Raw genomic sequence first — 72089 nt, 5'->3', positions numbered from 1 at the left:
CCCGGTCCAGTCGGGATCGAGCAGCGCGTTTTCTGACGCTGATACGGGTCTGACGGGATTCACAAAGGTCTGTGCGCCCAATGTCCACCAGGTGTCGCTGCTGCACCGCGGTCCACCGGAGTTCACCTTCTTCTCCTCTGTGCATGTAAGTTCTGATCTTGACGGACACGCCCTCCGATTTCTGTCAATCAGATCGCGTGCGCCAAAATCCCGGGGCAATTCAGACGAAGTAGCCGCATCTGAGGTTACACAAGGCGGCTACTCCACGCCCCGGTAGCCACTTTACCCCTCCTACTCACCATCTTCGGCGCGCAGCTGCTCGTAGCTGCGCGCCCTCGTCCGACGATCCTGCAGTCTGCGCATGCGCAGAACAGCAGGCTGCGCGCCGAAGATGGTGAGTAGGAGGGGTAAAGTGGCTACCGGGGCGTGGAGTAGCCGCCTTGTGTAACCTCAGATGCGGCTACTTCACGCCCCAGTAGCCGCATAAGAAAATTAGCATAAAAGTCAAATAAAAGTTACTAAAAAAGTGCGGGGATGTGAGGATTAGCCCTTAAAAGGGCTATCCTCACGTCCCATTGATCCACCTACCACCCAATCTACCTTTATAGGTACATTTGTGGTGGTAGGTTCCCTTTAATGGGAAATGTGTGCAGTTCTGGTTTCTTACTTTGATGCCCCAAGTTACATGGATGACCTTCATATCTAATATAGTAATTTGGAACTCCACTATCGACCTGTGACATCCTTTTGGACAAAAAGTAATATTCAAGTTTTTCTGCTATTCATATATGCATGTGGGACTTACCAAAAAAACTCCAGCCATTTCATTTGCAAAAATTATTTTTATTTGATAACCTTTTAAGGCCTCTTTCACACTTGCATTGCAGATCATGTCAGAGTCTAATCAGAGAGCAATCAGGGTTTGATCAGTGAAAAACTGTCATTTTTCATCAGAGTGCAGTGCCTTTTTTTGGGTTTTCAATGCATTTTAAATGCGTTTTTCATGTGCAGATAAAGCACGTGAATAGGACTCAGGATGTGTTTTTGATGCATCTCCATAGACTTGTATGGCGCATTTTTTTAATGTACGTAACTTGAAAAAATACAGGATGCTGAGATTTAAACGTGTGTTTAAAAAATGTGTGTGTGAAAAATAAAGCAAGTCTGAAAAAACCCATTGAATAGAACATGCATGTGAAAAACAAAGTGTGAAAGGGGCCTAGGGCTACTCCAATACAAAACAACAGGATGAAAAGAGGGAAATGTGCATATAACTGCACTCTACACAAAACTTTCTATCCCCTTATAAAATGAGAGAGATACAAATTTATTATAAGGCACACGCCTCATCAAATATTAGGAACAAGTCTTTGTGCCTAAAATAAAATCTGTGACAGGTCCTAGATGGAGTTGATTTTAAGAATCATTTACACAAAAATAAATGACATAAAGGATCATGTATCTGGTGGTCCCATTCACACTGTCATGGCTCGTGTGGGGCGAACCGTCTGAGAGTCTCTTTGGGAAGAGTCTGTGGACCATCTGGATCACCAAAGGGGATGGTATGAGACCCGCGGTGGCAGCCAAGGTAACAAATGCAGGAAACAGTCACAAACTGAGATGACAGCAGGAATGCAGAGGAGCACTGGTAACGCTGGTACCGAGTGAAGACATCGCTGGTCTGGAACCCTTGAAGGCACGGCAGAAGCCCAGGAAGGCCAAGAGGTCACCCCTGGGCTGGAACCCTGGATGGCACAGCAGGAGCACAATCGTACAGGAACGGACCACAGGATACAGACCACAGGATACAGACCACAGGATACGGACCACAGGATACGGACCATCGGACACGGGTCATCGGACACGGACCACCAGACACTGACCACAGGATACAGACCACCGGACACGGACCACCGGACACGGACCACCGGACACGGACCACTGGACATGGACCACAGGATAAGGACCACCGGACACAGACCACAGGATATGGACCACCGGACAAGGACCACAGGATACGGACAGGAACGGGACCTCGGGATACACATAGAAACGGGACTTCAGGATACACACAGGAACGAGACTTCAGGATACACACAGGAACAGGACCTCGGGAACACACGGGAGGTTTTCACTTCAGTGTGAAGACTTGAAGTTCCGGCGGGGAGTAAAGGGAGCTGCTGGGTTATATAGGAAACCCTGAAGTGACCAACGCCAATGGGATGGATGCTGGCCATTTAAGTTCAGAGAAGTCAGCGCGTGAGCGCCCTAGAAGCGTGAGCACGCGGCCTGCATGCCGGGACCCAGAAAACAGCCAGGAGCCAGGAGAGGTAAGTGCGGGCAGGGGGCGGGACAGGCAGCCAGCGGAGCACGGGTGTTCCCGCGATCTGCGACATGGATTGCGGGGACACCCGTGATACACACCACCCTTATTACCCAAAAAATCCAAGGGGGGGGGGCTCAAAAGTTTTTGCAAAAAAGTATCTCAAAAAGACAAAAAAACAAGTTTATAGAATTTGATCAGTAAAATACATCAGTATACAGGGTAAGAGAAATACATGTGGGATCTTTCCCTAGAGAAAAAAAAATCATTATGTGAGAAATAGACAGCGGAACATCTACAGTAAATCTCAAGATTCTTATCTCTTGTGAATGCATCCTGCTCTATGATATGTATTTTACATGCTATCAAACTATGCAGGGATATCAGTGACAGTAAATAGTCATTTACATTAGGTTTCCTTTGCATAGTGATATTTAAAGAGCACTTTACTCACTCTTGTATGGCGCCTTTGACAAATAAATCATTATTTCACAGTAAGTACTCCAGGGAACTGTTACTTTAGAGTAGTAAAACAGCCGTGAGTTAAAATCACTTACTTCTAACCACGTCAAAACTTTGATTGATATGATGACTGATTCCTGTGTTGTATAAAGAGTTTTCTCAACTGCTACAGAGCAAAGCAGAACCAAACTATAAAACAAATCATCTTTCTTTATCTTGGCTTGATATTTTCAGACAAATACCTCTTTGTTCCTTCAGCTGTGTTGGTTTTTAGCCTTTCCTTATAGCTTTATTAGTTATAAAATATGACAGTAGGAGAACAAGGAGAAAAGGATAGAAAACCAGATTCAAATCTTTTTTGTTAAACTAAAGCACATTGAAAGTCATTGCTGCATCTATTAGTAGGGGATGCTGGTTAAAAGCTACTACAGGCAGTCCCCGGGTTACATACAAGATAGGGTCCGGAGGTTTGTTCTTAAGTTGAATTTGTATGTAAGTCGAAACTGTATATTTTATAATTGAAGTACTAGACAAATTTTTTTCTTTTGCCCCAGTGACAATTGGAGTTTCAAAATTTTTGGTGTAATTGGACCAAGAATTATCAACAAAGCTTCATTAAAGACACTTTATAGCTGATTATTGCAGTCTGGGACTATAGTAAAGCATCCAGAGAGCTTCACCTGAGGTCACAGTGGGCAGAGGGGTCCGTCTGTATCTATGGGTTGTCTGTAAGTCGGGTGTCCTTAAGTAGGGGACCGCCTGTATACAGGTTAAAGGTGTTGGCCACTAATACAAAACTTTACCAGGGTGATAATAGGGTCACCCATATTATACTTTGGTAAAGTTCCTGTGTAGCTACACAGAAGAGCAGGTCACCGATGACCAACAGATGGAGGGGCTATTCAGTTAGTAATTTATGCACGCCACTCAGTGAACACTACACCTATATATGTGGATCGAGGCACATGCCAAGGACATCTGCACTTACATATTTAATAAAATAAACATTTTAGGCAAAATGAAACTGTATAAAACTTATGGGTGAATTCAGGGGAATGTATGCCCAACCTGTATGCATTCGGTGCACTAGAGAGGATGTAAGGGGACCCCCTCCCCTCTCCATAGATATGCTCATTTGTAAAGATAGGTCATGTTCTATCTTTTCCCCATGTACTGTACAGAGCGGTAAGGTGCTACTTGTGTGCTCCGTGCTCCTCTTCCCATCTATGGAGGACATATATATGGCCGCAAGCTTATATATGCCCCCCATATGTTTATGTGAATGTAGCCTAACTATAAGACATGAAAGTTGGGCATGGTAGAGGCATTCTTGTTGTTATTTGATATACAATATTGTAAGAAATGCTCTCAGACCTTGCAATGGGTAAAACATTGGGGTTCTGCAGGAAATTGGACGCACAACCTTAGTGAATCACGGCAGACCCTAATCCTCGTCAGACAACCCACTGCGGGATCGCGACAGCCCCATTGTGTTACGATTTCAATTAATTGATTTTTGTTGTAAGTTTGTCTGCCACAGAAATAAACTCCTTTAAATAAAACTTTACAATGACACTCTGAAAATATTAATCCTAACCCTTCATGTTCAAATATTATTCTACAGCAGACACCTCGTCCGTGAATGGCTGCACAACATCGACAGAAACCTGTCAATTATTCAATTGGACTGGACTCCTCCGCTTTTCTTTTGAAACATCTTCCGTTATAAAACTGCTACATATTTAAACGAAAACCATCCATCAATGTTATTTTAATCAATCCATCAATATAACGTTTTTATGATTTTAAAATGCAGATTAGTTGTTATGGTTGGTGAATTGTGGTTTTGGTTCCAAATCTGATCATGTATCTGATATTCTTCCTGGTAAATCCACTGTATTGTAAAATCATATTCAGGTGGCATATACCTTCTAGCTATAACATGCCAGAGATATCGATGTGAGAAAATGGACTAGTGCAGATGTCAATGCACTTTAGTAGCATAAAATGAATCTTCTGGGCTATAGTGCATATCTACATTAGACCCCTCCCCCCAACTATAATTTATTATTTACAAAACTATTCATCTTTTTTGGGGAAAAAAGCGCTAAGGTTCAATGACCCAAGTGCAAGCATATCCTCTGCACGCCTCATGTTATGCAGCTGATGCACTGCCTATACGGTAAGTAGCAGGAAGCAAAACATTGTTAAAATGTGTTTTTTCTTAATTTTTCTAAATAAATGACTCTAATTCTCTGTTTTTCCTGGTATATTTTATCTTGATGTGCTTTCTGATTATATGTTTGTATTATTGGAGCCTCTAACAAAGGATTGCTAGCAGTAAACCTAAAGGATTTTCATGTGCTTCTTCTTTTTTGTATTTCATTTATTATATGCTTTGTAACTGTATAAGTAAAGCGGTGAGAATCTCCTAGTATAGAGACATATTCATACTGCGCTACCATCTACTGGCTACATCTTATATTGCATTAAATGTTTAATCGTGTATGCGACTGCATTTGTTCAGTTGGGTTCCACATGAAGTAAATGCAGGTTTGCACATTGCACTAGGAGAAGCTTCTGTGAAATGGACTTACATTTCCTTTATTTTGCTTAAGTAGATTGTTAAGTGAGATAACATAATGCAATACATTTATATGCCTCTTGGATTTTCCAGGATGATAGGACTACAGACAGTCCCCCTAGGTTCCATAGGCTTGTTCATAAGTTGAATTAAAGGGGTATTCCCATCTGGGCATTTAAATCTAATTAAATTCATTTGCCATCTGTAAACATTTCTTCATTTGGATGTTATTAAAAAAAATGTTCCTGTGTGAAGATAATTTCTCCTAAATGTAGCCATGTTGTCCCTTAGAAAGGAGATAGCTTCCCCGGATACGACCACCTCACATTTTGGCAGCAGTGGCCATACATCATAGTATCATCGTATAAAAGGCTGGAAAAAGACACAAGTCCATCAAGTCCAACCTTTAAGAATTAATGTTTTATCCCCATAACCCGTGATATTTTTTCTCTCCAGAAAGGCATCCAGGCCTCTCTTGAACATGTACATAGAGTCGGCCATTGCAACCTCCTGCAGCAGACAGTTCCATGGTCTCACTGCTCTTACAGTAAAGAACCTTTGTCTATGTTGATGGTAAAATCGCCTCTCCTCTAGGCGTAGAGCAGGGGTAGGGAACCTATGGCTCGGGAGCCAGATGTGGCTCTTTTGTTGGCTGCATCTGGCTCCCTGCTGTGTGCCTCTTAGACTGATCACTAGACACAGGCAGCAATGTTACCGCTGTCTACGTCCTTTGTACGACCCAAGTGCCATCGCCACCATCGTCCAAGCCTGGGTCAAAGAGAAGAGTGTGGGAGCGATGAGGAGCTGGCTGCAGGGAGCGCTAAGTGAATATTTTATTTTATTTTTTTTTTTTTTGCTGTGACTACCTATCTATTGTGGGACATGTTCTGTGGCTACCTATATAAAGGGAGTATGTGCTGTGGCTACCTTGCTACAGGTACTATGTGCTGTGGCTACCTATCTACTGGTACTATGTGCTGTGGCTACCTATCTACTGGTACTACGTGCTGTGGCTACCTATCTACTGGGAGTATGTGCTGGGGCTACCTATCTACTGGGGGTATGTGCTGCGGCTACCTATATACTGGGAGGCATGTGCTGCGGCTACCTATATACTGGGAGGCATGTGCTGTGACTACCAATCTCCTGGGAAGCATGTTCTGTGGCTACCTATATAACTGGGGAGAATGTGCTGTGGCTACCTATATAACTGGGCAGAATGTGCTGTGGCTACCTATCTACTGGGCAGAATGTGCTGTGGCTACCTATCTACTGGGCAGAATGTGCTGTGGCTACCTATCTACTGGGCAGAATGTGCTGTGGCTACCTATCTACTGGGGAGAATGTGCTGTGGCTACCTATCTACTGGGGAGAATGTGCTGTGGCTACTTATCTACTGGGGAGAATGTGCTGTGGCTACCTATCTACTGGGGAGAATGTGCTGTGGCTACCTATCTACTGGGGAGAATGTGCTGTGGCTACGTATCTACTGGGGAGAATGTGCTGTGGCTACCTATCTACTGGGGAGAATGTGCTGTGGCTACCTATCTACTGGGGAGAATGTGCTGTGGCTACCTATCTACTGGGGAGAATGTGCTGTGGCTACCTATCTACTGGGAGGCATGTTGTGGGTGAAAGGATTTGGAGTAGTGAACCCCCTGGACCACCGTGGACGATGATGTAAGCAGACACCTGGGACCGGTGGCACCCGGTCTTCACCAGAGCCCGCTGCAAAGCAGGATGGTCTTGCTGCAGCATGGTACCACCAGGTCGTTCCAGGTGTGACTTGTCCAAGATAGCAGCCACGGTCGAGTTACAGTATCACTATCTCGTGGTCAGGAACAGGCAGACGGTCAAGGCAGGCGGCAATGATGTGAGGTTGGGGACGGAGCAAGAGGTCAGGGCTGGCAGAGAAGGAGCAGAATCAGGAACAGGTCCGGGGTCACAACGGGAGGTCAACACTTGGGAAGGAAACACTGTGGAAAGCTTCCTCATAGGCATGAAGTACTAACATGCGGCAGGGAATGCTGGGAGCCGCCAGTCTTTCTAGGAACCCGGGAAGTGGGTAGTGCCAATCAGCGGCGGCGCTGGCCCTTTAAATCTGCAAGTGCCGACGCGTGCACGCTGGCTGGCCGGGACAATGGCAGGAACGTGGTGAGGTGAGTGAGCTCGGAGAGGGGCACGGGTGTGCCTACGATTAGAGACGTAGATCGCAGGGGCTCCCGTGACACTGGGACAACCTATCTACTGGGAGGCATGTGCATATTGTACGGCTCTTACGGAATAACATTTTAAAATATGTGCTGTTCATGGCTCTCTCAGCCAAAAAGGTTCCTGACCCCTGGCGTAGAGGATGCCCCCTTGTCCTGGTCACAGGCCTAGGTATAAAAAGATCTTTGGAGAGATCCTTGTATTGTCCGTTCAGGAATTTGTACATTGTAAAGAGGTCTTCCCGTCTTTTTTCTAAACTGAATAATCCCAAATTTTGTAATCTGTCATTGTATTCTAGTCCCCCCATTCCCCTAATAATCCTGGTTGCTCTCCTCTGCACCCGTTCCAGCTCTACTATATCCTTTTTATACACTGGTGCCCAAAACTGTACACAATATTCCATGTGTGGTCTGACCAGGGACTTATATAAGGGCAAAACTATGTCTTTATCATGAGAATCTATTCCTCTCTTGATACATCCCATAATTTCACTTGCTTTAGCAGCAGCCGCCTGGCTCTGGTCACTAAAATTAAGTTTACCATCCACCAATACCCCCAAGTTCTTTTCAGCTCCAGTTTTACCAAGTAATTGACTGTTTAGAACATAATTGTACTTTTTATTTCCATGGCCCAAGTGTATAACTTTACATTTATCTACATTAAACCTCATCAACCATTTCTCTGCCCACTCCTCAAGCTTCCACAAATCCCTCTGTAATGCTAAACTATCGACCTCAGTATTTATTACTTTACACAGCTTAGTATTATCTGCAAATATTGAAACTTGACTGTGTAAACCCACTACAAGGTCATTAATAAAAATATTAAAAAGAAGTGGCCCCAATACTGACCCCTGTGGCACTCCACTGGTAAGTCAGCCCAATCTGAGAATGTGCCATTAATGACTACCCTCTGTTTTCTATCACTAAGCCATTTACTTACCCAAATACACAGATTTTCCCCTATTCCCAGCAGTCTCATTTTATATACCAACCTTTTATGTGGCACAGTGTCAAATGCCTTTGAAAAGTCCTGACATGTGGTATTGAGTCCTGCCTGACCACCTGGATTTAGCAATCATTACCACAGGACGACTGTGGGACATGCAGTAACTCCCGGACATTTCATATACAAAAACATTTTGTTTCTTTGTGCAATCTCTCCAGCAGAGGTGGCCATATCTAGGGACACAGTCTTGTTTCTAAGGGACCATGTGACTACATTTATAAGAAATTATCTTCTCACAGGAACATTTTTTTAATGACATCTAATTGAACAAATGTTCATATATGGCAGATTAATTAATCTGAATGTGAATGCCCAGATGAGAATACCCCTTTAAGTTAAAATTTTCTTTGTCCTATTGACTATTGGAATTTCAAAATTTTGTGCTGTCTTGGGAACAAAAAAAAAAAAAAAAGTTTAAGGAACCCTAAAGCTGATTATGGCAGCCTTGGACTAAAGTAAAGCATCAGGAGAGCTTCACCAAAGGTCACTGTGGGCAGAGAGGACTGTCTGTAACTAGGGGTTGTCTTTTAATCGGGTGTTCATAAGTTGAGGGTTGCCTGTATATCGTCAGAGAATTTTTCTATTGATACTCAACTGAAAATGTATCGGTTTGTGTTTCTTAAAATGGACAACCCTTCCTAGAAATGCACTTGTGTAATGTCAAGGAATGTTATTGTTATTTTTACTATGTATAAGTCAGAATGGGCCTTGCATTAAAAATGAGTACATGACTGTGTTTGTTATGCAGGCTATCATGGTAGGTATAGTTGGGTGAGTTATGGAAATATCCAATTTATTCCTATTACTAATAAAAGAAGTGGAAGTGTATGGCCTGTAGTCATACATGCCAGCATTGACCAAACAAAATTTTACTTGACTTTTTCAATACATAGTGTTATCAAATTCATGATAAAGGGGTTTTCCAGTAAAATGATATTGGTGTTCTATCCATTTAGTTTCCGGCAGCCTCCTAGCATTAGACTTCCAATTCTGTTCTGTTCAGATATTGATGACCTGTTTTATGGATACTGGAAAACCTCGAAAATTTTAAATGTTAATGTATTTGAAAATTACAGTAGATTATTTGCTTTATTATATTTTCCTTGCTGAATAGTAAAAGCAGAGAAGACATGAGCAGGGATCGCTTTCATATTAGATAATGTACTAGACATAAGAAATATCAGGACACGTTAATCAGAGTAATTAAAACTCTCAACAACCTTTACTCTACAGTATAAATGAACAGGTAAAACAACCTACTAAAAAGGCAACATTATTAAAACCATATCTGTGAGCACATAATGGCATAGGGGGTGTCCTCCAAAATCCTTGACCTCGGAGACTTGAATTTTAGGTTAATTATTAAGGATAGAATTCCAAGATTTTACTCTCTGGCATATATCCAATGTCAGCAGTCAAGCTGGGAAGACAGATGAAGCTTGATGAACTAAATGCTTGACTAATTTCTTAAAATAAGAATGTATATTTGAAGTCTCCAGAGCAGTGACCTCTGACAAGAGGAAGTTGCCTGTTTTCCTAGAAGAAAAAAAATGACTAAATGGTTTGAATGAGTTTTTAAGTGACATCAGAGGGAATAAGACATCATAGAAAAGAAACTAGGAGTGCTTACAGAAAAGTATCATTAGAGGTCAATAAATTTGTCAAATATTCTACTTGGAATTGAGATTTTAATTGCTCCAAAATGTAACTGATAGGGAGGAGCACATTGCATTGCTGCAAATATGGAAACATGTTATTGAGTCAACTGCCTAGTTTGGTGACTGACTTTGACCAATTGTACTTTAAAGGTAACCTGTCCATCATATCATGCTAATGTATCATATGGCTATGAGGAGCACATTGAAAACAGTACAGGCACATTTTTGATTCGATAATGGTCTCTTGCAATGAAGAAAAATCATCTATTATTTCTTAGGCCTCATGCAAACAAACTGTGGCCAGCTCACATCTATTGCACCCACTCACAGTGCAGTGAACACAGCGTGGCAAGTCAAGTGATATTTTTGAATATCATACAATAATCCAAGGGAGGCATGGGAAAGTAAAAAAAAAAAAAAGAAAAATATAGTGTTCATATTTATATTATATTAGAAGTAAGGTGTCCTGGCTGTTTGATGTATCATATGGATCTTAATGATCTAGATCTGACATTAATTGAAAAGCCATCTGTATGCAAGTTGGTGACCACCATTTATAATAATGTTGGTGTATGAGGGACATAAAATATGGTCAAAAATCTATGTTGGGACTGAATTATTCTTATTCAGCCCTTACATCTAGCTCTCGCTGGCAATCTAGCCATGGAGTCACAGCTTTAACTGGTTACCACCCCAACTGAAACCTGGCCCTGGATAAAAATGCCCTGTGAAAGACCTACCTAAATCGTCAGACATAAAATACTAAAAACTTGTCATGAAATAAAAAAAAGGTTTTTCCCACAATCAGACAATATGGTCATCTTTTTAGATCCTACAAGAGATATGATTAGTGATTGTTGCTTGTCTGATTGAGTCCCATGGGCGACTCTCAGGTGTTAAAATAAACTGGGGAAATTTTTCCAGTTTGAAAGTTGATTTGGCTCACCTAGAATTGGGAGACTCAACTCAGTTTATAGTACTGGTAAAATTTAAATATTTAGGTGCTACGGTTAGTAAAAATGTGGAAGATTTTTTGTACTGTTTACCTTTACATAAAGAAGGTTGGTTGTAATAACTGCGATTTATAAATAAACATTGACTTGATTACTTGATAACTTGATTGTTATTTACTTTTTGAAAAGTTGTAAGAAAGATTTAAAAAGTGATATATTGTTGAAGTTGATCTGAAAAACCGAACATACCATGTTCTCAAAATTGCACTGTTAGGTATTGACTCTTGAAATGTGTATAACTCTACAATTTTGTGTGTTCTTATTAGCAACAGGTCTGTAAAAATTGCATTTATGTCCCAAGATTGCAACTGGACTTAGTGCACCGTGGTGTACTCATGTGTGAGATTTTACAGTTTTGCTTCTTTAAGTATGTTTTGTTACCTGAAAAACCTTTTCATTCCACAAAGTGCTGAAGAGTTACCACCGATACAATGTATCCAAAGTATGCATTACTTGGTGTAAATATACAATCTGCAACTCATGATAAAACTCCCAATTGTCATTAATATAATAGATTTCCACAAGTAATATTAGGGAACCATAACAACATCAATAATAAGAATTAATGATACAGATCTGCATTCTATTGGGAAATACTAAAACAGACAGCAGCATGAACTGAAAGGGAAAATAAATTGGACTGCTAAGCTGCTGTAAGGGCATGTTTAGGATGAACTAGAAGGACAGTAAGCCTTAAGGCTAAATCATCTCTCAAGCTTTTCCTACCTAACTTCCCATCATACCTTAAGCGGTAGGTGACAACTGGTCGATAGTCCTTTTCTGTGGCAACGTGCAAACACAGAGAAAAAGTCTGGACAAAACAAACATACAAACAAACAAGAGTAGTCAACATATAATATTCAAAAACAAGTGAACAATGCAGTATAGAATCAATGGGCAAAACTGATGTCTATAAATTGACAAGCTCCAAAAAATATATAGCAAGCAAGGTGGAAATGGCAGACAAATCTTTGATCACATATCAGATTTTTGGTCCAGGATGTAATTGGATCAGTTTTCTGACATCCAGACAAGGCAGACCAGCAGGGGAGAAGTTCAGAGGAAGAAGATTCTGTCCATCTCAACTAACTTAACTGTTTGCAACCAGGTTCAATAGCAGACAGACAGGGTGTGAAATTGTATTGAGACAGACTGGAACAAAATCACACATAGCACATCCTCCCTCAGAGGTTACATAAACATTATTGCTAAAATCTGATTTATTTATGACTTGGTAGCTGAGTACCATATCTTCTCTGTGCTCGTTTAACCAAATAATGTTCTTCTACTGCACTGTATATGTATCTGTTACATTACAAAAATGATATTTTTTGAAATTACCTCGTAATTATCACTTTTAAGTTGTTTCGCTCATTAAGCTACATTGTTTAACATCATTTAAATGTTCCTTAAAATTGTGAAGGTTTGTGCAGCAGTTACATTTTACAACACACAGTGAAACATAATTTCAAGTAATTATTGAGATTCTGTGTCAGTATTAGCTGAACCCCTGACATTCGTATCGTTTTTGCAGCTCTTTAGAAATGAAAAGGGAAAGATTCAGACATATTGTCTGCTCAGTGCAGCAATAATTAATGACTCATGGCCAACTTTTTATACTTGAAGTGAGATACTGTGTTCACTGAAGAACTTAGAAGTTTATATACTCTTTGTACAACTTGAGGACTGGGAAAGGAAACTTTGTGAAATATGAGTGGCTTTGCATGGCATATTCATCAGAATAGTATGGTCATGGAGATTATTTTTCCTATCAATTTGTCACTGTTCTACATTTCACATATATAGGGCAGACCTTTTTTTCCTAAGATTTGCTATTTCTTTGCCAAGCTAGACATCTAATTAATCAAGTGACAAAACCTGGTGTTCTATCATTATTTTATTACAAATTCATGAATATTAGGGAAAAGTTTAATATTTGCTCTAGGGAATGGTAATAATGATGCATCTCTTTAGAATATGATTATTTTCTAAGTATTTGCTTAATATTCAACAGTTGGATAGTTTTTCGGTTCTATTCATCAAAGGTGTCTATTTTCCTCATGTGAGATACATAAGACACATTCCTGTGTCATTCCATGAGGTTTATTCATCAAACAGTGAATTTTAGACATATTGATGAATATGTCGCACGGACTAACATATGAATGTGTCTTATTTATCTCAAGGGACAGAAAAAAAGATCCTTTGATGAATACCCTAGTGTTATAGACTAAATGAGAGAAAAAGAATATATTTTCTTTTATATAGTCGTTTTCTGACAAATTGTTTCTTTTTGACAGTGTTTGGTGGTGAAATAAATTGTCTATTGTGACTCTCAAACTAAATGTTAACAGTGACTTGTCTATAACAGGATAATGTATAAAACGGATTTATCAAGGTTTCAAAAGTATTTTCTGTCAAAGCCAGATCGAGCAGCAATTACATTAAAAGTTCATATTTCAAATAAATCAAAATCTTAAAAAAAGAAAAATATCAAGAAAGGAGACTAAATCCTTGTTATATTTCACAGCTATTTGTGTTCGTGGTTGGTACATATGTAACTGTCTCTATGGAATAACAAGACAGTGGGGGTTATTTATCATTAGGCGGCCTCCTTGCAACAGAAAGACTGTCTTAGGAGCTCTGTATCATAGTGGCTTAGACTGCTTGATACATCTGGCTTTTGAGTAGTGATGAAGTAAACCACAATGGGGTTCTCTGGCGCAATTCAGTCTGCCAGAGAAGGCCCAAAAATACAACTAAAAAACCTGCATCCAACCAAAATATATCCCCCCAATATTTTATCAAAAACTAATTGGTCCAAAGTACAACAATGAAGATCTTAGAAAAGAGCACTCAACATGGATTCTCTGTAGCTACATTTTCTTAGAGTCTGTCATTTTGAAGATCTATACTCATTAATGTTCATTAATTAATGCATACATTGAATAAAATTTTATCTGTATGCATTGGATTCTATAATAAAATCATTAATACAAAGAAAGAAAAATAGATTGGTTGTGCGGTTTCTTCTCTTGTCAACTTCCCGGGTCTCATATATCAAAATGATCGAGGCATTTTTCACATTGACATTGAAGGTTCCATTGTGACGGATACTATTGAATGTGCCAGACAACAAACTGTGAAATATTGTTTGGTAAAATGCAAGGTCAAACCTGATGGACCACACAGTAGGCAAATAGATCTGTGTTGCAACCAAAACTCTTTAAAGGAAACCAACCACTTTAAAAGGACATTTATAAGCCAAAACTACCTTGCAACAGTTCCGGGTGATCTGATGCTGGAGCATATCTTCACTTTTTGCAAAAAGCGCTGTAGTCAGTGTAAAACATTTTTATTCGTTATATTCAAACACCCCTTCGGCGCACCACTATATAGCCATACGCACCATGCGCTAGACCGCGCATGCGCCTTATTATGAGGTGCCGGAGAGCGGGTGACGTCACTGAGCTCTCGGGCACACTCGCGCCTGCGCAACTTCAAATTTTTATTGTTGCCGGCTTCACCTGAGTCTGCCTGTGATGTTTTTCATGCTGTAACATTTTATTTTTTTAACAGTACTTTGCTTTTGTTCTATAAGAGGGATATTTCTGTGTGCTTGTTACCGGCCATGGTAGTCATTAGTTTTTGCTTTTCCATTTTCCTTATCCCCATGTATTTATTGATACATGGAAACTCCCAACACTGCAAAACTGGGATAAACCATGGGAGATAGACAGTATGGGAGATTAGCCGCATGTCAGATATTCTACAATCCTTATTACTGAATTATCCTAATTTCTAAATATATTTATAATTTTTCCTAACATTGAATCTAAACATAGAACTCAAAGGTCTTCAGTAATACATTAAAGGAGTTGCTACCTCATGTTTTGTTCCAAAATACATCTAGAAGGTGGTGACTGCCACATGAAACCTGGCAGTCACCGCCGGCCTATGGAGTGGGAGGGGCGGTCCAGGGAAGAAGCCACGCCTTGGACCACCCCATCATAAATACGCTGGACCCACTTTGAGCACGGTCAAGCGTTCCTAGTGTACTGCGTGGCAGTGTTTGCAAGCTTTATCGGAGAGTTCCGATAAAGCTAGCAGTTTATCACTGCTAAAAATGGGGTAGCGCTAGCTTACTTTAGTAAGCAGCTTCTAGTGCCTTTTGTATGGTTGACAGGTCAATAAAAACGGGAGTATCACATGGTCATAAGTATTCAGACCCTTTGCTGTGACACTCATATTTAATGCTGTCCATTTCCTTCTGATACCTTTCCTTCGGAAATACATTTCAGGCCCACTGTACATAAGGTACCATAATATCAACCTAGATCACCACATTGGATTGGACTTGTATAACCACCCAGCTTTCCACAGAGCACACATCCAGCTCCTCCAAGTGAACTAAACTCTGCAAGGTAAGCTGCTACTCACAGCCTAAAGCATGTCACTGTCACAATCGCAATAGTAGTCGTGACAACTATCCCATACCTCAAGGGGCAGTATGAGGCAAGCAGTAGTCTATAACTTTGTCTTAGAGTAATACAAGTGAATGCAAGAAACACTGTGATGTATTTTATGATGGTTTCCATGTCCATTTAGTTTGGCTTTTATCATTTACCCCAACCCCTACAATTTTTTTTAGTAGGCGCTTGCCAATCAATTTATATATATGTGAAAAAATAAAGTAATACACTTAAATATATTTGATCCATAACTACAAAAATTATATTTATCTGAATAATTTATTTCATGCATTGTGATAAGATCATTCATACATATATCATATATCTATACAAATAAAATTCTGTGCTTTTTATTATAGTAAATTGTTGTCCATTATAAATATTTCATTACATATAGAGTGGGCAAAATACACTACACTACTTCAGCAAAGTGCACGGCTGCTCTCAGCATTTCAAGGTTGTACAAATTAGTGATAATAGGCACAATTATTATTTTAAAAGCTAAATCAGATAAAACGTCCATCTAACCTTGACACAGAATTGTTTGTGCACTTCATTAAAGCCATTTTAAGTACACATAGTAAAGAATGAACATTGCTTTCCTTGCATCTCTCTGATTTCCATGCATAACTGACACAAAGCATAACATAAGATTAATGTCTATGTTTAAAAAGTCACTTTGCAAACTACAGACCTTGGCATTGGTTGAATGTGCCTAATTTCCATTGCAGTAGATTAAGTGTCCTTGATTATGTCACTCTATGGTGCATTCAGGCAATTACATTGTGAAGGAAAAGGTAAGCTTGTAAAAGTACAAATGTGGGTAAATAGAAATAAAACACCTTTAGAATTAAACTTGTAAAATTAGGATTCTGAAATATATTAAAATCCTTTTTTTGCATTTCCTCCTGCCCCCCTGGAGGGGGCTCGGCTGGGACAAGTGGGGCAGCTCTATCCCTTACAACTGTGACGCGCCCTGGTGCTATGGCCAGGCCATCCACTTTGTGAGGGAGCACCAACTGGAGGGACTCAAGCCCGACCTGTGGAAACCAAAGACCGTGCACATGCTCATCTAAAGATTTGTTGGAATTTGTCTCAGGAATCACCCAGGACACGGCCAGGACTGTTTGGGCCAAGGTGTCTTGGGGCAGACTGCTCAACAGGCACAAGGACATATTGTGGATGGCCATCCAAGGGAGCCTGCCCCTGTGGGCCTTCATGTATGTCCGGAGACTGAGCAACACTCCCCACTGCCCCAGGTGCCCCTGGAAGGAGGAGAACCCTCTGCACCTGTTCTGGGAGTGCCCTTTTGCTCAGAGTCTGTTGGACGCCCTGGAACCCCATTTCCAAGTCTCTGTGCCAAGGAGCTCCATGACATACCACGCAGTACATTATGGGCTGTTCCAGGGCACTCATGCCATAGAGGATATCCAAGATGCCTAGCTCCATATAAATTGCTATAAGGACGCCATCTGGTACGCCGGGAGAGCTTTGACAACACCAGACTGCTACAGACTTGTCCTCGACAATCCCAGCTGCAGCAGCTTTTTCTGGACCTTACAGGACATCTACACTTTGCACAAGTTCAGGACTTTTTTTCAAGACGCTGGACTTTGCTTAGATTAGGTGTGTTAGGAAACACAGCCTGTGTTTCCTATCTGGCAAACACCAGAAAACACTCACTCTTCACTTGATTTGGACTTTTGCAGGGGATTGTGGATCATGCCTACATTATGCAAAAGGCCCAAACCAGGAAGTGGACTTTGGCAGGTTCCCTTTCTTATTTTTCCCCCTTCTGTGTCTGTCTTTCAATAAAGCTTCGGGCGAGTGTTACCCCTACCCTCTCCCCTCTCCCCTTTCCCCCCTCCCCTCGAGAGCATGTCGAGATTTAAACACGCGTTAAAAAAATGCGCATGTGTGCATGAAAAATAATGCAAATGTGAAAAAGCCCATTGATTACAATGGGTCAGAGTGCAATGCAAGTTCTACACGTCAAAAGAACACGCGCGTGAAAAAACACAAGTGTGGAAGGGGCCTAAGGCCCCTTTCACACTTGCGTTGCAGATCACGTCAGAGTTTGATCAGGGCGCGATCAGGGTTTTTGCATCAGAGTTCAATCAGTTTTCAGTCCGAGTTTGTTCAGTGTCTCAGTTTTTCACATGCTTTTTCAATGCATTTTCAATGCAATTTCAATGCGTTTTTCATGCGCAGGTGATGCACGTGAAATGGATTTAGGACTAAGCTCTATCTTTTCTATGGCAATTGATGCGTGAAAAACGCATTTTGGTTTTCATTTTTTTTCACGCGTTTTTGATGCCTTTCCATAGATTTGTATGGTGCGTTTTCATGCGTGTGACTTGCAAAAGTAGACCATGTCGAGATTTAAACACGCGTTAAAAAAAAATGCAAGTCTGAAAAAGCCCATTGATTACAATGGGTCAGAGTGCAATGCAAGTTCTGCGCGTCAAAATACGCAATTCTGAAAGGGGCCTTAATTTCTTCTCATCGAGTGGACATATTTCCTATCTAATCCCACAAAAGAAATCCCTAATTTATTGCAAGAGAACAGTTTTGATAGATTCACTCCACTTTTAACCCAGAAATGACATGACCTGTAGGGGCAGAATATTTCTCCTCTTTCTGTAATTTTTTTTCTTTTAACATATGAATGTAAGAGCTTGTTTAAGGATAAATATACCATAATAAAATGGATTTAGTGACAACCATTCTATTCCCAAAATACCAAAACATAAATTAGGTAAAATGGTGCTTTTTTTTCTCTTTAGTTTTCTATTTTTTTTTTAATTCTAAAGGAGGAATAATAGGATTTTTTAAAAACTATTTAAAGAATTTATTCAATCTTTTTGTCTCATTTGTTGACTTCACTGCTAGAACACATACAATATATTGTATTGCATAACTTTTGTGGAACTGCAGTGAATTTTATTGTACTGTACTGGTATTTTAATACTGACAATACACATTTTAAATTGAGGAATGTTGTCTGGTCTCGGGGTCTGGCTCTAACTTTCTATATGCCATGGTCATCATTGACCCTGTCCGCTGTATGGAATGCATGGCTATATTTGGAGAGCCTATGTGATTTCCATGCCTGCTCTCCTATTCTATCAATAGGCTAGGAGTTCCAGATTTAGGAACTTATTTCGATGGATGTTTTACATGTCTATATGTCATATGTTTTTCACTGATACCATACTCACTCATTACTTTTTTATGGACCATGTTCCAGTGAGAAAAAAACATAGACTTTTGCAGACCACATGCAGACCATTGACTTTCGTTAATTTCAATAAGTTACAAAAAACTGAGAGTACAATGATGTCATCTACTTGTCCTCCACATGCTTTTTTCTCCAGATACTAGGAAACTAGATTTTTTTAAGGATATAACTTGCACAAACAAGTTATATAACAGGTAGATAGATGATGGTGCAGCTTCTAAAATATAACATTTAAAATTTCATTACATATTTAGTAGAGAAGAACTTGAGTTGATTCCTTATATATATATGATGTTTTATCCATCTTGGATCAAGGAGAGCATAGTTCTACTTGGTAAATTGTTAAAACAATTAAATACAGTTTGAAATAAGTAAAAAGCAGAATTATTTTTCCATATCCATTATTCAAACTGTTATTCTTCATATAATGAACTTGTGAAGAAAATAAAATAAAGAACAAGACTCACCGATAGTATTCTGGATGATCTCTTTACTGAAAAGGCATGTTCACAATTCCAACTCTTAAAATTTGAGGACATTTGGAGGGAGGGCAAGTAGGGTAGCTTCCTAAAAAAGTGGTAGATTAATCAAGCGGATAAGAGGCTGGCAAAACTACCATCCCTTCTGTAGGTAGATACTCTGCGAGCCCACCCTTCAAATGTTTAGAGTACTAGTGGTGTGTACCGTTCTTGATTTTCTTTTCTTGAAAATTGATTTTCTTTTCTTGAATATTGAAAACAATGGCACAATTCTTCTACATCTAAGTAACCTGAGGAATGATAGCATGGGGAAAACTGTAAGCAAAAATGGTAGCTATTGAGCCAACATTTATATATTACTTCCAAGTAGGCCTAAACAGCTTGACCTAAGCTCAGCCAAGTGTTGCCAAACCCTAAGCAATGTCTAATATTCATCAGAAATTTCAGAGGCTGGACCTATGTTAAAATCAATTTAAAAATTTCCACAAGTTGCTATGACTATGGAAAATATGGTAGAGTGATGCATACAAATGTTCATTTATCCTTTTGTGCACTGTATATGGTTAACATTATGAATTTGTAATACTCAGCTTTAGATGTAAAATAACAGATAAACACTGCATAAGGTAAAACTACGGTATGTGAATATTAAAGACACTTCTGTTTCTTCACATTTTGACCTTTCAAGTTCAAGCGCACAACCCATTTCCATCATTCCCAGTCATTAATTTCAAAAGAATAAAAAGGACTGAACAAGCGAATGAGATCATTTTTATTATTTTATGCGGCCACTTATATTGTACCGGCTAAATAAAATCACAAAAGAGATTTCAAAGACTTCTGTTTCTTATTAAATATATATTTAGTGAACAGTCTTGGAATAGCAGATGCGGAAAGCTTTCAATTCCAATAAGTTGGGAGCACAATTGAAGTAAATTGTTAAAGGAACTATTTCCAGTTAAGGAAATAGTCCTCCATTGTCTCCTTGTGCTTGTTACTGATTACTTTTTCCTGATTTTTTAAGCAATCCCAGTCTCTTTAAGTTAATCAGGTCATTAGTTCCTCATGAATAAAAAATATATGATATATTCAGACACCCCATGATAGTCCTGCTCTGTATTTGAGCATCTCATTAGCAATTACAGTATAAGTCATAGTATTATCCTTCAAGTTACATTTTACACTTCCAGCCCATTTATGCTAAAAAAAAGAAAGCTTTCTGAAGGAAGAAAGTTTGTTGAGAAGTTATTATATTATTCAGCCAGCTACTCTTCTGATGTTACTATAACAAGATTTCTTTTCAAACCCTGTCAGTCAGATATATTTGGTTCTGTGCAAACCTCAGAGAACTCTGCCTTATAAAGGCAGATAAAAATGTTTAGGTGACAGATTGTACAAACCAATTTAAGATTTAGTACAATATTCAAATATCATATTTAATTATACAAAACTATTATATTTAAAATAGTTCTGAAAAATGTCTGCTCTCCTTGTGACTCGAATAATAGAGAAGTAGGATTTTTAATTTTTTTAGCCACTTCACAACCTCTCATTGACTATAAGTCCAGACAATTCTTCTCTAAAACTGTAATGATGTACCTTTATGTCATGCATGGAATTGTATTTATTGAGCACAGAGCTCTGCCTAGAGATCCAGTGCCTTATGGTGGCACCATAGCATGCCTATTGTACACCTGAAGTGTCTGGAATTTTCGATTTTTTTTTTTTTCGAATTTTCAATTTTTCCTACAAACAAAAAACCTTTACATATTGGTTGTTTCTATAATGATATTAGCCTAAATAATACATTTATCATAAAAGTGCAAACATGTTCTAGAAATGCTTTTCTTTTTATTTCTACTCAGAAAGAGTTAGTAAAAATTAAGGAGATATGAACCCCAAAAGGATGACATCATTCAATACAACTTGTACTGCAAAAACAAACAATGCCTTGGTGAGACAAACCAAGGTGGTTATGATGTGGCTAGGAAGGTAATTTCTACAAGGAAATAAATTTATTCAGGGACCCTAGATGCAGTCCTTGACTACATGAAAGAGACACTCTCATACACATTTTTCATTTTCACATTTCGCAAGGACATGATCACACAAATATGACTTTTTTTACAGTTTTATCTTTGTCATCTATTTTATTTAAGAGATATATTCTTCCTTACTATTTATCTTCCCTTAACATGTCCCCTGAACATGCTCTCTTAGGTGGCTAACTTGGTAGGAAGAAGCAGGACAATCAGCTTAGCAACATTTTTGCACAAATTCTTTTTTAAAAGTCGCATCCTCCACACCCGGCAGCGATGTTAAACAAAGAGGCAGAGGTGCAATTTAACACAAGTAAAATACACCTAAGACAAATTAGACTAAGAAACAAGACAAAAAACTAGACAACTAGAAAACTAGAAAGAGAAAAGATAAATGTCCCACAAAGTGTTTTGCGAATAGAAGTTTGTAAAAGGCTTTGCTAACATGTAATTTTGTATTGGCTTGGTTTCATAACAACTTGTCCTGAACCAAATTCGATCTAAGATAATGGTGAGCTCATTTGTCAGTTTGGCTAAAATCGGTTTAGTTTCTTCAGAGGTCTTCTGCAGATTTTTCATTCAGCAACAGACACTTTAATAATATATAATATAAACCCCACTGTGCTTTGTTTAAATTTCTGTCTTTGTTTCTAAAAAGCTGTGCCTGTGTTTACAACGTGAAGCGAACAAGTAGAATAAAAAAGTTGCATAAAGTCTACAATTATACAAAGTCTACAAAATTACCCTACTGTACTAGACCAGTGTGATTTGAAATGAAGTGTGTTCATTATTAAGGTTATAAAATCTTCTTTATTCATACAGTACACAAATAACAATGGACCAACTGGGGTTACTGCTAGAGATGCTTCTACAAGAGGCTCACCGGGTATCGGATTAATAAATGGAATTATATTACAATCTTACAGATAACATATAAGATAATGGTTTTTACATGCTTGATATATAATACAGTTATTCTCTACTATAGGGGTGTCATACTCATTTTCACTGGGGGTCTAATCATACTTGTGGTCAACTTTTTAAGGGTTTGAAAACCATTTTATTACTGTATAAATGTATCTGTTAAATAGCTGTTAAGTAGTTGCTTTTATACAGCATTACCATTAAAATCAGCCATTTGAGGGCAACCACAAAGATGAACAATTTGATGAATAACCTGAGACACCAACATGGCCAATTGTCTAGGCCAGTGGTGACAATCCTATGATACAGGTGCCAGAGGTGGCACTCAGAGCCATCTCTTTGGGCACCCATATCTTTTCCCCAGCACAGAGTTTTCCAGTCTGGACTCAATGCAACAAATCTTAGGCCTCCTCGGACTGTAGGTGGATCAAGGAGATGTGGACAGAGCTTGATTGTCATTGGAGCTCTTGCTCCAGGCCCAGCAATTGGAGTTTCAAAATGTTTTGCTGTAATGGGACTAAGGATTATCAATAAAGCTTCATTTCTGACACTTTTAAGCTGATTATTGCAGAGGTCAGAGCTTCACCAGAGGTCACAGTGGGCAGAAGGGTCCGTCTGTAACTATGGGTCATCTGTAAGTCAGATGTCCTGCACATCTACAATGTGCTGCTTTCAAAGAACCCTTCTATTTAAGCACCCTCTGCGCATGCATTTAATATGCTGTTGAACATTAGTATGTGATTAGTGACACCAATTTTCTGAGCTGAAACAGCTACAACTGCAACTGGTCACTGACACTATACAGAAGATGTAACTGAAATCAGAATCCACTATATCCCAACCAAGCCAGCAAGTTTGCCCTTATTAGCTTGAATCAGAGTTGAGATCCAATACTCGTGCACTACTGCAATGTAGTCTTCTGCGTTTGGCTATTTTAACTGTACAAATTCTGCCACCAGGGGGTAGCCAGGTAAATAGGTTTCTGTATAATTTCCTCTCAGTAGCCATAATTTCCATGACTTTCCTTCTTGCTATAATATTTGTACTCCAGTTCTGCAGCTGTTGCTATGCTCTCACAGGTATTTGCTGCATCTATACCACTGAGCCATTATAGCACTATGGAGGAGAGAGGAATTTAAAGAAGTTTTGTTCTTAACATTCCCACTTGTAGAAGAGTTAGAAGAGTCAAAAATCCAGTGCCTCTGCCAATGAATCTGATGCCAGTAGCCTTTTCTTCACTGTGTAGAGTCTACGGGGGGGATCTATTATACACCATAGTATGATAAAGGTCCTACCCCGTCCCACCTGGCAAGGAATTGCAATTCCAGGTCTGAATGTTTGAAGGCCATATCTAGTGCCCCTCTCTGGCCTGCTCTGTCACCAGCTGCAGGACAGTACGGCCCTAAATGCCCAATCGGCGTAGAGATGGCGTGAATGTAGAAATAATTGCAATTACCGGTGGTTTGCTAATATTTGAATTTATTTCAGGACTTGTATTCCAAAAACCTTGCATATAAGTCTAGTAGAGTTACCAATATCATATTTTTACTGGTAAACTTCCCCTTCTTTCTAGAGGAGTGAATTTCTAGTACAGTGATGGTGAACCTTTTGGGGACTGAGTGCCGAAACAACAAGCAAAAGCCACATATTTTTCACATTGTGCCAAATGCCAATTTAAAGTAACTGAAGTAACTCACAGGTTTCAAACGTATTGGCATCATGAGGACACCAATACAGTAGAAAGAAAGAGAAATTCGGATTATTGTAGTTTCCCTCTAATGTCCCTAAACAGGATGAATCACAGGTCCGGAGAAGGGTCTACAATGATAATCTAGCTCTGTCAGCACCTCCTTGCTCCTCCTGCACTTCTGTCACATTAAAATAGCGTGAACGAGACACGTACTGGTCTGCCTGTGACTGCACGAGAAGGTATTAAGTCCTAAATGATGACCTTGGTGATGGCGTGGGTGCCCACAGAAAGGGCTCCGAGTGCCACCTCTGGCACCCGTGCAATAGGTTCGCCACCACTGCTCTAGTAGATGCTTTCAGTATTTCATGTGATGTCCCATGTCCTGAAGTACTTCAGGTAGGCCCGGGGGACTTATTACTGTACATGACCCCCATATCACTGCCTGGAGGGGTGTGCAGATGTGCTGCTCAAGAACAATATTGAAGACCCTATTAGGGGAATTTACATACCATTATTTGTGGTCAACCACTCTAAGAGTTAAATATATGAAAAACCTTGGTAAATGTTAAAATATAAAGATAAAGTATCTTAAAATAAGATACATTTCAGCAACATCAGTGTTTTGTTCTACTGGTCATTGTTATAGGTAAATGTAGCTATAAGTAATAATCATAATTTATATGTGGTCATTGCTTTTTCAAAAGAATATAATAGCGGTTATTTATTTACATGCTGCAGAGAATCTGTAAGGCACTATCATGTGCACAGCATGAGAATGCATACAATGGAGGAATCATTACCATACTTGTCTGCTGTATATTTTATACTTCGATATTGAGAGCTTTGCATTTTATATGACTTGAATAATTTGCATAATCCCAGACATATCTTTGTAAAACCGGGAAAAAGAGTTGCAGAAGAAATAATACTTTGCAATGGTGAATTTTACGATGTAGCTAGAATGTGAAATTAGTAACAAGCGAAATTAAATCATTTAAAAAAAGCTTTGCCATTGGAAAATAATTACTAAAATATTCCAATTATTGTTTGATTTTAACCAAATTCATTTATATTTGAAAAAAAAAATTAAATTGGGAAAGATTTACTGTGCTAATTAGGGCAGATTTCTGGCTTAATCTGTACCCAAAACCTGAGTGCTTTGTCTAATTCTGTGTTATGTCATAGAGTTTATATTGCTCTAATGTGCAATAATATTGCTCCATAGTTGTTCCGTTATTTAAAGGGGTATTCTCATCTGGGCATATACATTTATTTTAACTCACCTACCATAAATACATTTTATCAGATGGATGTTATTAAAAACAATGTAGCTGTGTGAAGATAATTCCCCATAAATGTAGTCATATGTCCCTTAGAAACAGATAACAGCTGTCCGCAAATATGACCATAGTTGCTAGAGTGATTGTCCAAAGAATTTTGTTTTTGCAAATTAAATGGCCAGGAATAGTGTGGTGGTAGTAGTGGTATCCAAGGACAGCAATTTCATTTCTAAGGGACATTATGGTTACATTTCTTGGAAATTCTCTTTACACGGTTTTTTGCAGCCAGATCTTGTGCAGTGAGCTCTGCAGATTTTTGTGGCAGATAACTTTTAAAAAAGCATCAGCAAAGCGAGTGTATGAGCTTGGCAGCGAGTGTGCATTGATCTGAAGTGTGTGCAGTGTCTTAAGTGTGACTTACGTTTAAGGGAAGGAATACTTTTTGGATCCAGCAACAAATAGATAAGTGCATCTACATTTTTTATTTCCTGATATTCATTGTGTGATTTTTATTGCAACCAAGTAGATCTGAAGGTATTTTACTTGCATAATCTGTATATTGTGTGGGGGGTATAGGGAGGCATTCACCTTGCTTATCTAGACAGTATAGTCACAAGTGCTGCCTAATTAATAGTGGGGTGTGGCTATCTAATTAGCAGCCTTTATATACTTCTGTGGTCAGTTTGTTTGGTGGTTTGCAGCCAGATCTTGTGCAGTGAGCTCTGCAGATTTTTGTGGCAGATAACTTTTAAAAAAGCATCAGCAAAGCGAGTGTATGAGCTTGGCAGCGAGTGTGCATTGATCTGAAGTGTGTGCAGTGTCTTAAGTGTGACTTACGTTTAAGGGAAGGAATACTTTTTGGATCCAGCAACAAATAGATAAGTGCATCTACATTTTTTATTTCCTGATATTCATTGTGTGATTTTTATTGCAACCAAGTAGATCTGAAGGTATTTTACTTGCATAATCTGTATATTGTGTGGGGGGTATAGGGAGGCATTCACCTTGCTTATCTAGACAGTATAGTCACAAGTGCTGCCTAATTAATAGTGGGGTGTGGCTATCTAATTAGCAGCCTTTATATACTTCTGTGGTCAGTTTGTTTGGTGGTTTGCAGCCAGATCTTGTGCAGTGAGCTCTGCAGATTTTTGTGGCAGATAACTTTTAAAAAAGCATCAGCAAAGCGAGTGTATGAGCTTGGCAGCGAGTGTGCATTGATCTGAAGTGTGTGCAGTGTCTTAAGTGTGACTTACGTTTAAGGGACTTAAGTTTGAGGGGCTTTAGCAGGTAACTTCTGTGTTCTGTGTTACTTTGACTGTAAATTCTTCTTTCTGTGCATAATTCTATTGTAATCCCCATTAGAATAATGGACTCCATAAGTGGCATTGCTACACGGTGTACATCCTGTGCCATGTATGCTTTCCTTGAACAGCCGTTCGAGGGGGAATACTGCTGTGTGGGGTGTGTGAAAATTGCTCATCTGGAAGCCCAGATTCTGGATCTAAATGAGCAAGTTTCAAGGCTGCGGGCAATTGATAATATGGAACGAAGTTTGCTGCTCCTGGAGCACAAACTCTCTGGGGAAGATGGGTGTGGGGAGGGAAGTATGGAGGTGCAGAGTGAGGGGGCAGCTAGTTGGGTAACATGTAGAAGGCGGGGTAGAGGGAAGAGTTGTAGAGAGTCTAGTCCTGATCTGGTGCACCCCAATAAGTTTGCCAGGCTGGAGGATGAGGGGGATATCAGCTCTGGGGTAGCAATGCTGCAGAAAGATGTGGCCGCTAGCAACCAGGGGAATGTGTGCTCCAGTAAGAAGGGTAATGGAAGCAGAGGCAAGGTCAGACAGGTGCTGGTAGTGGGAGATTCCATTATTAGGGGAACACACAGGGCAATCTGTCACAAAGACCGTGCATACCGAACAGTGTGTTGTTTGCCGGGTGCTCGGGTTCGGCATGTTGCGGATCGGGTTGATGGATTACTGGGAGGGGCTGGTGAGGAACCAGCGGTCATGGTCCACATTGGCACTAATGACAAAGTAACAGGTAGGTGGAAGGTCCTTAAAAATGATTTCAGAGATTTAGGCCATAAGCTCAGGGCAAGGACCTCAAAGGTAATTTTCTCCGAAATACTGCCTGTACCACGTGCCACACCAGAAAGGCAGCGGGAGATCAAGGAGGTAAATAAGTGGCTCAAAAGTTGGTGTAGAAAGGAGGGGTTTGGGTTCATGGAGAACTGGGCTGACTTTTCTGTGGGCTACAGGCTCTACAGTAGGGATGGGCTGCACCTCAATGGGGAGGGGGCCGCTGTTTTAGGGGAAAAAATGGCTAGAAGGTTGGAGGAGTGTTTAAACTAGAGACCTGGGGGGAGGGCAACTACACTTGTGCAGGGCAAATAGACGGTGTACATAGAGAGCTGGGAAGAGCCATAGTCCATGGGGGAGGAAGGGGGGCTGGAATGAGATTGGGGAATAAGGACAAAAGGAATACGGACAGGGAAAACCATATAAAGTGTATGTACACAAATGCCAGAAGCCTCACAAACAAAATGGAGGAACTGGAACTCTTGATGTTGGAACGGAAATATGATATAGTGGGTATCAGCGAGACATGGCTGGACAGTAGCTATGACTGGGCTGTTACTATAGATGGTTATAGTCTTTTTAGAAAGGATCGTATAAATAAAAAAGGGGGAGGGGTTTGTTTATATGTGAATTCTTGCCTCAAGCCCGTCTTGCGAGATGACATCAGTAACGCAAATGTGGAGTCCCTATGGGTGGAGATAAGAGGAGGGAAAAATAAAAATAAAATATTACTAGGGGTTTGTTATAAGGCTCCAAATATAATGGAGGCAGCAGAGGAAATGCTGATAAGTGAAATGGATGCGGCTTCAAAGCATGGTGAAGTACTTATCATGGGGGACTTCAATTACCCAGATATTGACTGGGGGGCAGAAACCTGCAGGTCCTTCAAAGGTAGCAGGTTCTTGTCAACAACAAAAGACAATTACCTGTCGCAACTAGTCCTGGAGCCAACAAGAGGGGGGGCACTGCTGGACCTTATCCTTACCAACAGACCTGATAGGGTATCAAAACTACAGGTTGGGGGGAACCTGGGGAATAGTGATCATAATATCATTGATTTTGTATTACGCTTTACTAAGCACGTTAGTGAAGGGGCAACCAACACTCTAAACTTCAGGAGGGCAAATTTTCATCAACTAAGGGAAGACCTAAAAGGCATAGACTGGGATAATGCTCTCAAAGACAAAAGCCCCCCCAAAAAATGGGACTTTTTCTCATATATTCTGAAAAAGTCCTGTGAGAAACACATACCTTATGGGAAAAAGCATAAAAGGAACAAGGAAAACCCTATGTGGCTAACTAGTCTTGTAAGGAAAGCAATAAGCGAGAAAGATAAAGCGTTTAAGGTGCTAAAACGTGAAGGTTGCGATGAGGCATTACAGGATTATAGAGAGAAAAATAAATCCTGTAAAAAACAGATAAAGGCCGCAAAAATAGAGACTGAAAGAAATATTGCCAGGGAGAGCAAAAATAATCCCAAATTATTTTTCAAGTATATAAATGATAAGAAACTAAAAACAGAGAGTGTGGGTCCCCTTAGAAATAACATGGGGGTCATGGTGGAAGGAGATGAGGAAAGGGCCAATCTACTGAATGTCGCCTTCTCAACTGTCTTTACCCAGGAAAATCCCCTGGTGGAAGACACAATGAGGAATAATGTAAATTCTTTTTATAATGTCAACAGTTTAACCCAGGAAGAGGTACAGCGCCGCCTTGCAACCACTAAGATAGATAAATCACCTGGGCCAGATGGCATACACCCCCGGGTTCTGCATGAATTATGTACGGTGATAGACAGACCGTTATTTTTAATATTTGAAGATTCACTGAGGACTGGTTATGTTCCACAGGAATGGCGCATAGCAAATGTGGTACCAATATACAAAAAAGGATCAAATAGCGATCCTGGAAACTACAGACCCGTAAGTCTAACTGCTGTGGTGGGGAAAATATTTGAGGGGTTTATTAGAGATGCTATCCTGGAGTATCTCACTGTGCACAACCTTATAACCCAGCGTCAGCATGGGTTTATGAGAGATCGGTCCTGTCAGACTAATCTGATTGGTTTCTACGAGGAGGTAAGTTCAAGACTGGATCTGGGGGACGCTGTGGATGTTGTATATCTGGACTTTTCAAAGGCATTTGACACCGTGCCACATAAAAGGTTGGTATATAAAATGAGACTGCTGGGAATAGGAGAAAATCTGTGTATCTGGGTAAGTAATTGGCTTAGTGATAGAAAACAGAGGGTGGTCATTAATGGCACATTCTCAGATTGGGTTGATGTTACCAGTGGAGTGCTACAGGGGTCAGTATTGGGGCCACTTCTTTTTAATATTTTTATTAATGACCTTGTAGTGGGTTTACACAGTCAAGTTTCAATATTTGCAGATGATACTAAGCTGTGTAAAGTAATAAATACTGAGGTCGATAGTTTAGCATTACAGAGGGATTTGTGGAAGCTTGAGGGATGGGCAGAGAAATGGTTGATGAGGTTTAATGTAGATAAATGTAAAGTTATGCACTTGGGCCATGGAAACAAAAAGTATAATTATGTTCTAAACGGTCAATTACTTAGTAAAACTGAAGCGGAAAAGGACTTGGGCGTATTGGTGGATGGTAAACTCAATTTTAGTGACCAGAGCCAGGCGGCTGCTGCTAAAGCAAATAAAATAATGGGATGTATCAAGAGAGGAATAGATTCTCATGATAAAGACATAGTTCTGCCCTTATACAAATCCCTGGTCAGACCACACATGGAATATTGTGTACAGTTTTGGGCACCAGTATATAAAAAGGATATAGTAGAGCTGGAACGGGTGCAGAGGAGAGCAACCAGGATTATTAGGGGAATGGGGGGACTAGAATACAATGACAGATTACAAAATTTGGGATTATTCAGTTTAGAAAAAGACGACTGAGGGGAGACCTCATTACAATGTACAAATACCTGAACGGACAGTACAAGGATCTCTCCAAAGATCTTTTTATACCTAGGCCTGTGACCAGGACAAGGGGGCATCCTCTACGCCTAGAGGAGAGGCGATTCTACCATCACCATAGACAAAGGTTCTTTACTGTAAGAGCAGTGAGACTATGGAACTCTCTGCCGCAGGAGGTTGTTATGGCCGACTCTATGTACATGTTCAAGAGAGGCCTGGATGACTTTCTGGAGAGAAAAAATATCACGGGTTATGGGGATAAAACATTTATTTAATTCTTGAAGGTTGGACTTGATGGACTTGCGTCTCCTTCCAGCCTTATATACTATGATATACTATACTATGATACATGTAGATATTTTGTAATATGCTAATAACCAACTGTGGTAAAGCCTATGTTAAGTAATAATTGGAAATATGATATTTTCCATATTTTATGTGTGTATTACTATGCATACATGCAAATAAACCATTATATAAACTAAGTTCTATTAAAAAGTTATCAAGTATCTAAATTGAAAGAAGACAACTGTGACCTCGTCCCTTCCTACCAAGCACCACTCCATACATATTAAAGCAACTGTGCTTGGTATTACATCTGAGTTTCATTCCCTTAAATGAGACTAAGATACACACAAATCAAGCTTTAAACGGAAACACAAAATTAACATACATGCAGTCCCCGGGTTACGTACAAGATAGGTTCTGTAGGTTTGTTCTTAAGTTTGAATTTGTATGTAAGTCGGAACTGTATGTATTATAATTGTATCACCAGACAAATATTTTTTAGTCTTGGAAAATTGGATTTTAAAAATCTTGGTTCTTCATAAGAACTAGGATTAACAATAAAACTTAATTTCAGACACCTTTGATAACTCTTAGAGCTGTGTATTGTAGTCTAAGGCTGAAGTACAGTAAATTACAACATTCAGAGGTCCTATTGTAACTAGGGATTGTTTGTAAGTCGAGTGTTAAGTAGGGGACCGCTTGTTTCCAAAATGAGTTCAGTAAAAGCTCCGGAGCTCAACACAGATTTTGACACCAAATCTGAATAAAACCTAGTAATATTGTCAGCCAATGTTTATAAAAGGACCCTTTACATAACACAGAAATAAGCAACATGCTACTTATTTCATATAGAAGAGCCCATTGGAAATGATTCAGCTTCAGCACATCAGTGAAAAAAACCCTGATGTAGGCTTTGTAGTGTAGCACAAAATGTATACTGGATGTAGTACTCAACAATGCTTCATGTAAAGCTGAAAATTATGAACTAAAGAGGAAAAAATTGAAATCCTAGCATTATATAAGGTATAATATTGATTAGGTTGTAAGTTCATCAAGTTCAACATATTTTGCTTATGTGTTGACCGAGATGAAGGGAACTCCCCCATGAGGTTGAAGCCAACTAGCCTTTATTGGGGATGTACCCAAATACTCAAAATTACATTGTGGTGCTCATAATGAAATAGTCTTTAAATATGGTTGGTGAGCTGGCTCATAGGCAGCTAAGCAAAATTACCTTTTTCTTTACCCAGCAATGCCAATAGAAGACCTAACCACTTATTCCCCATGAGATCCTATACTAGCAAAACCTGCTGTTCATCTCCCTCAGCCCTGCTGTCTTCCCCTCCCATCTGTTATAAGTGCATTGTAGAATGGCATTGAGTTGTTGATCACTGTAAAAAGGTAGGCGCTAATTATCCCCTAAACTCCATACGCTACTTCATATCTATTGAAGTGTGCTTTTTCCATCCTTCTTTGTAATTTATCAAAGCAATTTTGTCCCCATAGCTCAGGATCAAATCATTACAGCTCATTGGGGTTAAGTTTAAATTACTTCAATGTCGTAAAGAAGAATAAAGTGGCAACACAGTTAAAACTTAGTACCATATATGTTTATTGATATATCATGTAATAAAGTTTCCATAACCTAGAGATCCAACTGCCTAACTATCTCCATTAGTCCCATAGTATTTAATTGGAGTTTCAGTTTGCATAGTTGACCACTGTTTAATTCAAACAAGGTACACAGCACCCTTTATTCTCATAAATTGTTTTGCTCCCATAACTAAGGATTTTAATAAGTGATTGACATCTATGTGTCTCATAATGTTACTAGGAAACGATCTTAAAGCCTACAGGGAGTTCTGTGTCAAGGAATTCTTGACTTCAGTTTGGAGATCTCCACCCCTGTGACTTTATACAACAACTTTATTTACATATTATTTCAAAGTTGATTTTCTGGATAATGCAACCACCAAAACTTACAGGGTCAGTAAAAAGAATATTTTCTATATTTTCAAATGTATGTGATAAGTTATGTAAGGTTTTAAAAAATGAGAAATAAAAGCAGGTCTTATCAATTTTAAAGCATCTGGAAATTAAAACAATTATAAAAATGGAGTAAATGTCAGTCAAGTGAGACACATGTTAATTTAGACAATAATAAGTTATTTACTTCCCTCATTATATATTCACTGAACATTTGTTCCACAGGTATCATGTAATCACTTCATGTTAATTACTTCTTACAAGATATAATTGGTAAAGGAAAATTACTTTAAGCCAAACAGAAAATAATAGATCCTCTTGAGTATTGTGATATTTTCAGTAGACAAGATTACAAATATTAGTCAATTATGAATCGTCTCCCTAATGTTTGGAAAATGGCCAATTACAAGGTGACACATGACAATTTCATACAGTGTTCCTGCTGATAATGAGTTAATCTGCAAATTACCATATTAATATTTTATCATAAAAAACAAATCATGTTGATAAAGGGCTGGACTATGTTTGAAGATAAATACGTAATATATTAGGCAAACCTTGATCTAGAAACCTTGATCATTAGCCACTGGACTTTAATTATAGGTATGTGTTTGTAGACTTATTTATTTATCAGAAAATTAAAGGTAATTCAGATAAATTACTAAGGTGTTAGTTTATGCAACATGAAAAAGTAAAAATAGTGGATTGTTTTTTTAACCCCTTAACGCTCTGCGCCGTAGCTCTACGGCGCAGAGGTATAAGGGATGTATGAAGAGGGCTCACGGGCTGAGTCCTCTTCATACAGAGGTGGGGGTTTTTGCATTTTGCACAAAACCCCCACCGCTAATAACCGCGGTCGGTGCTTGCACCGATCGCGGCTATTAACACTCTAAACGCCGCCCGCAAAGTCGCGGGCGGCGTTTAAAAGACGGCGGCGCGCGGGCGCCGCCATCTTTTTTTCGATCGCCACGCCCCCGAACGTCATCGGGGGGCGGCGATTGGTTACCATGGTAGCCTCGGGTCTTCTTTTGACACGAGGCTACATGGTTTATGCAGGTTCGTTACAATGAGCCAGTGGCTCATTGTAATGTAAGACCTGCAAAAACGCCATATATTGCAATACTGTAGTATTGCAGTATATGGTAGGAGCGATCTGACCATCTAGGGTTAATGTACCCTAGATGGTCTAAAAAATACTGAAAAAAAAAAGAAAAAAAAAAGTTTAAAAAATAAAAAAAATTAATAAAATATTAAAAGTTCAAATTACCCCCCTTTCCCTAGAACGGATATAAAACATAACAAACAGTAAAAATCACAGACATATTAGGTATCGCCGCGTCCCAAAATGCCCGATCTATCAAAATATAAAAACGGTTACGGCCGGCGGTGACCTCCGAGGCGGGAAATGGCGCCCAAATGTCCGAAATGCGACTTTTACACCTTTTTACATAACATAAAAAATGAAATAAAAAATGATCAAAATGTCGCACAGACCTCAAAATGGTAGCAATGAAAACGTCGCCTCATTTCGCAAAAAATGACCCCTCACACATTTCCGTGAGCCAAAGTATGAAAAAGTTATTAGCGTCAGAAGATGGCAAAAATTTTTTTTTCTTTTTTGTACACATTCGTTTAATTTTTGAAAATGTATTAAAACACAATAAAACCTATATAAATTTGGTATCACCGCGATCGCACTGAACCAAAGAATAAAGTAGGCATGTTATTTGGAGCGAAGAGTGAAAGTCGTAAAAACTGAGCCCACAAGAACGTGAACGTGACGTGCGGTTTTTTTTCAATTTTTCCACATTTGGAATTTTTTTTCAGCTTCGCAGTACACGGCATGTTAAAATAAATAACATTACGGGAAAGTAAAATTTGCTACGCACAAAATAAGCCCTCACACAGGTCTGTACACGTAAAAATGAAAAAGTTATGGATTTTTGAAGTTGGAGAGCGAGAAATTAGCCGAAAAACCCTCCGTCCTTAAGGGGTTAAAATATAAAAGAATAATTGTATTGTTTGTATTGTTAATGTAGAGAAGGCTGCAGGATCTAGACTTACCCACAACCTCTGCCACCTAACTAACAAGACTTGCAATTATTATTGGTTAGACAATTATTGTTCGACAAATATTGCTTATTGTTCGACCTTTCCTATACAGACTAACCACACAGCAAACACTAAGAGACTGATAATAGATAACAGACAGACAAGCAAAGTCTGACAGAACCAGGTCAAATCATAAATGGTGTCATAACTCTGAATGGAATAACAAAGAGAATGGTCAAAAAACCCAAGCAGAGGTCGAATACACAGTATAGCAAAGCGAAAGCAAAGAGAAATAAGGAAAGAGACTAGTAAAACCAGCAAGGTGTAATAGAACTGGGCAGATATATAAAGGAGTTCCCAGACGCCATCCACGGTACCTAATTGAATCAAGATAACAGTTTGCTGGAAAAAGCTGAGCTTCAGAGGAACTGGGTGTGGTTCAATCAGTCCCAATGCAGCAGCAACCTTACTCACAGTTCGCACACACAAAACACAGAGGAAAATCAACACCTATTAAATCACATTCTGCGGACAGAAGAAATGATGGCATGGATTTTAAATATACTTAATATTAGTATAATTCTACAACATAATGAACATAAGTACATAATATAATTGTATTCCTCATAAAATTGCAATCCTACAGTCAGTCGGGTGTAGGTAGTTGAGGGGGGTTCTCTGCTCAGCCTGATACTATTAAAGGGGTTATACCACAAAACAATTGACTCCAAAAAGCTGTCAAAGAGGTTAATATATTTTAAAAATCTATTTGTAATGGTTACCTGGAAGTAAAGATACCTCTCTATTTGTTATTACGATGCTTGTTCTGCCTCTATTTTGCTCCACACAGAAGCAGATGTGGGAGGGGCCAGGCACATGCACAGCACTGACAGCGGCAGTTATTGCACAACTCGGTGCTACAGAGCGCTCAGCCTTCAGAGTCTCCTTCCACCTGCTGTGCTCAAATAGTCCCTGCATTTACTGATCCAATAGAAGTCCAATTGAAATGTGTCATACGCCCCATGTTAAAAGTGCACCAAAAAAAGTTGATGCAGTCTGTCAAAGCAGTGCAGGGGGCACCAGATTCATGAAGAACATGCGTCAGAAATCCTGAATCTGGCGCCCCCTGCACACTACACAGGTCACTGCACATAGTACACATGTACTATGTATTCTCACAGCATCATGGTCGGTCAGGCAGACATGCATGGATGCATAGATAAATAGGTGACAGCTTCTCACATGTTACTGATCATTAGCTACTTCCCTGCTAGTCAGGGACAGGGGCCCCTTTGCAGGACAGCAGTGTAGCATTGAGAGACAGTGCATGGTGGAGAGTACAGGAGGAGGACTGCAGGACAGCAGTGTAGCATTGAGAGACAGTGCATGGTGGAGAGTACAGGAGGAGGACTCCAGGACAGCAGTGTAACATGGAGGGACAGTGAGTGGTGGAGAGTACAGGAGGAAGACTGCAGGACAGCAGGGTAATATGGAGGGACAGTGAATGGTGTAGAGTACCGGAGGAGGACTGCATCAGGAGAGGTCAGAGCTCAGCCTGTTACTTGTGTTATCTCTGCAGCCTCCTGTGTGACCTGACTAATGGTGGAGGGAGGAAGGGCTGCCATATTGCCATGATTCATGTTATGGAGGAATCCTCTGTGCAGCAGATGTCATGTATGTCTGCAGTTACCTTGTATCTGCTGCTGGAAGCAACTGTGGATCAGTGGAAATCACCTCATTCACTGGTGTAGACGGCTGAGCTCTCTGCCCCCATGTCTCACTTCCTATTGGCTGCAGTGTGTCAGGTGATCTCTCAGTGTGGAGTGATCTGTCGTGCAGAGCAGCTGGTGGAATGTTTGTGTGCAGACTCGGCCAGATCAGCTGTTGCTCAGGACGGGACACAGCTACCACTAGAGGGCGCCAGCAACCAGGACAAAAGGAGTTATCTCAGTAAGCCTGCAGATTTTGTAATAAGTGTAAATGGTGAAAGTACTTGTCACAATGCATTGGACCCAATTACAGCCATTTGCTATGGTGACACAACCCCTTTAATGCTTATTCATCAGTAACTACTCATAAAATACTATAAATAATGATAAAATAGCTTATAAAAATAATTCTCCAGCATTGTATTTTCATGTGAAATGTGATTATTTTCTAAAACAGACATTTCAAGATAAGTGAACAGTCTTCTTATGTTTCTGAACCATGGGCAGTTTGTTTTTAAAGCTCTGACCATAGCATTATGCCTTTGATATTAGGCCTAAGGACATGTACACAAGACATGAACTAATTTGTTTACAGGAAAATATGTCACAAAAGTTTTAGAAAGTCCATGACAGAAACCCAAACCTCTCACTTTTGCTGTGGACTGGTCTGTGTTGCATATGGATTAGTCTCATTATTGTTAAGTAAAGTTGAACTATTAATGTTTTAATGTCAGATGGAACTGGTCCATGTTCAGCTAGAAAACACCTTAGGCTACTTAGTACTACTTTTTTCTTGTATTTGTTATATTGCCATTGAACCCTTTAAAGTCCTGATGATGTCATAGGCTACTAATTCTCGAGAAGAGGGTCATACTGGATCTACATGATTTGTGCGCTCCTAGGAATCCTCAGTATATGGAATACTGTATGCAGATTACACACTAAATCCCTATTATTTCCATAACATTGGTTACAGATAACTTTCACAAAGTAAATATTAAAGATTGCAAAAATTTAAATATATCTCTTTAAGTAAAAGGTAATTTTCAGAACTTGCAGAATAACATAATACCTACTGTAGTATCTTATATATAAAATGTACAACTGACACTGAGCGTATTTTGTTCTAAGAAATGTGCTGAAGATTGTAAAGTTCAGATCCACATTGAAAATACTCAAGAAAAATCCAAAGCTTTTAACAGTCCTCGGAAACTAAAGACACCTGCCAGGGTTTCCCTTTCTATTTTCAAAACTGAGAACATCTCTACTTCTAAAATCTTCTCCTTTGAAATTTCAGTTTGATTTGTTCTGATGGCCCTTCCCTTATCCATTCATTGTATTTTCTGGTACATTTGTGGTGCATTGGGTTATAGTAGAAGCCAATCTCTGTGTCTTTCCCATCCAACATAATGATGTAATCAAACACAAACTCAACCCAGCATTCAACGCTAATGTTATAGTATGTATTGTCCAAGTACAATGCAATAACTTTTATCCTAAATATAAATGGAATTGAGGCTAAAGGTGAAAATGTGAATAATGGTAGCAAAATATATTAGCTAACTATTAAAGAAATGTGAATTGAAAATGGAAAATCACATGCACAGTTATGTCAAGAGCATAACCCAATTCTTACAAAATGTAGAAAGAGATTACTGTTCAATGGCTTGTTACTTAAATGGCATGAAATGCTATTTAATAACATTTTGTGGCCTATGTTTCAAGTGTCAGCCGCAAATCAGAAGTAAAACGCCATCGTTTTAAAAAGCAATTATTAACTTTTAAGAGAGACATCACTAGGGAAAGTGATTCACTAGATTCTTTGTATTGAAATCCAAATGACACAATAACTCATCAAACATAATGACACTTAATTTCTATTTTATCACAGTACTCTGCCATTCGGTATTGTTTTTTTTTTCTTTTAAATTTTATTGAATAAATTAATCAAACTCCTTTGTTCTTCAGGGTGCTCTGCCTTTGAGGCCATCACACTAGACTTTTTCAAATGAAGATTCAAGGTTATTGTCACTGATTCATTGCAATAGGTTAAATGTATTTTTTTAAATGTAATGCTGATGTCAGTCTAGAAGATCAAATCAAAAGTTAATGACATTTTAGGCTTAGAATGCAGAAAATGTGTGTAGTTTGGGAAAAGTTGGATCAAGCACAGAACATGCACTCAACCATGATAAAAGAAGAAGGGCCTTGATAGTAAATTTCCTTTAAGAAGAAATTCTTTAATGGAGGTTGGTGCAAGTGTATTGTCCACAGGCTTCCAAGATCTATCTTCTGGATGTCAGCCCTTCTTCTTACAGGGCAAAATTTATATAAAACACACTCTTACTCAGGACCAAAGTGCACAGGCTTAAAGTATGCTTTATCAGTTAATTACTTGTGAATGATATCAGCAAGCTCAAACTGCATAATTCAAACCCAAAAATTTGCTCAGATTGGCATCCACAAACCCAGAGACCAAACAACTGCTGCTGTTTGGGATTGGGTCCCTGTTGGGGGCAAAGCACTAAGCTGATTGATTGACTGGTAGAGCAGCCAATCAAGCAGCTTATAGTCCCTAAGCAACCACAGGCATGTCCTCTGTAGGCAGTGGAACAGGGTCAAATGTCCAGACATAATTACACATAAGAGTCAGCTAGGGAGACGTTGCTGCTCATCATTGGATCAGTCAGACTGGCAGGGACTTCTGAAAAAGGAGCAATTTCCCTTTTCACAGTACTTGTGTGTATAGAGGATGCTGCTGCCATTAAGGACAGGTGGAAATATGAAGAACTGCATTAGGCTACTCATAGGCTGCTATAGTGTATTAATATTCTTAATGATTACGAATATTATACTTATACTTGGAAAGATTAGACAGAAATATTAGCATTTACTCCATCATCCAGCAAGATCTCAAAGGCCCTGTATCTGTATAGTATTCAGCTACAGTAATATCATAAATCATTATCAATCGTACCTTGATTGTAAAGTTGCTGCTCTCAGTGTATAGCACTTAGTAATAGTTGGATCATAAAAGTGCTGCCATCTGAGAATAGCTTGCAGTAATACATGGATTATAAGAGTGCTATTGTTATTGAATAGCACACAGTAATACATGGATTATAGGAGTGCTGTTTTCAGGGAAAAGCTTGCAGTAATATGTGAATAATAAAAATGTTATTGTCAGTGAACAGGATGCAGTAATACATGGATCATAAAAGTGCTCTTCTCAGTGAATAGCGTCCAGAAATATAACTTATATTGGAGGATGGAGGTGTGGGTGTTGGACCATCAGAAGTGAACTAAAGTGACGATGAAACACAACTGCCAATGGCTGTGGCTTTCTGATACTTCAGAAGAAGATGTGGTGGCCAGAAAGCACAGGCAGCCAGCAGAACAAGCAAAATGGGGCCAAGGCACAGTGGTCAGCCCCTAGCCACATCAACAACTGGTACTGGCTGTGTCTGTGACCCAGGAGACAAACCCCAGGGAACAACTGTAGGTTGTGATAACATTTTATCACCTGACTGCCTTGTCTGTGTACTACTATCAGGGTTGTTATCCAAGTATGCCTGTTTGTTTTTACCTTTTAACCTACAGGGTTCTAGCCTTTGAGGATTTCACAAGACCATAACCTCTCTCAGTAGTACAAGTCTAGATGACAGCTGGCCCAGGATAGCAGGCAAAGAATGCAGCAGAGAATGCAGTCATGAAAAACCAGTGGTCAGGCAGAGAATAGTCAAATAAAGTCCAAGTAGGAAAGCCTATGATCAGAATACGGCAGCAAAACAAATACAGAGAAGTCACTGAGGAATAAGAACCCAGCATGGACAGTTTGTGAGTCAATTACAAGCACATCTGAAATGCAATTAGGATTTATGGACATGTTTCCCATATACAATGCATTGAATTTCAGCTGACATAGCAGTCAATTTTCAACACAGTGGCAATAGAGAGGCAAAGTGCCTCTAGCATGTGCAGGTATGGCACCGTTGTCATTAGATTAAAGCAGGCAGAGGGAGGATTCTGAGTGCTGACGGAGCGTGAGACAGCTTGTGAAGCCAGAGAATAGAGGGTAACACAATCCCCCCATTTCACAGTCATGGCCAAAAGTTTTGAGAATGATACAAATGTTAGTTTTCACAAAGTCTACTGCATCAGGTTTTATACTGGAAATTTTAATATACTCCAGAATGTTATAAAGAGTGATCAGCTTAACAGCCATTAATTGCAAAGTCAATATTTGAAAATGAACTTTTTCCCCCAAAACACATTTCAACTTCATTGCAGGCCTGCCTTAAAAGGAACAGCTAACATCGTTTCAGTGATTGCTCTATTAACACAGGTGTGGGTGTTGATAAGGACAGGGCTGGCGATCAATCTGTCATGATTCAGTAAGAAATACACTACTGGACACTATAAAAGGAGGCCGGTGCTTGGAATCATTGTTTCTCTTCTGTTAACCATGGTTATCTCTAAAGAAACACGTGCAGTCATCATTGCACTGCACACTACTAGCCTAACAGGGAAGAGTGCACCTCAGTCAAAAATCTATTGCATCATCAAGGAATTCAAGGAGAGAGGTTGTCATTGTTGCCAAAAAGCTCCAGGGCGCCCAAAAATGACCAACAAGCACCAAGACCGTCTCTTAAAAGTGTTTCAGCTTCGGGATAAGGCTACCAGCAGTGCAGAGTTTGTTCAAGAATGGCAGCAGGCAGGTATGAGTGCATCTGCACGCACTGTGAGGCAGAGACTCTTGGAGAAAGGCCTGTTGTCAAGGAAGGCAGCCAAGAAGCCACTTCTCTCCAAAACATCAGGTACAGACTGATATTCTGCAAAGGGTACAGGGACTGGACTGCTGAGGACTGGGGTAAAGTCATTTTCTCTGAGGAATCCCCTTTCCAATTGTTTGGAACATCTGGAAAACAGCTTGTTTAGAGAAGACAAGGTGGCGATACCACCAGTCTTGTCTCATGCCAACTGTAAAGCATCCTGTGACCATTCATGTGTGGGTTTGCTTTTCAGCCACAGGAACCGGCTCTCTCACAGTCTTGCCTAAAAACACATCCATGAGTAAAGAATGGTACCAGAATGTCCTCCAAGAGCAACTTCTCCCAACTGTCCAAGGGCAGTTTGGTGATCAACAATGCCTTTTCCAGCACCTTGTCATAAAGCTAGGGTGATAACTAAATGGCTCAGGGAACAAAACATAGAGATTTTGGGTCCATGGCCTGGAAACTCCCAGATCTTAATTCCATTGATAACTTGTGGCCAATCATCAAAAGACGGGTGGGCAAACAAAACCAACAAATTGTGACAAAATGCAAGCATTGATGGTGCAAGAATGGACTACTATTAGTCAGGATTGGGTCCAGAAGTTGATTGAGAGCTGCCAGGGAGAATTGCAGAGGTCCTAAAGAAGAAGGGTCAACACTGCAAATATTGACTTGCTGCATTAACTCATTCTAACTGTCAATAAAAAGCTTTTGTTACTCATAATATGATTGCGCTTGTATTCCTGCATGTGATAAAAAACATCTGACAAACACACATAAAAACTAGAGGCAACAGTTCATGTGAAAATATAATATTTGTGTCGTTCTCAAAACTTTTGGCCATGACTGTACAGTCCAAAATCTCTTTTAAACAAGGAGAACATAAGTTGTAGGTCCCACTTCAAATAAAAAGCCCCCCTGAATAAGTTTCCCCTAGTCCCAAATGAACACAAGTTCATGGTGAAAGAACAGGCAGATCCAAAGGTTTCTGGCCCATAAGGTTTCATAGAACAAGGAAGAAATCTTTTGTGAATGCAGGGGATCAATTCATAAAAGCATTTGTTTAATAAAGTTTTCTATGACTTCAGAATTATTCATGAGGTTTATCATTATGTAAAACACAAAAATGAAATTTATCTTTTTAGAGAGGTCAGTCTTTCCTATTTTGTTTCACCCAATTACAGAAGTCCTAAGAGCTTTAGACAACAATTGTGGGGAAGGCCCTCTTTGTAACAATTATGAATATCCTGCAATTAAACTCTCAAAAATCAAAAAATGTAGGAAGTCTTGATGACTAGAATAACTCATTTATAATTTAAAAAGAGTGAATCTGAAGAAAAGCATTTATTTTATAAATGGAATATAAATCAAAGGTTTTACTAAAATCTTACATTTTAGATAATTAAAAGTAACTATATAATGTTTAGATTTAGAAAAATAAAGTTATTTTAAACTATTTAACAGTATTCAGAAACATTTTGTCATGTGCAAGCAGTCTTTTAAATAAACCTAAAATATTCTTTGTTTTGCAGGTAGCACGCTACATTGGGCTGTAAAAAAAACCCTTTCCTAGTTTATGGAGAGCTAACCTTGAATAAAGTGTGATAAACTTTAGCACCATTTGATTAATCTACCAACTCTACTTAGATCTTGACTATAATGAATAATCATCCATCATTGTAAATTGCTTTTTAGTACAAGGCTACAGTAGGGTCTGTTGATAGCACATGATGCTTGGTTTGACCTAAGGTGGACATTCTACATTGTGATTTGCTGCCTTTCATGTAAAAATAGGAATTAACTTGATAATCTTAAATAAGGACATGACTTGATATACAGTTTGCATGTAAATGTATAATACCACCTATACTTTGTATTCTAGATATTGTATTAGGTACAACTTTCTAGAACTGGCTAAATATCTTTAGTTACCAAAAGTACTTTTTCAAGACAGGAATTTAAGAGCTCCAAATGTATGTGATAGAATCATACAATTGTTATGAATCTGACACATTGGACTTTGCTGGCATTATACAGGATAGTCAGCACATTAATGTGTCCATAGAACCACTTTGAGATTATATGATCTTCTCTATAGAGAACTTAATTCAACTAATGCCACTGTAATAATAATAATAATAATAATAACAATAACTGTGTGCTGAAACTTCCTGTGCTACTGTAAGACAGAGGAATGGGTGGGGGGGGGGCAAGAAGGAGCAGGGTGACATAGTCATCATCTTCAGATCAGATTTAGGCCTTATGCATACAGACATGTGCTTTGACAAAAATTATGTTTTGGGTTGTATTGGCTGATTAGTTCAGACTTACATGGTGGGGACAAGTTATGGGATGCTTTGTAAGTTATGAGTAGTATCTTAAACTGAATTAGAAGAGACTGGCAGAAAGGGTCAGCAGAAGAGAATTAAGGAGAGAGATGGATTAGGCGAGCAGCAAAGTTAAGGATAGATTGAAAGGCATTAAAGGGTTAGCTGAGAGACTGCAGAGAAGAATATTGCAATAGTCCAAGTGGGAAACAAGGGCATGGACTAGCAATTTTGTAAACTCTGGGCTGAGGATGTTCTTGAGATGGAGGCAACAGGTTGTAGTAATGGCCTGTATGTAAGGCTTAAAGAATAAAGCATAGTCAAAGATGACTCCAAGACAGCAGACAATAGGAACCAGATGGAATGTGGAGCCATGAATTGTGATGGTTAGGTCTGGTGGGAGGGATGTATTAGATGAAGGGGAGATCGATCTTTAATGGCAAATTATGAACTAGCGGTCTTGCTGCCAATATCTTTCAGGTGTCCAATCATCTAGTTCTATAAAACTTTATGACTCCAGGGACCCCTGATGATGAAACATTAGTGTTAACAATTTTGGTTACTATCATAGCAAGTATTTTTACATATAGAAACACAACTAGTTCTAAACATTTTTTAATTGTTATCACACAGGAACTAAAACTTCTTAATAATTGTGTGTTTTAAAAGAAATAAAGGGTATAAAATATTATAATGTCAGTGTTTTATGGAATTTAGTGATCTTTCTCAAACAATAATTATTTGTTAATATAAATAAATTCCATTTAGCCATTCAAAAAAAACTGATAAGAATTCCATTAAGTAGAAGATAGCTTTAAATATTGATGGCTGATTAATAATCCAGATACATTATTATGGTTATATGACTGTCTAACTAATAGAATGAGCTAAAGTACTGGGTGCTGCAGAGTAGGATTGTATTGTCAGACAATATTTAATTAATGCAAAATCTAACGAGAATGAATATCCTTCTCCAGTGTCATCAATAAAAGCATAAACCCTAAACAGCGCAAAGCTTTTGATGCTGACAGTGACAATCACATTTTTCATAAAATGCTATACCATCACAATTTGGTGGGATCCTCATCCAAAAACTATTTAAGTTTAATTTCCTATGAATTATGTATAATTTGCCCAGCCATTACTGCTTTTTATATGCACAAGTGAAATGTTCTGAGCTTCATGTAGTCATTTTTTAGTAAAAACTCTGCTTTTGCAAACTTACAAACTAATTGTATGTTTATATGACGCTATCACTTGCTACGAGTGAGAAAAGTCAGAAAAGGAAACAAATCCTTAAAGTTTCACATACCTTCAGAACTATACTTTTCATCCAGCTTCATCAGAACCTTTGCATTAATGTACAATCTTTTGCAAAACCATTGACCATTTGGTTAATTTTTGAAAGATGTTCCCTTTCTTATCTATCTTTGTTATTGGAAATATTAAGGTTTATCACTAGTTAATCAGCTATCTATGTGTGGGTTAAAGTATATGAATATAGATAAAATGAGTAAAATTATGAAGGAATTTTTGATTGAGACTTTGCTGAACCTTTAACACAGAGGTGAACATTGGTTTAATTAAAATTTCCTATGTATCTTACAGTCTAATGAATGTCAACGATTAATCTTTTTCCCCCTTTTCATTACACTCTTCCTTTTCTAACTTTTCAATTCTGTGAATTAAATTTCTCATTGGTCAAAGCCAGGATCAAGTTCAGAATCAGTTGTGGAGACAATGTAAACAGACAGAAGTACCCTTTAAAAGGCATTTAATATAGGTTGTATCTTCCCTAAAAGAAGGATACTAGGTCTGCAAGGATTATGTTGTCAAAGAAATTTCAAAGCAAGCATTGGTCATAACAAGAATACAAAATTGCCCAGCTGAATCTTCTATAAATCGATAAATCATATTAATCGATGAATATTTTAGGTGGTATAGCAATTATTTGTAGAATGCCAGCAGAACTGTTCTTTGATCTGGAAATTGTTGAAATAGAGTCTGAGTCTGAAAGTGCAGTTTTCAACTTTTTGGAATTTTATCTTCTTCTCCTAATCTTTTACAATATAGCAGTGAGTAACTGTGTTTGGAGACTACCGTATTTTCCGGGCCATTAGGTGCACCGGAATATAAGGCGCATTAGTCCATATATAAGGCGCAACGGACTATAAGGCGCAGGGTCGGGGGCGTGGCGGAGGTTCGGGGGCGGAGCGGAGACCCGACGGGACGAGACGCGACGCCGAGACGCGACGCCGAGACGCGACGCGGAACGCGGGGAAGGTGAGCGGGGAAGGTGAGGGGGAGGTGGAGGATGGCAGCGGACCATACTTACATAGGTCCCCGCTACCGGAGACAGCAGATCTCCAGCGGGAACTGCAGAACGACGCGGCAGAAGTTTAGACCAAAAATGCATTAAATATTTGCAAATACTTTTGTTTTTTTATTAAAAAGCATTTTATTTTCCATTTTAAAATAGTTTAATAGCAAATTGTATTTGGTGTGTACCATAGCCAGGAACTGAATATTATATTCCTTCCTTCTGATCTGTAATATTGAACATGCCCTGTGGATTCCTTTTATATCTTTAATGTATGCTGTAATAACATTAAAGGTTTTTAGCATGATAATAGTTTGGCTACCTATCTACAGTATTTAGAACATTTCCCATGAATTCCATATTGTTCTATGAACTCAATTTCTAAAATGTTATCAATTTTAAAAGTTTTCTATGTCATAATAATTATGAGGTACAGTACCCTTTTCCCTAAAAATGATTCCTAATGATATATCAAATATTATATAAAGCAGTAAATTGAACTTTATGATATAAAAAACTGTTAAGGAAAAGTACATAAATCTCTACCAATTTAGTTATTATGTTATTATGAATTCTAAATAAATTATTCACAGCAGCATATGTTTTTATGTCGATGCTAGCCCTGTGAAGGACCTGGGAGTGCTCGCTATGTTAGGAAGAGGAGAGGAACATAGGGGTACTGTCTGTGTTTGATGAAGGTAAGTTTGGGGTACTGCATGTGTAGAAAAGAGTAATATGGGGTTTCTGTCTGTGTGAGAGGGTAAAGGACGTGAGGGTATGGACTGCATGAGAACGAAATGATAAGGGTTTGGGTTGAGTGAGAAGGATGAGGTGGACATGGACCTGCTGGCCTACATAAGATCCTCAGAGCATAGAAAATTATTGCAGTCAGCTCCTACTGTCCATATAGAGCATCCCCACCCTTAGAGTATCCCCACCCTGTATATAGCAACTAAACATATCACTTTCCATGTTCTGTATAGACACAGATTTTAGATTGTAGATTGATTAAAATCAATGAAAGTATACAGCTATATGGCAAAGTTGTTAACTCAAGAGTCTTTAGTCACAACATGGCAGCCACTACAAAAGCACTACTTAAGAAAGTGTGCAAATTGTTTTAGCCACTTCTCATTCCTCTTTATATACAGGTACTGCCCAGTACCATGTACTCTAAGTATGAAATCCTGAGTCTGTTCTGTATAAATGTACACTGCCCCAGGCCTCTTGTTCTAAATACTCTTGTGTGCAAGCTACCCCATGTCTGGCTTCTTCTCTAGTCTCCTTTGTCTGCTGCTTGCAATGGTGTAAAAAGACTCCAGTGGGCCCCAGTGCAAGCTTAGGTTCAGAGATACATAAACCATACACTATTTATACAAAATATAACAATACTGGGTTATCTCTAGGTCAAAAGATCCAGGGCCCCCTGTACCCATGCTGGGAGTCCTTCTGACAGGGCTGCCCTTGCAAACTCTCACCTCTATCTGTGTTCCAATAAAATAAAATCATTACTGAACCTGTATGGTGAATACCGTAAAATTAAATAAAAACACGGCAAACAATTAGATTTTTTGGCAAACCAAACATAACAGCAATAAAAAGTGATCAAAAAGTCACATTCACAGCACAATTATTCCAAATAAGGTAAAACTTGTTCTGAAAAAAAAAATAAGCTCTAATACATCTCAATCAACAAAAAAATCTAAATGTTACACCTCTTTGAAGACGGCAATGCAAAAACAAGTGCTTTTCCTCTCCAAATGTTTTTTTTATTATGCAAAGTTATTGAGACATAAAAGAGCTATATAAATGGGATATTGCCGTAATCGTTCTGACCCACAGGACATAAATAACATGATATATATGCTACAAAGTATAAAACAAAAAGTAAATAAAATTAGTATCGAAATTCCTAAATATTAATAAATAGCCTTAATATGAATAAAATAATTGAATCTAAAATGTTTTTGAAAATCTGGAAAATTGCTGATTGAGTTGTATGCCTCCTAACATCCTAATAAAATAACATAAAAAATTATATAAAAGCAGACATATGGTTGATGTTAGTTAGTAACTTATTTGGGAGGATAAATTAACTGTATGAGGAGCTTTTGCCTGGGGGCCATTCATGGGTCAATGGCGGAGGCATCCATAGTTTTAATTTTGAAAAAAGATAAAATGGACACAGGGATGGGATCATATAGACCCATCTCCCTATTAAATTCCGATATTAAAATTTTAGCGAAGATTCTCTCATACAGGTTAAAAAAAGTGATCTCCCTCAATGTCCATCCGGACCAGAATGGTTTTATCCTGTCTAGGGGAAACAGGATTTAACCTCCATAGGTTGTTTTCTTATATGCAGATGGGGGTGAAGGGTAGATGCTCCATCCAGTCTCTGGACACAATTAAAGCGTTTGACAGGGTGAAGTGGTGGTACCTGTGGAAGGTTTTGGAAAGATTTGGGCTTGGTAATGAGTTTATTAGCTTGGTTAAAATAATGTATCATACCCCCATAGCTCGAATATGTGTAAATGGTATATACTCCGAGTCATTTTAGCTGCACAGAGATACAGGGGGTTAGGGGGAGGGGGTGAATTATGCTTTATTGTACGATTATTCTGGGTTACAATGCTGTATTATTTAAGAACCTTTTTTTTTGTTTGTAAAAATTGTGTACAGCTATACAGTTTGTAAGCTTTCTCTGGTAATTTACAAAGAAAAGAAAATAAAAAAAAAAAAAACTGTATGATGAGTTATAATTGAAAATAATGCCATATTGCTGATATTGAAAAATTGCGCTGGGTCCTTAAGGGGTTAAATATAGGTGCACATAAATATTTATAACCAACCACATATAATACACACATAATGGTTAAATACTGTAAATATACCACACACAGTACCACAGCAGCACCCAACTACATTAAATAATATACAGCACAGCAACCCTAATGAATTAATATATAGCACAGCAGCACCCCCTCATCAATTAATATGTAGCACAGAAAACTCCTCAGTAATCAATATGGTACATAGCCTTATTAATATAAAGTTAACAAACCCCCCGTAATTAATTTAGCATCCCCACATTTATTAATTAATGCAAGGTTCAGGAGCGCCTGCTCATCCTTAATTCAAAGAATACATAGTTTAGCAGCATTATATCCCATTATTAAGTAATGGAGTTCAGCTGCTCCTATGGTCCCCCACTAAGTTATACAGAGTCCAACATGTTAAAGGTTTTGCAGAGTACAGCAACCCTCTTTGCCCCCCCTTATTAATGCAATTCAGAAACCCCTCATAAAAACAATAAACACATAACTTTCTCCAGTGCATCCAGGATACACATGACTCGATGCCCGACATCTATGTCACAGAGAGTGCACATGCCTAGCGCACAGACGTGTCTCTACCTGCACTGCTCCTGTAAAGGCAATATGTGTGCCTATTCCTCCGCATGGAACCACAATCTGCCAGCTGGCAGATACATGCCCCCTCCATCTCTGGCCCTAGTTGTGGTCGCAGCCCCTGTGACTGCGATCATTATGCCCCCGGATGGGTAGACTCTGTAGTTGCACAGCTGTGAACATCATATAATATTCTTCTTTTTATTCTGCAAATGCAATTACATAAAAATCTGAAACTGAATATGTAGTGGGGGAACATGACCAGAAGAGATCTCAGTAGAGTGCAGAAACACTTGTTATGCCGCATATTTTTATAGAGCACCATCCTGAAGTTATTATCAATCTAATAGGATTATCCATCCAGTAATCAGTAGGAAGCTGATTTAGAGTGACAATCGGTTCCCTTACCTACCTGGACCCCACAGCTGCACAAGCTACCCCAAATGCTATATTGCACCTGAATGTGTGTGTATGGGGGTGATCTCTTCACTATCATAAAATGTCTTCAACTACCTATTTATTATGATGAGTTAAGTTGAACCTGAAATGGTTAACTAGAATATTAATACAGTCAGGGCAGGAGAGAGTCACGTGCAGCTATTGTATAGTACTCACTGTGTTGGTTATTTTAAGTGGATGTCACTAATGGACATGTAGGTCAGAACATGTCATAAAGTAATATGTAGCTCTGAATAAGATACCATTAAATGTGACATGTAGCAAGTATTCAGTGGCATTAATTTATATGTTATTTAACATATAGGTCGCTAAGTGATAGTTATCATTTGCATGAGTTTCAGATAGAAGCAATAGAAAATGACTGGAAATGATGATTCTTTCTTATTTAACTATTTCATTGACAAATGTAATCACTTAAGCAGATCAGTGTCACTAAAATTTATAAAAAAGGAAGTCCCAAAATGTCTTGTTAGATGTTGCTGTTACCTTAAAAAAGGATACAATTTAAATAAAAAACTAATTAAAAAATGCTGCACGTTTTACAACATAGTAGTTTATTAGGCGATTATTTTTCAGCTTCTTCAATGTACATTATACTGGGGAAAGGATCAATATTCAGCTCATTATCATCACAAGCTGGGAAGCTAACACTAGTATTACAACACTGACGCATGACAATACATGAGCACATCATTTACAACAGATGATAGAGACATATAATCACCATTACAGTGAAAAGGGTGTTTTTCAACCCTTTTGTTCTATCTGGAGCTAAGGAGAACAAGTTGTCTAGGGCAGTTGCATAATAAGGAATGAGTGGGCCCCATAGGAAACTTTTGTCTGGGCCACCAACCCCACTCCTGACCACAGGACCTCCTCTCAACCTCTGCCCGTTTATAAGGGGACATATATCATGCCCATCTGTCAGCAATGCCACACAGACCGCACACCTTGCATAGCGTGTAAGTCCTTGCATTACATCAAAATATGATGCAAGGACTTCTGGACTGCAGCAAATACAGTTTATAAAGTGCTGGATCTGCATTCCAATTGGCAGATGTGAAGTACTTGCATCATATTTTGATTATAATAACATGTCCAGCAATGGCCTTCCTTCACTAATAACATGCCCCAGCAGAGGCCTCTCTTTACTAATATCATGTCCAGCAGAAGCCTCCCTTTACTAGTAACATGTCCAGCAAAGGCCTTTCCTCACTAATAAAATGGCAAGCAGCTGCCTCCCTTCACTAATAACATGTCCAGTAGTGGCTTCCCCTCTCTAATAACATGTCCAGCAGTGGCCCCCCTTTACTAATAAAATGTCCAGCAGCGGCCTCCTCTCACTAATAACATGTCCTGCGGTGGCCTCCCTTAATTAATAACCTGTCCAGTAGTGGCCTCCCCTCACTAATAACATGTCCAACAGTGGCCTCCCCTCACTAATAACATGTCCAGTAGCGAACTCCCTTCACAAATAATACACTTATATACTTACCCTCAGACACTTCCTGCATATACATATAGGGGCATATTTATCAGGGCCTCTGCACCACATAAGTATGGGTGACGGGTGACATATGGCTCATTTTTGCATCTATAGAGCTCAAATACTGTTGACACATGGCCCACAAAAATGGCCAAGAGACCAAGATTTTGTGGCTATAGGAAAAATATGCCAGTGGCTTTAGTCAGCCCCATTATTTGGAAAAAAATTTAATGCTATAAAAAAACTATAAAAAAAAGCTATAAAAAAACTCAAATGGTTGTTGCCATAATCACACTCAATTATTGAAATAGTTTCACATAAAAAAAGTTCATGTACTCTAGCGTTTAGCAGTCATGTCTGGACTAGGAAATAAAGCAGAGGGGAAAGTGTGTTAGAAAGTTCCGTATTCAACCCCTATCATTGACTGATACTAAAAATTGTCTTTCACCTCTAATTCAAACAAACAAAATATAGTATGGCATTGCAGAAATTGCTTTATGCTTGGTGCACAGTCCACTGAGAGTTTGCTATGTTTGTGTTTTACATTTCTTTTTGCATTGCTGTGCAAGGTGGTAGTGTCCTTGTGTTATCCACAGCTACTGAGGGAATAAACCAAAACCTTTACATCACTTGTGTATGAAGTTCAAGCTGCTTATAGAGAGAGATCAGAACACATGGGGCACAGTAAAGAAAGAAGAATGTTTTAAGCTGTAGCTCCCTGTTGTACTTACTAATGGTAATCAATAACTTTATTGTTCTTTGCACAAAGAAAGAAAGGAATAAAACTTCAGTGCAATAAACATACTGCAATTATTACAATTGTTCAATAGAAATGATGACCGAGCAAAGGAAATTGTATCATTGTGAGAACCTACCCCAACCGGTTAAAAGGTTTACTGTATATTGGTTAGCCCAGATATTTGAAATATTACACAAATGATCACCAGTTTAATTGGTAGAGAAAGGACACACAAAAAAAGTGCTCGACTATAGAAAACAGAATTACGAAACAAACTGTTAAGCTTTGATTTTATTACATTTCTGTGCTTTAATTTCTTCGGTTACTAAACATAAATGTTGTTCATTAAAGAATTTAGCGATTTTTAGGCGTGGCTTCTTCTTTTTTGTATTTGAATTATAAAAGTATCACAAACAGGTTACTATTAGTGATGAGTGGACCAGTTATACTTAGAGTTTAATAAATCTGCTGGCACTAATTGCATATCTATTTAAATGCCACCGGCAAAGTCGCCAGCAGCGGACTGGGAATTTAAAATGGCCCTGGAAAAAACTAATTGCACATGTTATCTATTTAAATGCCACCAGCAAAGTCGCCAGCAGCGGCCCATCACCCACTTTAAGACGTTGGACATAACACAAAGTTCCTCATTGACTTCCACATTTTCCTCAAGTAAAAAGAGGGGAAACAGGGCTCCTCTCAACCTATAGTGACATATCATGGATCACAGTCGGTGCTCAAATGCCCTGGAGCTAATTCTATCATCCCTGAAGGCAGGGGCGGACGGGGAATTTAAAATGGCCCTGGAAAACACTAATTGCACATGTTATCTGTTTAAATGCCACCGGCAAAGTCGCCAGCAGCGGCCCGTCTCCATTTTGTTGCTCTCAATGATGCTTTGGGGAGCAAAGATTCCCCGCAAAATGGCACAAATATGTGTGAGTATACAAATGTATATATTTTTAAGCCGGAAAGGGGACCCCATACAGAAACCTGCAATGGGGCCCTGCTTCTCCTAGTTACGCCCATTCCATTACAAAAGACGTGATTCTTATCCCATGATATGCATTCTTGTAATGGTGTCTACTTTCTTATTTCCATGCCCTCAGAAGTAGCTATTTTTTAAATAAATAAGATAAATGCCTTTTACCTGCTACCTAATTCTATGTCTGAGTAAGAGGGAGAATAGTTGTGATTTCTGGCCCTCTTGTGTAACAAAAATCTATCTAAAGAGATAAAAAGGACACTAGCACATTAACCGTCTCATATCGCCAATATATGATTTGAGGGATCTGTCTATGAGTGATATAGCTATTAAGATAATATCAGTGCAAGAATACGTTGTGTGCATAACCAAAAAAAACAAGTAATCTCTGGAGAGCATTAGCGTACTCAAAACTACTCGTTGCTCGGACGAATATTTCGCCAGCTCGAGAAAATGGCATCTCCCGCCGTTTTGATTTTTGGCGGCCAGAAACAGAGCCAATCACAAGCCAGGAGACTCTGCACTCCACCCAGCATGACGTAGTACCCTTACACGTCGATAGCAGTGGTTGGCTGGCCTGATCAGGTGACCCTGGAATAGACAAACCCCTGCCCGCGCTGCTCGCATCATTCTCTGTCTGGATGCCGTTAGGGAGAGAACTGCTGCTGCTGCAGGGATAGCGTTAGGGTGTTATATCAGCTTACTGTTAGGCAGGAGTGAGTCTACAAGAACCCAACAGCCCTTGTTAGGGCAAGAATATAAATTTTTTTCTTTGCTTGTGGCTGGGCTTGCTGCCACTAGTAGTGCAGCTAGTACCATATTGTGACGAATTTGCAGGGATACTTGCAAACGTTCTATTTAGCTCTTAGTGACACACATATCCATCGCAAACACCTAAGTGGGACAATTTATTAGGGGTTTGATTGAATTAGGCACAGTCTGCTTTTTCTTTTTTTTTTTTACTTTTCTTTTTTTTTTATAACTCAAAGTCATCAGGCACAGCACAAAATCCAGTTGTGTGCTGTCAGTGTAGGCTAGAAACTAGCCATACGAGAACCAACCGGCTTTCTTAGGGCTACAATAGCGTTATATACACTCACCGGCCACTTTATTAGGTACACCATGCTAGTAACGGGTTGGAAACCCTTTTGCCTTTAGAACTGCCTCAATTCTTCGTGGCATAGATTCAACAAGGTGCTGGAAGCATTCCTCAGAGATTTTGGTCCATATTGACATGATGGCATCACACAGTTGCCGCAGATTTGTCAGCTGCACATCCATGATGCGAATCTCCTGTTCCACCACATCCCAAAGATGCTCTATTGGATTGAGATCTGGTGACTGTGGAGGCCATTTGAGTACAGTGAACTCATTGTCATGTTCAAGAAACCAGTCTGAGATGATTCCAGCTTTATGACATGGCGCATTATCCTGCTGAAAGTAGCCATCAGATGTTGGGTACATTGTGGTCATAAAGGGATGGACATGGTCAGCAGCAATACTCAGGTAGGCTGTGGCGTTCATGTTGTTGACGCCAAATTCTGACCCTACCATCCAAATGTCGCAGCAGAAATCGAGACTCATCAGACCAGGCAACGTTTTTCCAATCTTCTACTGTCCAATTTTGATGAGCTTGTGCAAATTGTAGCCTCTGTTTCCTGTTCTTAGCTGAAAGGAGTGGCACCCGGTGTGGTCTTCTGCTGCTGTAGCCCATCTGCCTCAAAGTTCGACGTGCTGTGCATTCAGAGATGCTCTTCTGCCTACATTGTTTGTAACGGGTGGCGATTTGAGTCACTGTTACCTTTCTATCAGCTCGAACCAGTCTGCCCATTCTCCTCTGACCTCTGGCATCAACAAGGCATTTCCGCCCACAGAACTGCCGCTCACTGGATGTTTTTTCTTTTTCGGACCATTCTCTGTAAACCCTAGAGATGGTTGTGCGTGAAAATCCCAGTAGATCAGCAGTTTCTGAAATACTCAGACCAGCTCTTCTGGCACCAACAACCATGCCACGTTCAAAGGCACTCAAATCACCTTTCTTCCCCGTACTGATGCCCGGTTTGAACTGCAGGAGATTGTCTTAACCATGTCTACATGCCTAAATGCACTAAGTTGCCGCCATGTGATTGGCTGATTAGAAATTAAGTGTTAACGAGCAGTTGGACAGGTGTACCTAATAAAGTGGCTGGTGAGTGTATATATATTTTTTTCTTTCATTTGCTTGTGGCTGGCCTTGCCGGCACTAAGTCTTTTTCTTTTCTTCTTTTTTTTTTCAAAACTCAAAGTCATCAGGCACAGCACAAAATCCTGTTGTGTGCTGTCAGTGTAGGTTAGAAACTAGCCATAGCAATAGGATAGCATCGTTTTATTAAAAAAACAAAAACACAAAAAAACACAATTTTTTTTTACAGTTTACACTTTGAAAATGTTGAACCCGAGGGCTAGGGGAAAAGGATGAGGGCGTGGGCGTCCATCTACTGCAGGGGTCAGAGGCCGTGGTCCTGGGCGGGGTGAGACACCACCTGCTGATGAGGGAGCAGGGGAACGCCGCAGAGCTACACTCCCTAGGTTCATGTCTCAAGTTACTGGGACTCGTGGTAGAGCACTGTTGAGGCCAGAACAGTGCGAACAGGTGATGTTGTGGATTGCGGACAATGCTTCTAGCCATTTGTCCACCAGTCAGTCTTCCACGCAGTCCACCCATGTCACCGAAATCAGCACTCTTCCAGCTCCTCCACCTCAGCCTCTTTCCCCACAGTCTGCCCCCTCCCAGGAAAATTTGGCATTTGAACCTGCATACTTTAAGGAATTGCTTTCTGGACCCTTCCCAGAGTCACAAACCACTTGTCCGGTTGCTGCTGAGCTCTTTTCCGATGCCCAGGTTTTCCACCGGTCGTAGTCTGTGGGTGATGATGACATTTTTGACATAGTGGAAGAAGTGTGTAAAGAGGTGTCGGACGATGAGGAGACACGGTTGTCAGACAGTGGTGAAGTTGTTGTCAGGGCAGGAAGTCCGAGGGGGGAGTAGACTGAGGGATCGGAGGAAGATGAGGTGACAGACCCAAGCTGGGTTGATAGGCCGGGTGAACGCAGTGCTTCTGAGACGGAGGCGAGTCCTCGACGAGAACAGGTTGGAAGAGGCAGTGGTGGGGCCAGACGGAGAGGCGGGGCCAGAGCTGGTGCATCAGCGCCAAATGTTTCACATAGTGAAGCTCCCGTGGTGAGGGCTAGATTTTCGAAAGTCTGGAGGTTCTTTAAAGAAACACCGGATGACCGACGGACTGTGGTGTGCAACCTGTGACACACCAGGATCAGCAGGGGTTCAACCACTACCAGCTTAACCACCACCAGTATGCGCAGGCATATGAATGCTAAACACCCCACTCAATGGAACCAAGGCCGTTCACCTCCATCCGGGCACACAACTGCTCCTTCCCCTGTGTCATCTGCTGCCTCTGCTAGTCAGCCCCCTGCCCTGGACCCCGGCCCAAACACCTCCCGTGCGAAAACCACACCATCGCCTCCACGATCCTCCACAACATCCACCAATGTCTCCATGCGCAGCATTCAGCTCTCCATACCCTAGGCGCTGGAGCGCAAGAGGAAGTACAGTGCAACCCACCCACACGCCCAAGCCCTCAACGTCCACATCTCCGAATTACTTAGCCTGGATATGCTGCCCTATAGGCTGGTAGAGACCGAGGCCTTAAGCAACCTCATGGCGGCGGCCGCCCCTCAGTATTCGGTCCCCAGCCGCCATTACTTTTTCCGATGTGCCGTCCCAGCCCTGCACCAGCACGTGTCAGACAACATCATACATGCCCTGACCAACGCCGTTTCTGACAAGGTCCACCTGACCACCGACACGTGGACTAGTGATGCCGGGCAGGGCCACTATATATCCCTGACGACACATTGGGTTAACTTGGTGGAGGCTGGGACCGAGTCTGACCCTGGAGCTGCTCTTATACTGCCGACGCCGAGGATTGCGGGGCCTATCTCGGTCCATGTCTCTCAGGCCTACTATGCCTCCTCCTCCTCCCACCCCTCCTCCACCTCTTCCTCCGAATTACCATCCGTGGCGCCATCAGTCGGTAACTCTAGGCACAGCAGCAGTGCCGTCGCTAAGCGACAGCAGGCGGTGCTCAAACTGCTGAGCCTAGGCGATAAAAGGCACACCGCCCAAGAGCTATTACAGGACATCACAGTGCAGACTGATCTGTGGCTGGCACCGCTGAACCTGAAGCCAGGCATGGTTGCGTGTGACAAGGGCTGTAACCTGCTGGTGGCTCTGCAACTCGGCAGACTGACACATGTGCCATGCCTGGCCCAAGTGTTAAATCTCATAGTTCAGCGGTTCCTCAAGACATACCCCCATCTGTCTGATTGCTCACGAAGGTGCGCCGCATCTGTGCGCATTTCAGGAAGTCCAGCACAGATTCTGCCACTCTCAGGGCAGCGCAGTGCCCGCTCACCGACTGTTATGCGACGTGCCCATGAGGTGGAATTCAACATTAACCATGTTACCCAGAGTTTACCAGCAACGCATTGCGATTCTAGACTGCCAGATGTCAACTTCCACCAGAACTGGTAGTCAGGTCAGTTTGCTTCCTCAAGCCTACAATGAGGAGTGGACGTGGATGTCTGATATCTGTCAGGAGTAACTTTGAGGAGTCAGCACAGATGGTCAGTGGCGATGCCGCCATCATCAGCCTCACCATCCCGCTGCTTGGCCTGTTGAAAAACTCTCTGGTCATCATGAAGTCAGAAGCTTTGCGCTCGTCACAAGAGATGGGGGAAGAAGATTCCCTTGTTGATAGCCAAAGCACCCTCAGGTCTGTTTCTCAGCGCATATCGGAGGAGCATGAGGAGGAAGAGGAGGAGAATGTTGGTGAGACAGAAGAGGGGAGAATTGCTCAGTCCTTCACTGTTCAGCGTGTATGGGCAGTAGAAGAGGAGTTGGAGGAGTTAAAGAGGAGGAAATGGACAGTCAGGCCCGTGAGGGGAGTGAATTCTTGTGAGTTGGGACTCTGGCGCATATTGCAGATTTCATGCTAGGCTGCCTATCCCGTGACCCTCGCGTTCAAAGAATTTATTCCAGCACCGATTACTGGGTATTCACTCTCCTGGACCCAAGGTACAAGCAAAATCTTTCCACTCTCATCCCTGGAGAGGAAAGGAGTGTGAGAATGCATGAATACCAGCAGGCCCTGGTGCACAAGCTGAAACAGTATTTCCCTTCTGACAGCGCTAGTGGCAGAGGGTGTACTTCTGCGGGACAAGTAGCCAGGGAGAGTAGGCGAGCAGGCAGCTTTTCCAGCACTGGCAGGGGTACGCTTTACAAGGCCTTTGCCAGTTTTATGTCACCCCAGCAAGACACTGTCACCTGTCCCCAGTCTCGGCAGTAGGGCTGATCTTTACAGAAAGATGGTGAGGGAATACGTAGCTGACCATACCTTCGTCCTTTATGATCACACAGCTCCCTACAACTACTGGGTTTCAAAGCTGGACATGTGGCACGAACTGGCGCTGTACGCCTTGGAGGTTCTTGCCTGCCCTGCCGCTAGCGTGTTGTCTGAGCGGGTCTACAGTGCAGCTGGTGGCATCATCACCAATAAGCGTACACGCCTGCCGACTGACAGCGCTGACAGGCTGATGCTTATCAAGATGAATAAAGCCTGGAATTCTCAGGATTTCCATTCTCCACCAGGTGAAAGAAGCTCAACCTGAATAATGTATGCACTCCTCCTCCTCATTTTCCTCCTCCTCCTCTTTGTACACTAAAGCAGAGGAAACTGGCTATTTTTTGCCAGGGCCAACTGGCTCTAGCTATAGTACTCTATGTATTTAATTTTTCTGGAGGACAACCTACCCGGTCTTCTGTTTTAAACAATTTTTTGGACTGCCACATACAGACACTATCCCAATTTAGTTGTCTCCATAGCAGCCTCCACACGTCGTCTTTATAGCTGCCTCCACACATGGTCTCGATTGCTACCTCCACACATCATCTCCATAGCTGCCTCTCAAAGTCGTCCATATAGCTTCCTCCATACATCGTCCCCTTAGCAAACGAGCTGTGTCAGGCAGAATTTTGGGTTGTTTTCATGGCTTCCACATCAAACTTGTTAACTTTGTCGCCACCCTGCTGTGTTATCCACAAAATATACTGGCAAACTTTTATCATTTACCAATATTATTTCAGCACTTCTTGCACATCTGTTTACATTCCTCTCACCCGCCATAACCAAAACTTATAAGAACAGTACTACACTTGATCTTATACAAAAGGTTCTTAGAAGTTCTGTTTGTAGCCCACGCCTGCTTTGAAAATTATAAATTTTTCAAAGTAAACGCTCCTGGCCCCCAGGCCCATTTTGGGTGGGAAGGAGCTGAGAGACAGGGGCTTGGACAGGCGAAAGCTCGCCTGGCAGCGGACCGCCAGCTCCATCCTAAGATCCAACTAACATAGTTTTAACTGCAGCACCTTTAATCTACTACTACTTTACTGCCTCCATACATCGTCCCCTTATCAAACGAGCTGTGTCAGGCAGAATTTTTGGGTGTTTCACCAGATACATAATGGAACTCGGCCCATTTGTCGCCGCCATGCTGGAGACCTGAAGTTGCAATCACAGCAGCGCAATATGGATGCCCCATACTGTCGCTCTTAATCATGGAACCATTTCCAAACAATTAAAAATATGCTATGCTATTCCATTATTCCTAGATGAAATATTCAAACGACCCCGTCTGATTTGAAAATGATAATATCAAAGTAAATGCTTCAGGCCCCCAGGCCCATTTTGGGTGGTGAGGAGCCGAGAGACAGGGGCTTAGACAGGTGAAAGCTCGCCTGGCAGCGGACCGCCAGCTCCATCCCAAGATTAGGCAGCCTCAGAGGCATCCATGCATACTGCCCCTGCTGTTTCCTGTCCATTTCGCCTCCACGATCCTCCACAGCGTCCACCAATGTCTCCAAGCGCAACTTTCAACTCTCTATACCCCAGACGTGGGAGCGCGAGAGGATATGCAGCACATCATCCCCTTATCAAACGAGCTGTGTCAGGCAGAATTTTCAGGTGTTTCACCAGATACATAATGGAACTCGGCCCATCTGTCGCCGCCATGCTGGAGACCTGAAGTTTCAATCATAGAAGCAATATGGATGCCCCATACTGTCACTCTTAATCATTGAAGTCGTCTCCATGGCTTCCTCCACATGTTGTCCCCTTATCAAACGAGCCTTGTCAGGCTCATTTTTCGGGTGTTTCACCAGATACGTTATGGAACTTGGTCACTATGTCGCCACCATGCTGTGTTATCGACTAAATATACCGTCAACCTTTTGTTCACATAGGAAATCATTTCAGTGCTTCTTGCTCACCTCCTTTGGTTCCTCTCTGCCACCCATTGGTTTGAAGCCTGAGTCAATTTGGGGTATATGGCCATGCCACTCTCTAGCCTGCCGCTGCTGCCGCTGCCTCTGCATGCCATCTTCTATAGTTTCAGGGTCAATTATTGGATGTTTTAGATGCTATCTAACCTAATTCGGTCACTCTGTCATCGCCATGTTGTTGCCCATAATTTTGGCATAATGGTGCGATTAAGCAGCCTCAGAGGCATCCATGCATGCTGCCCCTGCTGTTTCCTGTCCATTTCCGTGGTGTTTCCATCCTTTTCTGAGGTTTCAAGGTGTTTGGCCAAGCTTCCCTGTGCAGACCCTTGTTCCCCTTGAAAAATGCTCGAGTCTCCCATTGACTACAATGGGGTTCGTTATTCGAGACGAGCACCCGAGCATCGGGAAAAGTTTGTCTCGAATAACGAGCACCCGAGCATTTTAGTGCTCGCTCATCTCTAGTAATCTTTTTTAAGATTGTGAGACCAAATAAAAGACCCAGACCCTATTGGATGGGAATGAGCTATCCAAAAAGGCATTCCAGATCACATTTAAATATTTCCTATTCTTGTAAACCAACTAAATTGCTTCCCTTACAGCAGAATCCTGATTCTTGTTTGGGGCATATACCACAACTACTGTGTTCCGTAGGTTATTATTAATAGTAATATAACAAACATCATTTCTGGAACTATGATTTGTTTTTCGATTTTGCCATGGAGGAGTTAAATGTTATTAATACTCCTCTTTTTTGGGGGGGATGGGGTGAACAAATGTTGTGTATTCATTGTGCTGCAATTTAGGCGGGTGTTTGTCTGTTGGTTAGCTTCACTTCATTGTAGAGACCTCTTAAACAGGTTATTAAGTACCCTGAAGTGTTGATCGATTAGCCTGGGATCTCTGTGTGCATGATCAACGCTACATTTATGGTTGGTTAACCCCTTAAGGACGCAGGGTATTTTCGCTGATTTCTCGCTCTCCATCTTCAAAAATCCATAACTTTTTCATTTTTCCGTGTACAGAGCTGTGTGAGGGCTTATTTTGTGCGTAACAAATTTTACTTTCCCATGATGTTATTTATTATTCCATGCCATGTAGTGGGAAGCCGCAAAAAAATTCCAAATGTGGAAAAATTGAAAAAAACTGCATGTGCGTCATGTTCTTGTGGGCTCAGTTTTTACGACTTTCACTCTGCGCTCCAAATAACACGCCTACTTTATTCTTTGGTTCGGTACGATCGCGGTGATACCAAATTTATATAGGTTTTATTGCGTTTTAATAAATTTTCAAAAATTAAACGAATGTGTACAAAAAAGAAAAAAATTTTTTTGCCATCTTCTGACGCTAATAACTTTTTCATACTTTGGCGCATGGAGCTGTGTGAGGTGTCATTTTTTGCGAAATGAGCCAATGTTCTCATTGCTACCATTTTGAGGACTGTGCGACATTTGGATCATTTTTTATTACATTTTTTATGTCATCTAAAAAGGTGTAAAAGTCGCATTTTGGACATTTGGGCGCCATTTGCCGTTCCGGAGGTCACCGCCGCCCGTAACCGTTTTTATATTTTGATAGATCGGGCATTTTGGGACGCGGCGATACCTAATGTGTCTGTGATTTTTACTATTTATTATATTTTATATCAGTTCTAGGGAAAGGGGGGTGATTTGAACTTTTAATATTTTATTATTTTTTTACATTTTTTAAACTTTTTTTTTTCTCTTTTTTTCCACTGTTTCTTAGACCCTCTAGGGTACATTAACCCTAGATGGTCTGATCGCTCCTGCCATATACTGCAATACTACTGTATCGCAGTATATGGCATTTCTGCACACTATACATTACAATGAGCCACAGGCTCATTGTAATGCATGTGCAGAAGCCATGTATCCTCGGGTCAAACGAAGACCCGAGGCTACCATGGCAACCGATCGCCGCCCCCCGATGACGTTCGGGGGAGCGGCGATCGGAGGTAAGATGGCGGCGCCCACGCGCCGCCAAATTTAAAGTGCCGCCGGCGACTTTGCCGGCGGCAAAGAAGAGGTTAACACCCGCGATCGGTGCAAGCACCGACCGCGGGTGATAGCGATGGGTCTTTGCTGCGATATGCAGCAAAGCCCATCACTGTATGAAGAAGGCTCAGCCCGTGAGCCTTCTTCATACAACCTTCACAGCTCCGTGGCGGATATATCCGTCACGGAGCGTGAAGGGGTTAATTGTGGTAGCAGGATTTTGGTTAATTTTTGAACATCAAAACACAACATGTGGCCCTGGATTATTTATGGAACACATGCAGTTTGATATGTTCCTTCTGTCCCTATCTTTTGAGTCAGTCAGTTTGGCTTGTGTAGTTTCCACTTAATCCTCTAACACATTATGAGAGTCCAAAAGATCATCATCATTTTATATTTCACATGTGAGACTCTGATGACAACCTCACTGAATGCAGTTTGCAATGGGTTAATGAGGCACAATAGGCTTCAAACATGGCTTTCAGACACTGTATTGTCTGAAGTTTAGAACTTTGCAAAAATGTCTGAGGTATCTGTATGTGTTCTCACTTGGTTATTTCAGAGGCAGAGTTACCATCTTGGAGCTTCTACTTCTGTTTTGCAGGGCTTGGGGACAGAGTGCAGTTATACTTCAGCTTGCATGTGGTGGTGAGGTTGAGGAAATGGATTTCTCCTGGAGAGAGAGAGTGATGGCATGAAATACACCTCTTCAAGTTGCGGCAGGGAGTGGATTTAGGGATTATCTTTCTCTAAAGGTTGCTAGTGAGTATGGGTTTGACTTACTCCTAATGGCAGTTTAAGCACATTGCAGCAGTGTCTTTGAGCCAAAGTGTGGTCAACAGAGGGTCTCGCTGGAGGAGACCCACCTACCATCTTTGTGCCTTGCGCCATTGCCTGAGAAATAAGTTTTGATGAGTTAATTTCTGGTATTGTTGCAATTTCTTTTCCATCTAGCTTGTATGGTTGTGGTTCCAGTGTTTTAGAAGTGGTTGAAATCTCCGGCCAATAGTATTTGTGTAGAGGGGTCTTGTGCTAAGACATCTCTAGGGGTGTTGAAGCAGTCCCACTAGTCAACAGTGTGTGATCTAATGATACAGTGTGTGATCTAATCTTTATTTTTGCGTTCTTACTGTCCAGGAGCATAACTCCCCCCTTCTCCTGGATTCCGATCCTCCTAACTCTTCAGACATTCAGAAGCATTTCATCAGTTTGACTTCTGACAGTTTGAGGTGTGATTCCTGAATCAGGGCGATGTCTGCCTTGAGCTGTTTAAGTACCGAAGCACAAATCAGCGCTTCGGTAGCGTCTGCAGACCCTTCACATTCCATGTTATTATGTTTGCAAAGATGACCCCCTTTGAAGCTGTCGGTTTTACCTCCCCCCCCCCCCCTCCTGAAAAAAATATCAAAGTTCAAAATACACCCACTTTAAGACGTTGGACATAACACAAAGTCGCTTGTTGACTTCTACATGTTCCTCAAATAAAAAGAGGGGGAATAGTGCTCCTCTCACCCTATTGTGACATATCATGGATCGCAGTCGGTTCTCAAACCCTCTGGGTTTCTGGGTTTCTCTCATCCCTGAAGGGATATGAGGTGGATGTTATTCAAGAGCAGTATTCAGGCACATCTTGGAGTTTTAGGTGCAGTCCTGGAGAAGGTTGTCTCAATGAAGCCACTTGTCCCGTGAGAGGGGGAAGTCGATTATGACGTAGTACGGTTGAATCTTACAGTTTTCGGGCATTTTTGGAGGCCCTCCAAGGTCATCTCTTACAACACCAGGTCAGTGACTGTGCGGGTGCCATCTGGGTGTGTAATTTTCAGGATCGCAGGATACAAGAGCTGAAATCTCCATTTCCACCTGTGAAGTTCAAGCATCACACTGAAGGCTCATTGTTTTTTTGTGAGCTCAGCTGAGTACAGAAGTATGTTTGTATTATCTATCTGTAGTGGTTTTCTGCGTTTTCTGTAAGGATTGCCTTCTTTTCAGCATAGTCAAAATACTTTGCTATTGCCTGGCTAAGCCTGTCCTCCTTCCCTGATGGCTCCGTAGAGGGGGATCTCGGGGTTCTTGCTTGGCCTATCCTGTGGGCTCTCTCTACTTTAAACTTACCTGGCATTCCTAGTTGATGCAGGATAAGAACTGAGAAAACATGCGCCAGTAGCATTGCCAGGAGCGATTCTGGTAGACTCAGTAGCCTGTTGTAGAGAAGTACACTATGACAGAACGGTACCAACAATTTTGTCCACAATTTTGATAATTTTTTTCAATTTTATAAATGTGATAATGGATACCAAAACTAACTATTAAAAAACCTTATGTCATGTTGTTATGTGCTGTGTATGAAATAGAAGATTGGGTTACTATATCAGTGGTTAAAGCGGTGTTCCCATTTCAGCAAATTATTGTTACTGTTTTTATGCTAAAAAGTTATACCATTTGCCAATATACTTTCCGTATCAATTCCTCACGGATTTCTAGATCTCTGCTTGTGGATAGAAATATATCCATGGTCACACAGGTGCACGACTTGTTATTTCACAGAACTATGTGTTATAACGAGCCGTGCACCTGTGTGACCGGGTCAGATTTCTGTCTCTTAGTAGTAAGCATAGAAGCTTTCCATAGAATGACAGCAAGCAGAGATCTAGAAAACCATGAAGAATTGATACAGAAAGTATATTGGAAATTGTATGACTTTTTAGCATTAAAGGAATGCTAATTATGCTGTAATGGATACACCCCTTTAATGTTAATGTCTTGGGCATTAAAATGTATTTTATGAATTTTGATTACTTCTTTTTTTTGGATATTATTTTTTTGGATAATATGTCAACAACCAATAAAAATACAGTTAGCATATTTTTCAACAAATACATGTATATGTGTTATCTGTGCACTATACTAACTTTATAACAAACTGCTGTAAATTCTAAGTCATCCTTTCTCTACCCATTAGCTTTTTAACATTGCCCCCCGAATGACCTCAGTGAGCCAGAAGGAAAAAACATCTAGAGGGGTTGAATAACAGGTCAGTGTCCATACAAATCTGTGTGAAAAAAGGCTAATGTTCTAGTAGAGTGACAGATTCTGCAAACACTTTTGATGTTAAATGAGATATAAAACTGTAAATCATTAGATGCATAAAATGTAGGCATAGTCTTCATTTTTCTGGTATATAAAAGGGAACATTATTAACGTATCACTTATTTTATTTAATTTATGAAATGAAGAATGGGCACAAGGCACATACAAATAGATTTTATTAGAACAAAATTAATGTCCAGGCTTTTACTGTACAGAAACTGACTTGTCTTTCCAGTTGAATCTTCGTCATTCTGGTGCTTTTCTTATGTACAGTACAAGATAAAGATAAAATGGATATTAAAGACATATATCTCTTGAAAAAAGTACAATTTCTAAGCTGTATATTGGTCCTGTGAAAACTGAATGATTGCAAGTTTCTGGCAACTCATGATATATATATATATATATATATATATATATACAGTTTCAACATTAACCAATATGAGGACAATCCATTGCAAAGCGGCCTCTATGAAATTAGCAACAATGATGGAGGAATTCCAGCAGCAGCCATGTTTTCACACAAAGTCCATGATTTATTGTTTAAAAGAACTCACCTCTTCCACTGAATGACAAGGCACATAAGAGTGGAAGATCGGCACACTTCAGCTGTGTACCTAGATGAAATCTGCATACAGGGGCGGATTAAGACTGCCATGGGCACTGGATTGTATGAATATTATAGCCCCTACAAGTCCAGAATCACTTCCTACATATGGTAATAGAATCACGCTTTTTGGGGAAAGGAAGATAAGAGCATTCTGCCGGTTTACAATCTGCTGTTTCATTACTTTTGGAGGACCTTCAAAAGTAATGAAATGGCTTTTGTATACATAGGGGCACATTTACTTACAAGGTGTCACGTCTGCGCCTGCTGTCTCCTCTTTCCGTGATGGTAGGATTAGGAGACACTGAGTTTTTCATCTTCCTGCAGTCTGAACTAGGTTCTATGGCTGTCTGACCTGATGTCTGCCACTCCCCTCACTGATTCTGTCTTGCAAGGGTTAACACTGTGGATCTATAATTCTTTGCTCATTCCACCTGTGGCAGGGCTGAGTTCCCTATAAGTGTCCAGTGTTGCTTTGACTCCTCGCTGGTCAAACTGCTATCTTCCACAGGGGTAGAGAGTGAGATCCCTATCAATCGATAATGATGACCTATCCCTAAGATGTTATTCGAGAAAACCCTTTAAAGCTAGATATGGATATATTTTTATATATAAATATAAATCTCTGTATCTTAATAACTGCAACTGTCTGTTGAAATATATTCATGGGTAAAGGCCCTCTGAATGCCATTGTGTCTAACAGCTTTTTATATTGTTTTTCATCTAAAACTGAACAAATGTACATACTCTACTGTCGCAAGCTTTCAGCTTTGATGGGTCAGAGGAGGATACTGACACAAAAATTGGTTGTTTTCTGAATAATGATGTGGTCTTCTTGAATACAGTCAGATAAATTGTACTATTAATAAAACTGAATTGTTAGATGGTATATTAATGCACAACTGGCCCTTTGTAAGCAAAACACAAAGGACCTATAGATATAAAATCCTAATTAATATCTTAGTTACAATTTATCTTTAAAGGTCTTATGAATATTAGACATTTTGTGGGGAATTTATCAAGTGCTGGAGCACTGTGTACCTGAATCAATGCTGTGCCACCATGCACCACCCATCCCACTCAACACTGGACCCAACTTACTTGGCACAAAGGTGGCGTAAGGAATGCAAAGTCATAATTCCTGACCTTCTGCCAGGAACTGTGACTCTTTCAAGACTTGTATGCCAATACAAGCCTTGATACATTTCCCCCACATTCACTGTATTAAGACATAAAAAAAACATTATTCTAGGTAAATTTCAGAATAGATTTTATGGCTCTACTGTAACTGAGCAATCGAGGAAAAAAGCTTTAATCCAGCTAGATGCAAGGAGCCAGTGTTATCGATAAAATCATCAAAAATTTATTAAATCCATAAAGCGGTAAAATATACAGCACAGCATAATGGGGAAAAAAAGGGGAAAAGGGAGAACATGAAGGCTACAAGCCTACGCGTTTCGGTACATGACCTTATTCATGGCTTCTGCATTACTTTCTGCAATGTTGCCTTATAAACATGACTTCCGGATCATTAACTTTTTTCAGGTGAGATTTAACACTTGCTATGCTGGAACATTTAAAAACAAGTCATTCATGAACAATGCATATATAACAAAGACGTCTATAATGAAAAATTGATTGAGAAAGGCATCACACTAACAAAAATGTATTAAATCTTGTTTTTTGTTTAGACCGAATGGAACTCTAGTTTGTAGAGTAAATATCCAAAAGGTCTCACGGTTTAAAAGAATGCGTTTAAGATCACCGCCCCTTTTAGGTTTTACAATTCTTTCAATTCCTCTACATTTTAAGCTGCTATATTAAAGACCTGCCCTTATTAAAGACACTAAACATGTAATTTCTCTTTTGGATGGGAAAGTATGGAAAAAAGATTATTTATGGCTGTCCTGTGATGTGGTGGGGCTGTATCCGTCGTTAAATCATGAGGTTGCGTTACAATGTCTTTCTCACTGTCTGGATAGGTATAGTCAATACACTCCTGCAGTCAAAGAATTTATCATGGCATCTGTGGATTTTTTGTCAAAAAATAATTATTTTGTATTTGATGATCAATTTTTTTTGCAATTGTGTGGAGCCTCCATGGGGGGTAGGTGCTCCCCATCTTTGGCCAACCTGTACATGGCCAGATGGGAGGAGCTCTACCTCTTTACGGATACCAATCCGTACCTCTCCCATATCAGGTGGTATGGCCGCTATATAGACGACCAGCTCCTGATATGGGAGGGTGCGGTGTCCGAAATCGATGGATTTGTACAGTACATTAACTCAAATGAGATGAATCTGAAATTTACATACAATGTCCAAAACTTTGATATTAATTTTTTGGACATTACATTAAGAAGCACTACGTCCGTGCAAATTACACCCTATGAAAAACCCACTGCATCCAATTCGATTCTTCTAGCGAGTTCATGCCATCCTAGGCACGTCATAAAAAATATACCAATAGGAGAGTTTATACGAACCAAACGAAATTGCTCTACCCCTAACATATATAAACCAGAAGAGAATAAAGTACGTAACAAATTGCTAGAGAGACAATATCCCAAGTGGATGTTGAATAGAGCTTCCCATATTGTTGAAAAGATTCCAAGAACCAATTTATTAAATTCATCTAAGAGAAGTTCTCATAAAACTAATCTTGTAAAACATGTACCTCCAATTGTTTTTTCAACTGTTTACAGTACTCAATACAAAGAAATTGAAAAAATTATATACAAAAATTTACCGATACTGTACACAGATCCAACGCTAACAACAATAGTTGACAAAAATATTAGATGTGTTGCTAAAAAAGCCCCGACTTTAAACAGCATGTTATCACCTAGCCTGTTCCAAACAAAACAGCCAAAAACCACCTGGCTTAGTTCCAAAGGTTTTTTTAAATGTGGAGCGGCTCGGTGTAAATGCTGTTCTATTGCAGACCCGAGTAAAATGTTTTCATCAAATGTCACGAATACACAATATGAGATAAAAAATTTTATTAATTGCAACACAAAATATGTGGTGTATCAAATTCAATGCACTAGCTGTTGCATCGATTACATTGGCTGCACTACAAACAGTCTTAAGACACGCATCAGAAGACACCTTTCTGATGCCAATTCAGAGAATGCGCTAAATATTTCGGCAGTGTCTAAACATATTAGAGACTGCCATGCTGGTGAATATAGCAGCTTAAAATGTAGAGGAATTGAAAGAATTGTAAAACCTAAAAGGGGCGGTGATCTTAAACGCATTCTTTTAAACCGTGAGACCTTTTGGATATTTACTCTACAAACTAGAGTTCCATTCGGTCTAAACAAAAAACAAGATTCAATACATTTTTGTTAGTGTGATGCCTTTCTCAATCAATTTTTCATTATAGACGTCTTTGTTATATATGCATTGTTCATGAATGACTTGTTTTTAAATGTTCCAGCATAGCAAGTGTTAAATCTCACCTGAAAAAAGTTAATGATCCGGAAGTCATGTTTATAAGGCAACATTGCAGAAAGTAATGCAGAAGCCATGAATAAGGTCATGTACCGAAACGCGTAGGCTTGTAGCCTTCATGTTCTCCCTTTTCCCCTTTTTTTCCCCATTATGCTGTGCTGTATATTTTACCGCTTTATGGATTTAATAAATTTTTGATGATTTTATCGATAACACTGGCTCCTTGCATCTAGCTGGATTAAAGCTTTTTTCCTCGATTGCTGCTTCGTGTGCACCTGTGGCCAAGGTTGTCCGTGCTGGAGCCATTTTGGAGCCGAGAAAAGGAGGATTGTCTGGACTATGTGGTGAGCTGACCTACGATAGTATTTCGTATTTGCTGATTTGCCTTATACTGTAACTGAGCGCATCTTTTATAATGTCAACAGATGACTGTCATCAAATTCTTAGAAGTGAAAAAGACTGGATAAAGTGAATTAGTGTTAAGCTTGAACTTCCCCTGCAGTTAATGCCAGCACTGAGCATCGTTTTTAACTGGCAAAGTCACCAGTAGCATTTAAGTGGCTTTGGCCATCATGATATTATGGAAAGCGAAGACCCTCTTTAAATTACAATTATTGCAAGGGGGTCAAAAACCCACTTAATAACCCACTTAGTAAATCTCTAATAAGGGTTTGTTCCGTTCTGAGGACTCATTAGAAGACTGGATCTCTCTGTGCTGTGTCCTCTGGCCAATTTGCCACTTGCTGCTTGATAGTAAGGGTAATTTTGTTTCCTTTTCTCCATAACTGTTTGTATGTATTGTATGTATATTGTTTTTAACTTCTTTTTCTATATTTTAATCTGCTAAGTTTATGTTCTGAGTGTACTGTATTTTTATGTATATTAAAGTGTTAACTTTAATGAGCCTCTGCTTGTAGCCTGAAAGAATCTAAGTTTCCGAAGGGATTATGTTACTAGGTCATTTAACATAGAACATGTAGTAAATGTAGTGACTGCATGTTCTGTGTGAATCATCCTGGATGGTGGGGGTGAATTGGCTGGGTACATAGTGCATGGAGTAAATTTAGCACAACAACGCCATTTTGAGGAATGAAGTGGAGCTTAAGGGCTAAATTCTGGGACTCCATATAGTAGGTGCACCCTGTGTATTGAGGGCATTGATAATTGTCCAGCGGGATGGAATGGATGGATCATTAAGGCCTAGCTGGTTATTAAAGTAACTCTATCCTGTTAAAGGACACTCTTCACACCCATTGAGGCTGACAGTGATCAAACAAGAAGAAGGGCTGCATTACAGTAAGGGTCCCCCTGGGGAGTCCCCGGTTGGTAACAGACCCAGGCTGATTTTAAAGGAGAGACGTGTGACGGCAAATTGAAAGCCAGACATACACGAAGAGACAGAAATATCCACCTCACAGTCTGTTTATTGTCCACCAACAAAACAGCAGGAACAGCAGAATGAAAATCCAGGCAAGGACAGTAGCAAAGCTGGCTATTAGATCAACACCATTGCTTTTAACTCCGACAGAGTTTTTGGGGTTTTTGCATTTCCTTCCACAAGCCTTATCTTTATTTATTTTTCAGTCTATAGAGCTATATGAGGGCTTGTTATCTGCAAGACAGATTTGAAATTGTACTTCCTTGTGGCATCATTTAATATTAAAAAATTAATTTAATTAAAAAAAATCCATATGTGGTAGATCATATTCTCATATTCTCATGAGCTTTGTTTTTACAGCTTTCAATGTGGTTGGGTTAAGTCTTAATATCTTTAAAATCTTTGAAATAATTCAAAAACCGTGCATAAAAAAAGGCTTGCCATATTTTTTATATACGGAGCTGGTTAAAGTGTCATTGCTTGCAAACCAAGCTGCCATTTTCCCTGTGCATCTGTAAAACATTTTGATCACTTTTCATGAAAAAATTTTTGGAAGCTAAAATAGGAGTGATTTGGACATTTTCAGTTCGGTAATCGTTGCCAGAAATAATTGTTTTTATATTCTGATAGATCAGACATTTTGCAATATGCAGGGTTGTAAATGCTTATTTGTTTATTTAAATATGTGTTCTAGTGAAAGGAGGGGTTTGAATTTGAATTTTTTAAGAACTAATATGGAACTATATAATATAAGAACTTATGGAACTAATTAAAAAAAAATATTTTTTTACTATTATTTCAGGCCCCCTAGTGGTAGTTATCACGTATACAATATGCTGGAATGCAACTGAAATGCATTCTTTATTAGTCTGCCTCTGACAGACTGTATCAGAGAGTACTGACTGACATTTATGGGAGACTCAGAAAGGTTACCATCTGTACTGATTGGTGCCCTCTAAGATAGCAGCGTCCATGTGCAGTAATGTTAGGGGCCTCAGTCATGTTTGACCGGCAGGAATCAGCTATATTATGGCATATGGTGCCTATAGAGAGGGCTCAGTCGATAAGCCCTCTTCATACAACCCTTCACTACCATCCAACATAATTGTATATTGACTGGTCATGAAAGGGCTAAAGAAAGGGCTAAAGGAAAATCATCCCCCCTAAAATGAAATAAATAACTGCCATTAGAAAGCATTGCCCCTATTCCT

Source organism: Engystomops pustulosus, chromosome 5 (genome assembly GCF_040894005.1).
Source record: "Engystomops pustulosus chromosome 5, aEngPut4.maternal, whole genome shotgun sequence".
NCBI classification, from domain to species: Eukaryota; Metazoa; Chordata; class Amphibia; order Anura; family Leptodactylidae; genus Engystomops; species Engystomops pustulosus.
The sequence above is the reverse complement of the archived record's forward strand: the minus strand, read 5'-3'. Positions refer to the sequence as shown.